The sequence below is a fragment of the Dermacentor albipictus genome, chromosome 1 (assembly GCF_038994185.2).
Source record: "Dermacentor albipictus isolate Rhodes 1998 colony chromosome 1, USDA_Dalb.pri_finalv2, whole genome shotgun sequence".
Lineage (NCBI taxonomy): Eukaryota > Metazoa > Arthropoda > Arachnida > Ixodida > Ixodidae > Dermacentor > Dermacentor albipictus.
This window is the reverse complement of record NC_091821.1, coordinates 20,995,500-21,067,588: the sequence shown is the minus strand read 5'-3', so window position 1 is coordinate 21,067,588 and position 72,089 is coordinate 20,995,500. Positions and strand designations below refer to the sequence as shown.

General features: G+C 44.9%; 1 protein-coding gene across 3 annotated transcripts; it reads right to left on the bottom strand.

Moving 5' to 3' along the window:
- Positions 1-32,376: 32,376 nt before the first annotated feature.
- Positions 32,377-59,366, bottom strand: LOC139054729 (uncharacterized). 3 transcript variants are annotated; one of them, XM_070532270.1, is made up of 5 exons: positions 59,220-59,366; positions 50,051-50,350; positions 45,344-45,500; positions 34,696-34,765; positions 32,377-33,137 (listed from the first exon to the last, which is right to left on the bottom strand). In XM_070532270.1, the coding sequence occupies exons 1-4, from the start codon at positions 59,331-59,333 to the stop codon at positions 34,737-34,739; spliced, it is 600 nt and encodes a 199-aa protein (XP_070388371.1). In that variant the 5' UTR covers positions 59,334-59,366; the 3' UTR covers positions 32,377-33,137; positions 34,696-34,736. The 3 variants fall into 3 exon arrangements, 1 of the variants encoding a protein (XP_070388371.1); XR_011511461.1 differs by lacking the exon at positions 50,051-50,350; XR_011511462.1 differs by lacking the exons at positions 50,051-50,350; positions 59,220-59,366 and adding an exon at positions 54,085-54,242.
- Positions 59,367-72,089: the final 12,723 nt, after the last annotated feature.

Genomic DNA, 72,089 nt, shown 5'->3' with positions numbered 1-72,089 from the left:
TCTTTCCAAGATGAAGGTTCTTTCCAAGACGAAGGTCTTATTGCAAAGGCCTTCATGGCTTTATGAGACCTTCAAAGGTCTCATAAGGCAGATTGTTGATTATTTCATAAGTTATTGCGTCAGAACCTGGAACCGAGCTACCACAAGAGCCTAGGGCAAGCTTGAGTTCATGAAATGTTAACGGTCTATTGTACCCTTCTGATGACTTTTTTGGACGCAGAGGAATATTTTCAGCTATTCTTTTATGCTTTGGGAAAGTTTCGGAATAGTTTTCCGAACTTGATACTCTCTCAAAGTGCTCGCCAAGAGTGTTTGCTTGGTCTTCTATTGACTCACCAGAGCCATTGACGAGAGGAAAAGGATTTGGACGTTGTCCTTTTAGTTTACGTACCCTGTTATATACTTTGCTAACATCCGTGTATGAGTTTATTGAGGATATGTAGTGTGTCCAGCTTTCTCTTTTGGATATTCGGAGGATACGGCGTCCATTTGCTTTGCACCGCTTAAATTCTATTAGGTTTTCTGTGGTTGGATAGCGTGAAAGTCTACTCCATGCTTTGTTCTGGCGTTTCTTTGCAGTTTCGCAGTCTTTGTTCCACCACGGCTTTGGATTGACTTTATCTGTGCAGGACTGAGGTATGCAGTTTTTAGCAGAACAGAGGATATGTTCAGTGATGTAGCTGGCCAGTTCCTCTACACCTAGGTGGTCCACATCATCCAGGCACAGTTTACATATGTTTCTGAACTTTGACCAGTCTGCACTATGAATTTTCCACTTTTTGGGGTAAGCTGGTCCATCGTGCCACTTTGTTGTTTCTAGGAGTGTAGGGAAATGACGCTCCCATATGGATTACTGATATATTAACTCTTCATTCCAGGTATGGAAGAAGTGACGCTGACCCTATTGCTAAATCTATACATGAATACGTGTTGTGTGTGGAACTGTAAAAGGTTGGCTCTGCCTTGTTAAAGAGGCAGGCTCCAAAAGAAAGAAGGAAGTTCTCTATTGCCCGTCCACTCGCATCACATCTTGAGTCACCCCAGAGTGTGCTGTGAGCATTGAAGTCTCCGATTATTATATAGGGTTCGGGAAGCTGGTCAATCAGCTTTTCAAATTCTGCAATGTCAAACCTTTCATCAGGCGGTAAATATATAGAGCAAACAGTTATAAGTTGGTTGAACAATATAGCCCGAACAGCCACTGCTTCAAATGAACTTTGGAGTGATACATGCTGGCATGCTACTGACTTTTGGGCTATGATTGCCACACCACCTGAAGAGGAATTGCCATTATTTCTATCTTTACGGAAAATTATGTACTGTTTTAAGAAGTTCTGGTGTGTAGACTTCAAATGTGTTTCTTGAACACAGAACAGTCGTGGCTGATATTCCTCTAGTAGATCTTTGACGTCGTCTAGATTACGAAATAGGCCCCTGGCATTCCACTGAATTATTTGTGTAGCCATATTGAGGAAGATTTTTGTTGTCTGTGTTCAAGAGCACGTGGCAAAGATAGATGGATATGTATACAGGGGCGGTAACCGTTTAGGTTACCGGTCCCTTTCTTTGAGCAGTAACAGGCATTTTATCTCTTCTAGCGCGCTCTTGAGAGCGCTGATCTTTCGGCGTCGATGACGCCGGGGATTTCTGATCGACCTCCATAACCCTCTCTGAAGCGCTGGAGGATCGTGAACTACGCGCTGAAACTCGCGTCCCAGGCCGTGGAGTTCGGATTAGCTTTGGGACCTGCGGGACCGGAGTCGGCAGGTCCACCTTCGATGTTGATGGAGCAGCACTTGCTGCAGTCACCAGGGGGGCAGGCGGAGTGATTACCGGGCCACTATCAGTGACCGCGGTAGACTCCCGAGGGATTTGTGACGCTGCCCCCCGTCGCGCCACATCAGGAAAGCTTGTGTGATCTAAATATGACAGATGTTTCCTTGCTTCGTGAAATGTTATATTTTCTTTTACCTTTAATGCAATGATTTCTTTTTCTTTCTACCATTTAGGGCATGTTTTAGAGTAGGCTGGATGGCTTCCATCACAGTTCACGCAATGTGGAGGTGAGTCGCAAGTGTCTGATGGATGATCGTTCGAGCTGCATTTTGGGCAAGTCTGCCTTCCTCGGCATGTCTGGGATCCATGCCCATACGTCTGGCACTTAAAGCACCATCGAGGATTTGGGATGTTCGGCCTAACACGTACTTTGATATAGTCTGCATCCAATGTACTAGACAGTAGACTGGTACCAAAGGTTAATACTATGTGCTTTGTTGGAAGTTGTTCATTGTTCCTGCGGATTAGGATTCTTTCTACTTTGATCACATTTTGGTCCTGGAAACCTTCAAGCAGCTCTTCGTTACTAATGTTTAAGAAGTTGTCTTCAGAGATTACTCCACGGCTCGTGTTCATGGTTCGATGTGCCGACACAGTGACTGCTACATCGCCAATGCATTTCAAGACATTAATTTTATCGTGTTGTGTTTTATCCTTCAATTCAAGGAGCAGGTCTCCATTCGACATCTTTGTAGCTTTGTAGCCAGATCCTATAGTGTTTGCGAGGCATTTCGCCACCAAGAAGGGGGAGAATTTACGCACGCTCTTGTTGCCTTCACTGTGGATTACTTGGTACTTAGAGAAGTGTTCTTGATTGTCCTTCAAAAAGAATTGAAACGTTGCATCGGTACGCCCTCTTTTTAGAGGGCGATCAAGGGAAAGTGGTTTGCTAGAAGCCATATAGAAGTCTTGAGTTCGGCAGCAGCGCCAACCGCCCACCACCAAGCCCAACATGGGGACGGAGTAAGTCTTACGAGTAAGACAAGCCCTCGCCAGTTGTACGGTGCTACTGTAACCCAATCTGGAGTACCCAAGGTTGGCCACCCACACAAGGTTAACCCTCGCTGCCACGAAAGTCGGAAGTAAATAGAAGAGAGGAGAACACAGGAAAGATTGAAAGGAAGAGAGAGAGACGCAGACTGGAGAGGGGGACAGGAAAAGGGCTCTACCGATTTCCCCCGGGTGGGTCAGTCCGGAGGTGCCGTCTATGTGAAGCAGAGGCCAAAGGGGTGTGTTGCCTCCGCCGGGGGGTCTTAAAGGTCCAAACACCCAGCATCAGCTCAACCCCCAGGATCCCCCTTTCCCCAGACACGGCTAAGCCGCGCACGGCTACACGCGGGAGGGTCCAACCCTCGTGTGCTCGGGTACGTGGTGTCGCAACACACCAAACGCCTGCTCACGCAGACGCCCCTGCGGGGGTAAGAGAGGAGGTAAATCTGCGGATAAATATTTATTTTTAGCTGCAGCTAAGGCAGAACAGTACGTTTTTAAGCAAAGCCTGTACCTTTCCCAAGAAGGAACATTATTGACGCGTTTAGCGGTATTGTACAGACGTTTCTTTTTATTCCTGAGCTTACGTAAGGCATTATTAAACCAAGGAATAGATTTGTCATTTGTTATTGCGATCATCGGGATATATTTGTTAATTAGAGCTGACATCTTATTCTTGAAACATACCCTGTTATCTTCCACCAAGCGATTATGAAAAGAAGGAAGTAGCGTGCGGTTGAAAAATACTTCAAGTTCATCGTTAATTTTAGAGTAGCTTTCTTTGTTATAATCACGTATTATTTTCTTTGAGATCCCTGAAGAGGGTAGTGGAACACCGATTGTAACCTGAAGTAGATCGTAATCGCTAAAGCCGTTTAGATGAAGTAGGGATTCAATCGTTTAGGGAGTGTTGATGAGTATAAGGTCTAGAATGTTAGTATACCACGGTTTGGGTTGTTAACGACTTGGAACAGGTTAAGATCTAAAGTTAAGTTAAGAAAATCCACTGATGTTCGACAAGATGATGATATATTACGCCAATGCATGAGCGGAAGGTTAAAATCACCGAATAAATCAATCGAATGCGCTGGACAGAGCTGAAGGGCCGTGATTATGATATTGCGTAGTTCTGTATACGAAAGAAGTGCTGTAGTCAGGCGAACGGTAACAGGCACCTACCAGTAGTTTGGTCATATTTATTATTACTTCAACCCACACAATTTCAAGAGATGAGTTAGAGTCGATAATAAGTGAAGGTAATGATTGTCTAACACCAAGAATAACGTAACCGCCTCTCTTGCTAGTTCGATCTTTGCGGTAAATATTATAGGAATGGTTATCAGGAAGAATTTCGTCGTCTGTAATGCCAGGATTAAGCCAAGTTTCAGTAAGAACAAGAATGTTAGATTCGTTATCGTCAAGCAGAGAGCAGGCTAATTCGCGCTTGGGCATGATGCTTCGTATGTTTGCGTAAGATGGTGTCAACAAAGACCCAGTGTAGGTAGCTTTGACTGTGGAAGAGCCCGTGGGCAAGTGCTTAATTATGTCTAGCTATCTTTGCGACATGACAACGGTATCAGTGATTTTATCGTATGTGTAAGTCTGGTTATTTATAAGCAGCCGATCTACTGACAGTTTAAACGGCACTTTTTGAGATTTCGCGAAGTCAAGCAGCTTCTTTCTAGCTTGTCGCGTCGCTGGCGAGAAATCTTCACCGATTGAACATTCTAAGCCTTTTAATTTGTATGCAGATAACAAGATGCGTTGCTTGTCTTTAAAAAAAAGTTGGTTTCGCTATTATACGTCTGTTTTTTTTTCTTCTTGGTATTTCTCAGGTCTATGTACGCGCTCAAATTGCGAACCGATTGTTGCAATTTGCAGTTTTTCAGAGCACAATGTTATTACTTTTTTTCAGGTAGCCCTGTCCTCTTTAGGGTCACCTTCTATCGCGAAAAACAGCAAATTACTTCGTCTGAGCCTATTTTCTGCGTCCTCACATCTTGAAGCTATTGTTTGCAGCTGATCTGAGACATAACGTAAAGTCTTACTTCCTGTTTCCTTCACGCTTGAGTCTGCAGCGCTTTCTGAGGAAGTGGCTAACTCAAGCGCTGTATTCCTGGTTGTTATAATGACGAGTTCATTATCGGTGGCAGCTTGTTTGTCCTTTGCGCTTTTTAATTCCGCAAGAGCGCCTCTTGTGCGGCCTCTAGTTTCTGTATCGCCTCAAGAGCCGAAGCAAAGGCATCTGCCTCAGCTTTTGACATGGAACCTGGGTTAGACTCAACGCCGCCAGAAAGCAAGAGGAGCAACTCAACATTGCAGTGTAGAGAGAACAGAGGAGTAAATTAGAGCGCCTTATCACATCAATCCACTCAACTGGGCACGACACCACGATCAAACAGCAGTTGTAACTCCTAATGCATGAAGCACACATTACGTAACTAACCTGCAATAGCAGTAGTTGAGTACGCTGCATACTCGATGCGGTGCCGTGCCCGCATCGAGCATGCGTGTAATATATGTAAATATATATATATATATATATATATATATATATATATATATATATATATATATATATATGTGTGTGTGTGTGTGTGTGTGTGTGTGTGTGTGTGTGTGTGTGTGTGTGTGTGTGTGTGTGTGTGTGTGTGTGTGTGTGTCTGTATATCGTCACGTGGCAATGACGGTAAGACCACAGTAGCAATACTGTAAACGACAAAACTAACTTTTATTGGGCCAACCTGCGCCCACAAAAACAGGCTACACTTAAAACACGATAGCGGCGAACACAGTCGGGATGGTCCAAATCTGATCAGCGGGTCAAGCGCGTTGTGTTTTTATACATCAGATCATCGAAGGTTCCAGAGTAATCGCTGGTGCCCGCTGTTAAAAATGGCGAGCTGCAATGCAAGATTGCCACCCAGTTACGGCTGGGGAAAGCAAGATACCGGGAGCTTCGCCGCCAACTTCTAGCCACAGCGTGAATAAATCGCCGTTGTGACGGAATGAGTTCGGCGGGCGAACTATTGTGCCCAAACTCCCCAGCGCGGACCTGATCTGCTACGCGTGCGCGAGCTGCCGCGGGAAAGCCGTTTTTTGTTGCTTCCCACGCGCCGACCGGGACGCAGGACAACGAGCTACTCAGAATGGCTCCGAGCTACCCGGAACGGCTCCCCTCTGACGTCGGTTCCGAACATTCGCCCGTGGGTGCCTTTGTGTGCGTAAACTGTCCTGCGGGGTGGCGGCGAGTTTACAATGAGTAAACGAACGTTCGCGTCACCTTGTATCGCGGGAGGACCGAGTGTTTAAAAAGTGCTGTGGTGCGAATGCTCGACACTCTTTTCTTAAGCAGTCACGTTGGACTGACACACTTCTCTTGAGCAGTCATGTTGGACTGACACACTTTCTCAAACAGTCATGTTAGACTGATATAAATATTGTAAATAAACCCATATTCCTCGTTCTCGATGAGAAGCAGTTCTTCCCTTCATCAACGTCCTCAGCGTGGATAAGTTGGACGACGGCGTGGGCCAGCTACCTTCGAATTCATGCCGGACTCCAATCTTGACAACGGATCACGAGCGATGGGATTGAACCCCCAATTCTGACACCGCGTGTCTTTCAAAAAGTTCTACGCCATTCGAGTCGTGCGATAAAATCAGATTACACAAGGTTCGGTAACAACAGACATCGGACAGAAAAATCGATAACTTTCGAGAAACTTCCGATACATACAGGCGCGTCCTGCGCTGTGCGATAACATCTATTAGGCGGTGAAATGTGTTCACCTGATAAACAAGCATAGGAATCAATGCCCCCCTCCCCCCACTCCCCTTTTAAAAGGCATCGTTCCGATGCTACAACGAGAGCGAAACACAAAAGGACACTTATTAAACAAAAGTCCATCCTGGCCATGCCCGTTTCCTTTTCTTTATTTCAACTATGATGTAATTAACTCGCGTTTGTTCCCTCACCCAATCTGCTCTTTTCTTATCCCCTAACGTTACGCCCATCATTCTTCTTTCCATAGCCCGTTGCGTCGTCATCAATTTAAGTAGAACCCTTTTCGTAAGCCTCTAGGTTTCCGCCCCGTACGTGAATACTGGTAAGACACAGCTGTTATACACTTTTCTCTTGAGGGATAATGACAATCTGCTGTTCATGATCTGAGAATGCCTGCCAAACGCACCCCAGCCCATTCTTATCCTTCTGATTATTTCAGTCTCATGATCCGGATCCGCGGTCACTACCTGCCCTAAGTAGATGTATTCCCTTACCACTTCCAGTGCCTCGCTACCTATCATAAACTGCTGTTCTCTCCCGAGACTGTTAAACATTACTTTAGTTTTCTGCAGATTAATTTTTAGACCCACTCTTCTGCTTTGCCTCTCCAGGTCAGTGAGCATGCATTACAATTGGTCCCCTGAGTTACTAAGCAAGGCAATACCATCAGCGAATCGCAAGTTACTAAGGTATTCTCCATTAACTCTTATCCCCAATTCTTCCCACTCGAGGTCTCTGAATACCTCTTGTAAGCATGCTGTGAATAGCATTGGAGAGATCGTATCTCCCTGCCTGACGCCTTTCTTTATTGGGATTTTGTTGCTTTCTTTATGGAGGACTACGGTGGCTGTGGAGCCGCTATACATATCTTTCAGTATTTTTACATAAGGCTCGTCTACACCCTGATTCCGTAATGTCTCCATGACTGCTGAGGTTTCGACTGAATCAAACGGTTTTCGTAATCAATGAAAGCTCTATATAAGGCTTGGTTATATTCCGCACATTTCTCTATCACCTGATGGATAGTGTGAATATGGTATATTGTTGAGTAGCCTTTACGGAATCCTGCCTGATCCTTTGGTTAACAGAAGTCTAAGGTGTTCCTGATTCTTCTTGCGATTACCTTAGTAAATACTTTGTAGGCAACGGACTGTAAGCTGATCGGTCTATAATTGTTCAGGTCTTTGGCGTCTCCTTTCTTATGGATTAGGATTATGCTAGCGTTCTTCCAAGATTCCGGTACGCTCGAGGTCATGAGGCATTGTGTATACAGGGTGGCCAGTTTTTCTAGAACAATGTGCCCACCATCCTTCAACAAATCTGCTGTTACCTGATCCTCTCCAGCTGCCTTCCCCCTTTGCATAGCTCCCAAGGCGTTCTTTACTTCTTCCGGCGTTACTTGTAGGATTTCCAATTCCTCTAGACTATTCTCTCTCACATTAACTTTGTGGGTGCCACTGGTACTGTATAAATCTTTATAGAACTCCTCAGCCACTTGGACAATCTCATCCATATTAGTAATGGTATTGCCGGCTTTGTCTCTTAACGCATACATCTGATTCTTGCCTATTCCTAGTTTCTTCTTCACTGCTTTTAGGCTTCCTCCGTTCCTAAGAGCATGTTCAATTCTATCCATATTGTAGTTCCTTATGTCAGCTGTCTTACGCTTGTTGATTAACTTAGAAAGTTCTGCCACTTCTATTCTAGCTGTAGGGTTAGAGGCTTTCACACATTGGCGTTTTTTGATCAGATCTTTCGTCTCCTGCGATAGCTTACTGGTATCCTGTCGAACGGAGTTACCGCCGACTTCTATTGCACACTCCTTAATGATGCCCATAAGATTGTCGTTCGTTGCTTGGCAGCGCTGGTAGAATGGCTTAAGTCGCACAATATGCACTATTTCAGGTCGTGAGCGGCGTCGCTGTGATAGCGAAATGCCGTCTGGTACGACCTCATAGTCCAGTGCGCCAATGCGTTGGATGATCTTGTAGGGTCCAAAATAGCGGCGTAAAAGCTTCTCGCTAAGTCCTCGTCGGCGTATGGGGGTCCAAACCCAAACACGGTCGCCGGGCTGGTACTCGACGTAGCGTCGTCGAAGGTTGTAGTGTCGGCTGTCAGTCCTCTGCTGGTTCTTGACCCGCAGGCGGGCGAGCTGTCGTGTTTCTTCGGCGCGCTGGAGATAGGTGGCGACGTCAAGATTCTCTTCGTCGGTGACGTGCGGCAGCATGGCGTCGAGAATCGTCGTCGGGTTCCTGCCGTAAAACAGCTTGAACGGCGTGATCTGTGTTGTTTCTTGCACCGCCGTGTTGTAAGCGAAGGTTGCGTACGGCACGACGGCATCCCAGGTGTTGTGCTCGACGTCGATGTAGTACATTGCTAGCATGTCGGCGAGGGTCTTATTCAGGCGCTCCGTAAGACCATTCGTCTGCGGAAGGGAGGCAGTTGTTCTCCTGTGGCTTGTCTGGCTGTATTGCAGAATGGCTTGGTTGAGCTCCGCTGTATAGCTGTTCCTCTATCGGTAATGAGGACTTCTGGGTCGCCATGTCGCAGCAGGATGTTTTCGACAAAGAATTTCGCCACTTCGGCTGCGTTACCTTTCGGTAGAGCTTTCGTTTCAGCGAAGCGGGTGAGGTAGTCCGTCGCCACAACGATCCACTTATTTCCGGTTGTTAAAGGGTCCCAACAAGTCCATTCCGATCTGCTGAAATGGTCAGCAAGGAGGCTCGATCGACTGTAGTAATCCCGCTGGCTTTGTCGCTGGCGTCTTGCGTCGCTGACAGTCTCGGCATGTCTCGACGTAACGGGCGACATCGGTAGTCAGGCGCGGCCAGTAATATTTTTCCTGTATCCTCGATAGCGTCCGGGAGAATCCGAGGTGCCCAGTGGTGGGATCGTCATGTAGGGCGTGTAGTACTTCTGGACGCAGCGCTGAGGTAACAAAAAGAAGGTAGTTGGCGCGGACTGCTGAGAAGTTCTTCTTCACGAGTAGGCTGTTTTGAAGCGAGAACGAAGACAACCCTCGCTTAAATGCCCTAGGGACAACATCGGTGTGCCCTTCCAAATACTCGACGAGACTTTTTAGCTCCGGGTCTGCTCGTTGCTGTTCAGCGAAGTCTTCCGCGCTTATTATTCAAGGAAGGCGTCGTCATCCTCGTCATCTTGCTGAGGCGGGCCAATAAGGGCACGTGATAGGCAATCAGCATCGGAGTGCTTTCATCCGGACTTGTAGGTTATAGTGATGTAATATTCTTGCAGTGTGAGGCTCCGCGCCCCCCAGCCATCCTGAAGGGTCCTTTAACTTCGCAAGCCAACACAACGCGTGATGGTCGCTGACTACTTTGAATGACCTGCCATATAGGTAAAGGCGAAATTTTGCTGTAGCTCAAACGATGGCGAGACATTCCTTTTCGGTCGTAGAATAATTGCCTTCCGCTTTTGCCAGCGACCGCCAAGCGTATAAGCTATCACCCATTCAAGTCCGTCTTTCCTCTGGACTAGGACGGCAGCGAGGGCTAAGCTACTGGCGTCAGTGTGGATTTCTGTATCGGGGTCCTCGTCGAAGTGCGCAAGTACCGGTGGCGATTGCATGCGTCGTTTAGGTTCTTGAAATGCGTCGGCCTGCGGCGTTTCCCGCTTGAACTCGACATCACATTTAATTAGATATCTCAGCGGCTCAGCAATGCGTGAAAAGTCCTTGACCAAGCGCCTATAGTAGGCACACATGCCAAGAAATCTATGCACTGCCCTCTTGTCGATGGGCTGCTGGAACATTGCGATGGCAGCTTTCTTCTGCGGGTCGGGGCGGACTCCAAATTTGTTGATGACGTGGCCTAGGAATAGAAGCTCATCGTAAGCGAAACGGCACTTTTCCGGCTTCAGAGTGAGCCCTGATGACTTGATGGCCTCTAGTACTGTCGCAAATTGCCCAAGGTGATCGTCGAAATTTCTAGCAAAGACGACGACGTCATCCAAGTAAGCAAGACAGTCTACTTCAATCCTGCTGACGCCGTTTCCATGACGCGCTGGAACGTTGCAGGCGCCAAGCACAGTCCGAATGGCATGACGTTGAACTCGTAGAGGCCGTCTGGCGTGATGAAGGCGGTCTTTTTCGCGGTCTCTCGCGTCGAGTTCTATTTGCCAGTAGCCGGACTTCAGCTCGATCGACGAGAAGTATTTAGCGTTCAGAGGCAATCCAAGGCGTGATCTATCCGTGGTAGGGGGTATACGTCCTTCTTAGTGATCTTGTTTAGACGACGAAAATCGACGCAGAATCGTAGGGTTCTGTCCTTTTTCTTAACCAAGACAACAGTGGACGCCCGCGGGCATTTCGACGGCTGGATGATGTCGTCGCGCAGCATTTCGTCGACTTGTCTTATAGCTACACGTTCTCGGGTCGCAACTCGGTAAGGGCTCTGGCGGAGTGGTCGAGCGCACTCTTCGGTTATTATGCGATGTTTAGCGACTGGCGTTTGTCGAATCCTAGATGACGTCGAAAAGCAGTCTTTGTATTGTCGGAGCAAACTTCTGAGCAGTTGCTGTTTACTCACGGGGAGACTTGGATTTATGTTGAAGTCTGGTTCGTGAACTATGGTCGTCGGGGTAGATGCGGCAGAATCCGAGAGAACAAACGCATTGCCGGTTTCCACAATTTCCTCGATGTATGCGATCGTTGTGCCCTTGTTGATATGATTGAACGCCTGACTGAAGTTTGCCCACATCACTTCCGCTTTCCCTCCGTGCAATTGAGCGACCCCTCTTGCGGCGCAAATTTCACGGTCGAGCAATAAACGTTGGTCGCCTTCTATGACGCCTACGTCTGCGAGTGTTTCGCTGCCGACGGAAATGACAATGCTGGAGCGAGGCGGGATGCTGACTTGGTCCTCAAGTATACTCAAAATACGCTGACTGGAAGGCCTCTCCGTCGGTATCGCTTGGTCTGTGGATAGCGTTATCGACTTCGACCACATATCGATGATGGCGCCGTGTTGGTTCAGTAAGTCCATGCCGAGAATAACGTGTCGCGAGCACTGTTGGAGGACAACGAGCGTTGCAGGGTAGGTCCGGTCATGAACTGTAATTCTTGCCGAGGAAATTCTCGTCGGCGTTATGAGGTGTCCTCCAGCTGTGCGAATTTGAGGGCCGTTCCTTGCAGTTTTTACTTTCTTCAGCTTGGCGGCGAACAATCCACTGATGAAGGAGGAGTCGGCTTCTGTGTCCACTATAAGGAGGCGACTGCGTGGCCGTCGAGAAGCACGTCGAGGTCGGTTGTTCTGTGTCTTGCGTTGCACTTAGGCCTTGGCGTCGGATCAAGGCTGCATCGTGGCTAGTACGTCGCGTCATCAGGCGTTTTTTTTTTTTTGTCGGCGTATTCCTCGCTTCTAGGTATCGTCGGGATGGCGCCGTCTCGTTGATATATCATAGAGATAGTCATTTCGGCGTCGTCGGCGGCGGAGGATCTTCGTCAGTTCGACGAACAGCAACCGCACTCCATCGGTTGCTGCTTTTAGTTTTCCGGATATGGGCTGACGGACCAGCCCGGGGCTGGGCCAGTGTATGGACGGCGCTGCGGCGACAGGTAGCGACATGGTGACGGCGAACGGGACGGTCATCGAGGGCTGCACTGAGTAGCGGCGAGGTAGTCGGCGATATCACGAGGGCGTTCACCTTGCTGCGGGCGCGGAGCGTTCACGGCGAAGCCTCGTAGTCCGATCTCGTGGTATGTGCATTGGCGGTAGACATGTCCGGTATGGTCCGGCTTCCCCGCACGGATGGCAGAGCGGGCGGTGTTAGGATTGGAGGCTTAATCCTATCGCTCGTAACCCGTTGTCAATATTGGAGTCCGTCATGAATTAGAAGGTAGCTGGCCCATGCCATCGTCCAACTTATCCACGCTGAGGACGTTGATGAAGGGAAGGACTGCTACTCATCGAGAACGAGGAATATGGGTTTATTTACAGTATCTACATGCAGTTCATCAGTCTAGCATGACTGCGAGATAAAAGTACATCAGTCTAACATGGCTGCTTGAGAAAGTGCGTCAGTCTAACAGGACTGCTTAAGAAAGTGCACTGAGCAGCCGCACAACAGCGGTTTATAAACACTCGGTACTCCCCCGATACCCAGGTGACGGAAACGACCGTCCAGTCATCGTAAACAAGTCGCCTCTCTGCGGAACGGTTTACACACACACACTCACACACACACACTTCCTTGCGCGAGTTTCACGGTCCGGAGTCGACGTCAGACGGACTTCGTAGAACTCGGGGCTTGTGTCAGGAAAGGTGCCTTTTATTCCCCACAGGGCGGCCGGGTGCCCATTGTCTTGCGTCTTGGACGGCGAGAGGGAAGGGGCCTTCGTAGACGTTCCCGCGGCAATTCCCCCGCTCATAGCAGAACAGGTCAGCGTTGGTGGGTTCGGTAACAATAGTTGGTCCGCCGGACGCATTCAGTCACAACGGCGACGAGGATAGAGCGTAACGGTGGCGTTCCAAGAAAGTTGACGCCCGCTGTCGCAACTAAATGGCAAAACATGCACGTCAGCTGGGCCGTTCTTAACAGTGCCTCCCCGTTCTTAACAGCGGTCGGGCAGTGGTCGGGGGCGCGCCAAATGTCCGTCTTCCTCGGGTGGCTGCGCTGGGCGACGGGCCATATGGACGGGCGGGCGAGCTGGCTGCGGCGGTCGACGGCGGAACTGCGTCGTGCGCAGGCGCGGAGGGGGAACGTGACGGCGGGATACGGCGGCGGCATACGTCATCGCTTCCGGCTGAGGCCTTTTATATAGGTGTTCTGTGCTGAGGCTGCGGCCATCTGCGGCGATTGAGGTACTCCGAGTGATGGTTGGAGCTCCTCGCGTACGATATCGGCAATCGAAGCCTCTTCTGGCTGTGATGAATGAAACAGCCTTCTGAAGCTCCTCCTGCACGACCGCTCTGATAGACTCGGGCAAGTCGTTGGTTGCAAGTGATTGAATTCCGGCGTAGTTGGTTGAGTTTGCGCGGCGGTTGCCGCATTTCGAGAGTTTTCTCGATGCTGGTGGCCTCGCGAAGAAACTCTTCGACGGTCTTCGGTGGATTTCGTATCATTGGATTTTGTAGCATTAGTAGGCGAAGTTTCTTCTCCTCGGACATTTCGGGGTCCGCGTGGCGGAACAGGCGCGTCATCTCCTCGGTGAAGACCGCACTGTTCTCGTTGGGTAGTTGTATTCGGGTTTCTAGTAAAGCTCGGGCTCGTTCTCGGCGTACTATGTTTGTGAATGTCCGCAGGAAGCAGCTTCGGAACAGGTCCCACGTCGTTAAGGTGTCTTCTCGGTTCTCGAACCACATCCTAGCGGCGTCTTCCGATGCGAAAAAGACATGTCGCAGTGTGTCGTCGCTGTTCCAGCTGTTAAATGTAGCGACCCTCTCATACGTCTCAAGCCAGCTTTCCGCGGGTCCTCGAATGTGGAACCGCGGAACATCGGAGGCTCTCTGGGCTGCTGCAGCACGATGGGGGACACTGGGACTGCCATTCGGATTGACTTGACGACGATCTTCCTGGTCGTCTCAGGCAAAGGTCCATGCTCCGTAAGCAATCCTTGCAGCCTGCGGCTGCCTCGCTGGTTCTTGGCGACGTTGGTGTTGTCTTCCGCGTTCGGGTCACGTCTTTGTGGGGGCGTCCGGAACATGAACGCAAAGCACCTCCACCAGATGTCACGTGGTAGTGACGGTAAAGAACACAGTAGCAATACTGTGAAAGACGAAACTAACTTTTATTGGGCGAACCTGTGCCCACAAAAACAGGCTATACTTCAAGCACGACGATAGCGGCGATCGCCGAAATCTGATCAGCGGGTCGGCTTTAATTTATGCATAGTCATCGAAGGTTCCACAGTAATCGTTGGTGCCCCCGCGCCTTCCAGAAAGTTCTACACCATTCGCGGCGTGCGATGAAATCAGATTACGCAAGGTTCGGTGACAAGAGACATGCAGCCGATATAATCATCGATGACATCGAACCCCCGTAGTCGACGCTTATGCACGCGAGTGCCCCCAAGAGGCCTCCCCGCACATAGAACCCTCAAATACAGAAACACCCACAAATGAGGAATAGGCAGTGGGAGGTATGGCTTGCGGAAGTCCAGCGAGCCGCTCGTGCCAGTGGGGCCCTGGAATAGGGGCTTCAACCATCGTGCCTTATTTTAACGCGATAGCGTTAAGGAGCTCGTGTCGCAGAAAAGTCGGTGTTGGCGGCGTTGGCCGTGAGCGAAAAATCCCGGAAGGCAATTTTTAATAAAAACAACTTACAAGATGGGCTGGTTGGGAATCGAACCAGGGTCGCCGGAGTGTGAAACGGAGACGCTACCACTCAGACATGAGTTCGATGGTTCCAAGCGGGACAAAAGCGCCTCTAGTGAATGCAGTGTCGCCTTCGAAACATGTCGTAGAAAGTTATACTGCGGTGTCTATCGGTAATTATGAGCATGCAAATTACAGAAGTCGCAGTTGAACGAGTAGCGAAGTACGTTTCCGCTACATTTCTTCTGCGCTTGGCGCACACGCAGGGCCATCCTGCGGCAAACACAGAAGACCCCCTCCTCGCAATGTACGGCGTTGCCCCGACAGGTGGCGCGCCACTCGCGCGCTTCTCCCCTTCGTCTCGTTGGAGCGCATTATGGCCGTGCGGGGACTGGTGCTAGGATGCCCCAATACCTTGCATTTAATAAGTTTTCTCGCTCTCTCCCCTTCCAACTTCCAGCGCGCGTCACTCGAACCCTCGTGTTCAGGCGATGCGGCTCCTCTTTCCGCTCAAAGCGCGATTCCTAGCTGCAGCGTCCGATGCGGGACGCCTCTGAACAATGCCTCCTTTACTAGATGCCTGCCGCGTTGCTCGCTCTCCCATTGTAGCGGCGGTTCCCTTAGTTGAAGTTAGTTCAGCATAAATTCCGTGAGGAGGCGCTCGTTGCCGTTTCAACTTCTGGCGGATGTGGCAGCGGCGGCTGGATGCAACCGCTGGCGCGTTATATGCGCGGGCGTCTGTTAGCGAGCGTTATCGCGCGCCTCCGAGACGGTGACAGATGCCATGTTAATCTCAGAATTTGCAAGTTGCAGGCGTTCGCCATGAGAGGCGCTCGTTGCCTATTCGCGGAGGAGAAAAAGGCAGAGGGCCCGGAACCGAGCTACCGGACAACGCGGCAGGCATCTAGTAAAGGAGGTATTGCTCTGACGTGATCGCTGCGCCGTAGCGCGTCTTGTGGGAAAGCGTCCCCTGCGATGTGTGCCGTGCTGCTGGCGAGAAGTCATGCGTCTGCGTGGTGCTCCCAAGCGAGATAGAGGACGATCCCATCGAGGCGTCAGCCCCATGATCGTGTCCGCCTTCATGGCGCGTCGCGGCCCGGCTGTCCGTGCAGATCACGACGTTTGGCTCGCGTAGATCGTTTCTCCCTCCGAGACACCGAGTTCTTTGGTTCGTTCCGCTTTCTCAGGCGCACGTTTCGTTGCCGGGCCAACGCTGCGTTGCTCGGCGCTCACCGCGTGATTGGTGGGTGCAAAGTCCGATGTGAGGCGCCTCAAGTGATCGCTGCGCCGTAGCGCATTGTCTTAGACCCCTTGGCGGGTCGACGGGAACGCAAGGCGAAGCTTAAGCGTCCTCCAATTTTTATTTATCTTTAATAAAATTTTGCTCCCTCACTCACTCACCCGGCATCATTTTTATGCGACTGATGCAGCAATGACTTATTGAGGTGTTGCACTGCTCTCGGAAAGCATGCCACAATTATTTAAACACTGTTTACCTGCGCTTATGGGGATGCGAGTTGCTACAGCGACGGCGCTAGCATAACCTTGTGTCGCCGCCTGTTGCCAGCTACAGAAAGCAGCATTTCAGGGAGGGAAGTCACCTGTTCCAAAAGCGGGCAATACGCGGCAGCCCGCTCTGAAACGCAGCTTTCTGCACCTGTCGGGAGGCGGCGAAACGAGTTGATTTTTGCGCCGTCACGGTAGCAACTTGCATCCCCATAAACGCAGGTAAATTTGCACCTTTTGTTTAAAAAAAACAGACAGTTGACCGTACTAAGTGTTATACTTAATAAAGTAGACGGCAAAATGCGATCGTTTTGCAAAATTTGAGCAATAACAGTGAAGCGGTGAGTGCAAAAGCTTTTTTTCGAACACGCGAAGCGAAATATTCAAGACCCTGTAGATAACGTCCTTGGTAGCACCACAGCCTCAAATAAAAAGTTAGTAAAATAACTGACTTTTTCGGGATTGAATAAGTTTTGTGAAGAAAATAATAATTTTACGGTTTACATTTGCATTAGCAGTTGGACGCCGGGTGGCGCACAATGTCTAGGCGTGTTCGTGTATTGGAAGAATGCGGCAAGTCTGACGCAAAGAACAACGAGAAGCTGCTGCATAAAGGAACGAAACAATTGAAGCTGCCAGGTTATATGGGAACGAAACGAACACACCTTTAATGGTTGCGGCAGTTTCAGGAGGCAAACGTCGTTCGCTGCATTTAAGTGTTCTGTGGCTGCACCTGAGTGACAAAAGCGGCGTACAACATGGCAGCGCCCAAAGGGGACTGTAGCGAGAGCAGTAGTGGAAACAGTGGTGTCGCAGCGACGGATTCATCGCCCAGCGAAAGTGAAACGCTGGAAGGTCGTGCTGCGGCCATCCAGGAAAAGCTGGACAACACTTACCGGCAGATTGTGTTCCTCGACCAGCAAATCCGCGACCTGAAGCGTCTTTACAAGCGTGCCGAGAAGAATAACAAGTACGCCTTTCGGTACAACATTCGCATGAAGATGTCCATTGCAAGTGGCATAAAGATGATGTACTACCACTATGCCAACACGAAAGTGGCTGAACTGGAACGCATCACAACGCAGATGGAGGAGGCGCGCTCAACGGCCAGTGACACCTCGGACGGCGATAGGGTGTAGTCCTTTAGTAGGTGGCATGGTTTAAACTTTTCATTGTGAATGTTCTGTGCAAGTGCTGCAGTGCTCGGTTGCCGGCTTCCCGAGCGGCATTTGTTCACGAGTGTTTTGTGCAGCGCCGACTCGTTTTTATTTTTTACGTCCCTGCGAGACAGTCATAGTTTACTTCTGCGGCACGAAACGCTACATGCTTGATGAACTCAGAGGTAACATTGTGATTTGGAAATCAATTGCGCATGTAGCGATTTAATAGGGGTTGAGGCTGCGTCCGTTCATGATTTCTTTTCTAAGCCCATGGCATGTTGCGCACAGACGAGTCAGACTTTCATGAACAGCGATGTTTGTGCTGCGCAACTTGCAAGAGAGAAACCTCTGAAGAGGACACGTCTTCAAAACAAAGTGGTAAAAGCAACCCGGACACCGCGCCATCTATCTGGGCATAGCGAATAAAGAAGTGAGATGTAAGAAGTGAAATAAAAGTGACAAGCCCATTTGACGATGTCACTCGGGCTAGGGCTTATGGTTTTATGATTGTATGGTTGTGTTCTTTGTTCTACCCCATTGTCTGTTCTACCCCAGCTTATTTGTTAGCATTAGCATTATTTGTTTCTTAGTTAAGCTCCGCCACCCCATTTTATTTTTCCATGCATTCCTCTGCGAAATGCACTGTTAGCTGGCCAACCTTTTCTTTACGATTTCAGTGTTCTTTTGGATCACACTTCTTTTTTTGTTGTTGCATGTTTTACCCCAGATTTTTTCAGCTTAATGCACCAGCATTATTTGCTCCTCAGTTCATCTACGCCACCATGGTTTTTTGCCGTGCATTCCTCTGCGAGTGTTTCCTCTGAGCGTTGGCTGGCCGACCTTTCTTTTGTTTCATCTTGGATATATTGAATGTCATTTTAGATCACAATCTTTTGTGTATCCTTGTAAAGTCATACGCCATTATAAAGAAGTGTGTGGGGCCTCCGAAATTATTCGTTATACAGGTCACTTTGTTGTAAAGGTCGCACACAACACAGCTCACAAGAGGACCAGGACAGAATCATACCTTCATTATAAAGGTAATTTCGTTGTAGCAGCGTTTGTTCTAGTGGTGCACGACTGTATATGCACTTCAGTATGAGCGTTATGCTAACACCTTTTAGAACTTTGAGTTATATTGTTGCAGGAACCATTAAGTTTAGTGACAAAAAGATGCGATGTTTGGTGTGTGTTGTGTGCCAGAAAACATGACTGCCTATCTTTAAGCCATGTATGTATGGCACTGTTCTTGTCTCATACAACTGCAGTATGATTGCAATGCATACCGTCTACGTATCTTTAGAAACTGTGATACATATTGTGGTCATTCTGGTCAGTCATTGTGCATGAAAATCTCAACTAGCCAGTCTCATTGCAGTGCTACTAACAAATTCAGGTGTATAAATGCTGCAAAGATGGTGGTGAATGAGGATGTGATGTGGCCCAACATTGTCGATGTTCCACCTCTCGAAGAGGAGGAGGAGGAGGAAAACCGTTTATTGAGCTCTAGAAAATTTTATGAATTTCGCCGAGTCAGATGGTGTCGTCCATCTTCTTGGCAATGGCCGTCTGCCCCTAGTCCAGGGCTCCGCTGAATGCCGCTGCCAGCTAGGCCCGTCGGATCAGCCCTAGTTCGACGTCCTGATGGTCGCTGGAGAGCATTCCTTCCCATTGCTCCGCGCTCGGGTTTCACAAGGCTTTCAAAGCACCCTGACAGTGCAGCATGGGCTTAAAACGAAATATTTATGGGCCCCATTCCCTCCAGACTTCTTCAAATGGACACTAAAGGCAAACATTAGGTCATACTGTGCTGGTAGATTACTCTTTTTGGATTCCATTGGGGACACATTCGCTTATTTGTAGGGAAAATGTTATTTAAGGCTGAATGTATCCATCGCTTTCAAGCACCCGCAAACCTAAAGCCATAATTCCTTTTTCATTTTTTTTTTTACTTTTTTGTCATTGGTTCACATGTTGCTGTTGTTGCCAGGTTCAGTTATGCATCACAGAGTATGACAAGAAAAGATTAGAGTTGAAAGAAGTGTTATGAAAGGCAACACCACCTGCCATGGTTGCTTAGTGGCTATGGTGTAGGGCTGCTAAGCACCAGGTCGCGGGATCAAATCCCGGCCATGGCGTCCGTATCTCAATGGGGCTGAATTGCAAAAACACCAGTGTACTTAGATTTAGGTGCATGTTGAAAAACCCCAGGTGGTCCAAATTATTCCGAGTCCCTCACTATGGCTTGCCTCATAATCAGATAGTAGTTTTGGCATGTAAAACCCCATAATTTAATTTATTTTTTTTTTAAGACAGCACTTGGTGTCAAGTCAACAGTAACACAATTTTGGAACACCCTAAAGGCCTAGGTATTGTACCAATATAAAGCCACCTATGTGCAAAATTTTGTTTTAAGTACGATTGAATGCATCTGGAAAAGCTCACAAAATTGCAGACTTGAGTGATCCATTAGGCACTGAAACTCGTTTATTGCAATGGCAGCAGGCTGTTACAGCTGACACAGCCATCTTTAGAAGAGCCTTTTTTTTTTGTGATGCATGCAACGTCGTACTCATCTACTACAGTATTGCATGTTGTGGCTGCCACAATACATGCACTGATGCCACTGCTGTTGAAGTCTATGAGGGGTGCAACACTTTGGCAGAAATTATCAAGTGCGAATGTTGTGCAGTGGTTGGCGTGTCCCGCTCTGAAGTGCACGTTTATGTGGAATCCCGAGTTTGCATTCTAGTGACGTATGTAGGCAGAAGAAATGCCTAATGTGTTGAAGTAGTGAAACCATTGACTATCATGTGCTGTATAATTAACAGGTCTGTGTGCTCAAGAGATACCCATGAGGTAATTATCTTCAGGTATATTGTGATGGTTTATTGTCTAATTACATAGATGTGATCGCTTGTCTTTGCGGATCATAATGCTGTGCCGTGATTTCTGCATCCCAATCAATACAGTGGCGGCGATGGGCAAAGTTTTCTTTTACTCCAGTAGCAGTGGACTTTTCCAGAAACATGCACTGCTGCGCATTCCCTTGCTGGTGTTTTGCGAGAAGATGCTGCCATCTATGTGACCGTAAAGTCTCCTGCAAACTTTTATATTTTCCCAAAGTTTTTGTTTTTATTGGTTGTCAGTTGCCGGCTCAAAGTGTGCATACTACTGAACCTTAAGCAAAGGCTTTTGCTGCCTTCAGCATGCCTTGGGAAAACGAAAGTTGGTGCTTGAACATGCTGCGCACCTGGCTATGACAATACTCTGAAAGACGGCAATGTTTCATTCACTACTGTGAACAGGTGTTCACTTGGTGAGTTGTCGTTTAGGTCTTATTGTTTGACACACGATCACTCAACCTTGTGTGCACATGTTATTGCATTCCTATGCTTTTGAAACATGAAAATCAGTAGATGGATTTTTTCACGAGCTTGTAGGTAAAAATGCATGAAGGAGGCCGTCTATGTAATAAACACTCTCCTTCCCTCAATGCTGCCTGTTTTAATAGTTTTCAGTTGCTATGATATATCTCAACTGCCTGCCACTATATTTCAGCAATGGCATATTACAGGCGGTTGTGATGCTAGTTTATAAGGTGAATGGGCTCAGTATAGAAGAAATGCTTTGTCACAACCAACAATCTACAGCAAAGCATCACGCATACGCTACACTAAAGCATTTTTGTGCTGCTGGATTGATAATACAACTTCTGCATTTGCCAGATTTAGTGATAAGCAAACTCGCATACTAAAAGCATTTAACTGACAAGTGTCATTGATGTTCCCTTTTGAGATGCAGAAACTATGCGAAGATGATTGTCAAAGTCAACGGATAGCTTATCAGTAGATTTGCTGCTGGGACATTTATTGGTTAGGTCTATTGGTTAATATGAGACACGCAGGTGTGTGACTATGGACATGTCGAAGCGCACCCAACAGGCAGTCTTCAGCCTTCCTATGCTACAAGATGAGAGATATGCTGATGTATTAATTTTTCCTGCACCTATGGTTCTACAAGTGGATATTCTGTGGCCAGTGTCTTGTGAAGCATTGCCCGTGCTTCCTTTGGATCCCACATTCATGTGCTAGTGCTGCAGCATATTGTGTTGTGTTCAACAGAGCAATGGTGTATGTGGAACAATAGTTCTGCATTCTCTTCCGGCACCTGGGACAGCACATTGTATACCCTATACATTTATGCAGGACATGACACTGTGTTGCAAGTGCACTTGGAATGGCCATATAACTGCTATCACAATAAAATTAGTTTTATGCATGACAAGGGATCAGTGCAGAGTATTGAACCTGTGTTCAGGGACTTTCTAAGTATCAGTGGAATGCATGGTGATCAGCATGAGCAAACACTCTGCCTATGTAGCACAGCCAGGCAGAGTGCCATCATATATATATATATATATATATATATATATATATATATATATATATATATATATATATATATATATATATATATATATATATGGGTCCTGCAATTTGAGAGCAACTCTGTACTGAGTGTGTGACCAAAGACTGCCACAATCTGGAAGATGGCACATTCATGTCGTGGAATGTGAATCGGCTGCGATTAACTGGCCTCTGGTCAGCTGAACATTCTGTATTACTGTGTGTTGTTGCCCTTGCAAAAGCAGTGCAAAAGGTGGGCATACAGTTGTCTTTTTCTAGTACATGTACTACAGTTTGTTTTATGGTTTGCATTTCATTGAGTAGCATGAGTAGACATACAGTATTTTTTTGTAAGCAGCACATTAACGTCTGTATTGTGGCCCAAAGCTGCCTTGAACTGGCATTAAGTCAGATGAAAACAGATCTGGCAATTTGGAATACTTTGCATTACAGCTGCCTTTGCCACAGCAATATGAAGAGGCAAAACATGTTTTTTCTGTGTGTGTGCGTGTGTGTGCATGCTGTATTTAGTTTCAATGCTGTCTGCATCCTTTTAAGTATCACTTGGGAACGTGTTGTAGGTTTTTTTTCTTTTTTTTTTTCGGAAGGGCATGATTTGCTCATTTATATATTTCTTGAGTAAAATAAAACAAATAAGGCTGTTCAGCAAATTCGTGTTGTGGTTCCTTGAATTCACTGCTTACAGGTGCCATTGTGTGGAGCGTTTCTTGATGGATTCGTCTTTCTTACTAGCTCAGCATTCAGTTTAAGGAAGAGGAGTAGATTTTAATGAAGAGAAAGGAGGAGAGGTCAGCCTGGAGATCGTGTCTATAGCCTGTTACTCGTCGCTGGAGTAAGGGAAAGTGACAAATACAGGGAAAGACAGGTGGAAGGCGATTGTTATGGTGCAATGAGCTACTATATACATTTTGCCCAATACACAGATTCAGTTTAATTTTATATGCGAGTGCCCCTGTGATCTTGCAGAGTGTTTGTCATCAGCTGTTCCTACAGCCACTTCTGATGGTGGAGTACCGGGCTTTATTTATTCATTATTAGTACAGACGGAGGTTTTGGAGTTGCAAAGCAGTTATGGGGACCTGCTATGAGTAATTACTGATCTAGTTATTAACACATTATTAGCAACATGGCTGTGACAACAAAATTAACACTGCTCTTTGTGATCTCCCCTCTTTCCTTCTATTTACCCCATTCCCTTGAACAGGCCTTTGAGCCAATCCTTTCTCTGTGAAGATTTATCACCCACCATGAAGGCACAGTGCTTTTGCTGTTACACTGCTAAGCCCGGGAATGAGAGATCAAATCCCGTCCACCACAGCTGCATTGAAAAAAAAAAAACGCAAAAAGCCCCATGTGTTATATATTGGGTGCACGATAAAGAACCCCAGATGGTCAAAATTAATTCGAAGTCCTCCACTACAGCATGCCTTGTAAATTATGTAGTGGTTTTGGCATGTAAAACCCCAGAACTTAACTTCTTTTTAAACATTCATCAACAAGGTTTATTAGGATTATAAAAAAGGTTTATCAAGTTATTAAACATAGCAAGTAATTACGATTATTAAATGTTTACGATATTATGGGGCAGGAGTAATACAAAGAAAGTATATAAAACACTAGCAAAATCTGTAGAGTTTGTGTTCACATTAAAGGGCCCCTCACCAGGCTCCGATACAAACTGGTTGTGAGCCAGGAGTTGTAAAGGTCAGTACAGAGGGTGTTCTACAGCAAGAATTACTACATAGAATTACTACATTACTACTACAGAAGTACTACATAAACTGCCATACAGGCAGATATATTTTCCTGAAATAGCTAAAGTTGCTCTTCGTCTTATATAATGGTCTTTAGCACATTGCAAGTCTGGTCAATTCAAAGTCATGGGCGGACCTATATTCCAGACCGACCTATTATCTGGTTTATACGGTAGCTGAGATAGAAGCGAAGAAATATAAAGCAGTGGTGCGAGGAAGTGACCTAGCTGCCTTACCACTTGCTGAGGCTCTCTCCATCTGCCTTGACCAATGCTTTTAGAGGGTGTACCACTACCATACCACCACCTTCCTTCCTATTTTCATCCTCTCTCTCTTATTCCCCGAACCCCTTCCCCAGCGTGGACTAGCAGGCTAGAGGCATTCCACTCAGGCCGGCCTCTCCACCTTTCTGCCATTAAATATTATCTCTCTCTCTCTCGTTAGAGGGTGTGCAAATAGTGATTTCCAAGACCGAATCTAATAATGCCAGAAGCAATTTGAACACAGAACACTTTTCGAATATATTTCGTATAATGAACACCCATTATCACAATATCAATTTATGTTCACATCCTAGTATTCTTAAAGTTAGCAAGTTTCTGTCATTACATAGTATGTTATGAAGCATTGTTTATTAAAAGCACAAATAGAGCATTAAGAGCAAACAAGTAGTTTTTTTGCACCGGGCGCTTCAGAGAGTGCGATTGATCGCTGCACAGCCTGTAAAGTAAGGCTACGTAAGTCTCCTCTACTACTCAAGTTTTCATGTTTTGTCTATACTATGCCTGCAGGGTCAAAAATTTACCATATGTTTGCTCCAATTTTATCCTTATTTGGATGTAGTTCACATTTAGAAGTATTAGAAAAATATTCACATTTACAAAGAGTGACTATTCGATTCGAAAACCGAGTTGAATAGGACACTATTTGATTTGTTATTCAAGAGTTTCAAATCCTCACACACCCTTACTGACAAGCGACTTTCCTCTCCTGCCTTCTCTCATAACATACAAAGGTCCCTTTTGTCACAACCCCCGCCTCAAACTTTTAATGTGAAGCATTTTTGGTGAGTTCAACTCAGTTTTCCGTAACGACTATCTGGCAACTTTGAAGCCATTTTCGTGGGCCAATCCTGACGACTGTGCAATAAAAAATGTGGGCCAACCCCAAAGATAGTGCAGTCTAAATATGTGGGCCAATCTCGAAGAGCACTGAATATGCGCCCTAAGGGCCATTGAGTATGTGCCGCTCTTAAATGCACCTCTTCGATGCCAACTTGGGCCAATGGATACAACAAACAAAACTTATGTACAGGGTGCGTCATAAATACTGTTGCAAAGTGTATGCGTAATATTTTGGTTGAGGACAGAAAACCTCATGAAATCTTTTGTGGGGCATTTACCTGATATATTAGTAATGCAACACAAAACATTTTATTGAATGCCTCTGCTATTGGCCTTGATCACAGCCTTTAAACATCCTGGGTACACTTCAATTGCAGCCTGCAAAGTATTTCCAGGAGAATTATTCTCCATGCTCACTCCAGTGATGCTTTGAGGGCCACCATGCTGGTGTGCTGACGGGCGCGGGCCTCCCTTTCAAGAATAACCCACACACACAAGACGTTGGGTTTAGTTTTGGGTAGTTTTGGGCCACTTTTCAGCTGGAATGAAGTCGGGCGTAAGAGTGCAACACAATTGCTGTGGCATTGATTTGCTCTTCGATTGTTGTGCTCGGGCGCTGTCCTGCTGCAAGTTGAAGACTACTCACCAAAGTGGAACAGGGATGAGGGCAGTGAATGAGGCTCTAGAATACCTTTAATATATGTGTGAATGTCGATCTTTGCACCTTTTGTCACAAAAACAAGGAATGCGGCCAGTAGCGGTTACCTCAGCTCAAACCATGGCAGGCACTGCATGAAAGTTTTGAAAAACTGTTCAAGTGGCTGCATCAGCAAGCTCTGACGTGAGCACACAACACAAGGTTCCGAGTGTTGTGACGGGCCTCTATAATAAAATTTTCTAATTTTGTGAAGACAGTCGCCAAGTGTTTCGAATTCACGACCAGTGCCATTAGCAGCCAGCATTTTTCCAATCTTCCCTTGCTCTGCAGTTCCATCAATCCATCTCTTCTTTAGAACTTTTAGGGAAAGACGGCTCTTCTAATTGTTGTTGCCAACACATTCAGCTCCAAGGCTAGCCTTCTGATGCTTCTCTGTGGCTTACATTGAATTCTCTTCCTCACAGTTTTATAAAGGTGAGAAGTGACCACTTAGCCAGGATGACCATTGCAGATTACATCCTTAAGAGTGCCATATTCAAGATCCCAATGGTCTATCTTGCAGAGAATGTTTAGAATTTTGACAACCTCGAAAGGGGAGTGTCTGGTCTCACTTAATGATAAGATTGCTCATGAACGTAATCCTGGACATCCCATTCTCCAAGAAATAAACAAACTGGCATGAAACACGGCTGAAATACAGAAGTCTGAAGAAATGACGTTGATAAATATTAAAAAATCATAGGCACACTTATGTATCAAAGTGTGTGACAGTAATTACAGAGCACCCAGTAGTGATGTCAACTGGAGTTGACTCTGCTGAAATTTTGTCTGTCTCCCTCCTTGCTGTGCAAGCACTTCCAAAAGTGGTTTCAGGTGAATCTCCGAGTTGTTCTTGCTGCTGCTGGCTATTTGTGTTGTGCAGGTTACATGCACGTAATGCAAAAGCACGACTGAGTGTAATGACGTCTTGCTTTGACACTCCAGTAGCTCCTTCAAGAAGAACTTGGGCTTTTAACTTTAAGCTATTTGCGGGATGTAAATCAATCTAATACACTTTGAAGATTCAATCATCTCCCTTTCTCATCAGCTAGTGCTATTCAGACACTGTGCAAAATTATAGTGCCTGCGGTATCAGCCCTGGTCATAATGGAACAGGTTGTAACATTTCGTTGTCAGAGTACAAAATGTCAGCTGTCATGTCGTCACCATCAATGTCTTGCTGCTTTGTCACAGACAACTGCTTGCATTACACAAACACATCAGTACATCTGGTATTGTTTTGCAGAATGACAAACAATGCTGGATAGCCAGCTGCCTGCAGAATGCTTCACATAACATCAATTCCAACAGTATGTGGGATGTGCATAACCTTTTTTTTCTAAGGTGTAGTGCTTACTGCTGCTTTGTTTCCTCTCAAAATTTTGCAACAAGATAGCATTTTGTGAGCTGCACCATTCAGTAGAATAATTGGTATCACCTTCTGCCTGGTTCACTGGTACTTTTAGTTACCAGCAGGTAGTGAAACCAGTCCGCGTCACTTCAGCAGCTTACTTCCCTGATGGCAAGGCACATACATAATGTTTTTTTTTTCTTAGACGAAGCAGGAAAGCCTATATAGAGTGCTGTATTGAACAATGCAGTTTTAAAAATTTAATCTTATTGTAAAGTGGGTAAAAACAAAGCAGCAGCAAGCACGAAATCTTTTTAAAATGTGCCAGAGCAAGGACAGATTATAGTACCTACATGTAATGTCCATTAAAAATTTAATTTCACATTTCTTGTATTTTCAGAATCACCAAAAGCTTACAACTGCAGAACAAATTAAGAAATTTTAACTCTTCAGTGAGTTTTGTGAAGCTTGCAGAATGAGAACTCCATGGGAGAACCATCTACAAAAATGTCAGATATGAGAACATCAACTATTTTACGACTATGATACTTGGAAAGCACTATCCAGTCATTTGAAGGATATGCCTGATGTAAAACAGGCATATCCCGCTGACATACTGCCACTGAGAGCAAACACCCAGCCAATTCGTTTTGTTAAAACATTTCCCACATATTATTAAAACTTGCAGCACAGGACCAGTCAGAAGCGTTTCAAGTATGTGACACATTTTACATATCATTATTTTCATCAGTGCTTTTGCTTTGACGCACTATACTGGCATGCACAATTGTGCACGCTACGCCTCAAGAGGACATATGTACTAAGTGGTGATTTTAACTTTCCGTTGATGGACTGGACTAACCCTGCAGCCACACTGTCAAGAAATAATGCCGAAAGCAAATTTCTGAATTTATGCCTTACATTTAGCCTATACCAACTTATCACGGAACCAACGTGCATCACAACTCATTCTTCCAAGATTCTTGACTTAATTTTAACAACACGCGCCAATATTTTCTCCACACTAACTCTTCTTCCTCCACTAAGCTATCACTCTGTGATTAACGGTACCGTGTCTAGTGACATATTTAAAAGCAAGAAAACCAGAAAAGCACACAAGGTGACTATGCTGCAATTACTGAAGAACTAGGAGATTTTCGCAAAGATCTCACTGTTCATCTTCACTAACACCTCACACTCCACTGAAACCAACTGAATCTTGTTTGAAAATGAAATGTTGCAACTCGCAGCAAAATATGTTCTATTACAGTTAATGAGCGAGCACAGTTCCCATGGTTTAATGCCAACATAAAATAGCTGAACAATAAGAAAAAGAATATTTAGATCTACGAAGCCTTCCAATTCTAACTCTGCATGGATACAATACTGTACAGCTGTAAGAGAGTACATGGTATCAATTGCACAAGCCACAAATAATTTTTACAATAACAGTTATTTATGCTATGCAACAATCCCAAATGATTTTGGAAAACGATTAAACCTGAGAAGTCAGACAGCATTTAATTATGCAATACTAATGGCTGCCCTATACCTAAAAACGAAATTGCTAATGTGCTAAATACCACATTTTGCTCTTTCTACACCTGCAAATACACTGAGAAGCTTCCTTCAATCTTATTGTCTGTGCATCCCCTGATGAGCTGTATCACCTTTTGCCAGAGTGGTATTGCTAACATCATTGATAACTTAATAAAATTTGTCATCAGCTGGAACAGATGATATAAACGCTAAAGTGTTCAAGAACACTAAACAAGTAACCAGTTTTATTTTATCACTTATATTTAAGCAATCACAGAATACAAGATCAGTTCCAGCAGACTGGCAGAAGGTCATTCCTGTATTCAAGAAACTTAACCGGTCATCTCCAAACAATTATCGTCCCATAACCATCACCAGTGTATGTTGCAAAATAATGGAGCATATCTTGTATTCAGAAGTAGCGTGTTTCCCGTCTTCTAACAAATTTTTCACTCCAATCAGAATGGATTTCACCCCACCCACTCTCATGAAACCCGACTCACTCTTTTCTTTCATTAAATTTACTCACACCTTGATCATAATATTCTCGTTGATGCTGTGTTTTCTTTTGAAAAGGCCTTTTGATAAGGTTGCTCACCGTCACTCAAGCTACCACGCCTAAGCTTTGGTCCATCTGTGTTCAGCTGGATTCGTGAGTTAACTCATGACCAGCAGTTTGTTGTTGTTGACTCTTGCAGGTCTCCCCTCTCTCATGTACACTCTGGCATTTCCCAAGGTACTGTACTAAGCCCCCTCCACTTTTCAATTTATATTAACGACTTTCCATTTAAGATTGATTCTAACGACAGACTTTTAGCAGACGATTGTGTTCTGTACCACCTGGCAGCTAACCTGTCTCACCTTTCCATTTTGCAGAGGTACCTTATCAAGATACAGGACTGGTGTGCCAATTGGCTAATGTCCATCAATACTCACAAAACCTTTGTAATGCCTTTTCACTGACATAATGGTTACATAGCCCCTATTTACACTCTATATTGATGTGAAAGCATAAAATGGCCCATTCAGCAAAAAAGCTGGTGTCTATAGCAGTGAAACGGCACCTAAATTCTTATTGGCTGCAACGCCATGTCTCGAGTGCGCCTCGACGAAGCAGAACTGGCGAAACGGTGTTGGTTGAGTGGAGAAGGCATTGCCATGATGCCACGTCAACAGCGCACCTTGATGGAGCAGATACGGTGATGCAACACTGCGGGGCTAGACAGGTGAGGCAGTCACATGACGCGTGCATGCGGGTGCCACTGTCTCGCTCTTGGAAACTGGTGTGCAGTCTGTATCTCTCTCTCACCCCCACTGGGCTTAACTGCTGTTCGCGCCTGCCGGCCTTGGTGGCCGCTGCTGCTTCCTCGGTCTCTCGTCACGCAGGGCGTGAGTGGCGTGCAATGTTGGCACTGCAGGCTGCTGCTGCTTGCTGGCTCGGGCAGCACGTACCGCTATGTTACATTACTCGCAGCAGAAAACTCGAAGCACCGCTCAGTGGCGTTCAATTGGAGATTAATGCTTTCACATTCGCAACTCATAAGAAGTGCTTAGGTGTCCTCAGATTTTAATTGTCCTATAGCCACTACTAACACCAGTACCTAGGTATTCAAAGTTCCTGTGATCTAACATGGCCATAACATGTTACCAACATTACTCATTCTGCTAGTCGAATCTTGAGTTATCTTTGTCGCAACGTCTCCTTAGCACCTGCCACCACAAGAATAGCAGCTTATAATATAGTTGTAAGACCTAAAGTTTAGTATGATAATACCATTTCTGACCCTCATCAAGCTAACCTTACAAACACACTTGAATTCATCCAGAACCATGCCTCCAGATTCATTACCTCTAATTACTCGAACAACATCAGTATAAGTTCTGTAAAATCTCAGCGTGGCCTTCCTCCTCTTGTCTCTAGTCGTAAAATTATGGGTTTGCGTATTTATCATAAGTTTTCCTATTCCTAGCCACCAAGCAATGCATTCATCAGACCAACCCATCAGACATCTTGCCACTGCCATCCCAAAACCGTATATCCTGAGCACACCCATACAAACACCTTCCAGAAGTATTTTTTTCTACATACAGCACAAAACTAGAACAACCTTCTCGCCCACGTCATTATGTTAAGGGATTGCACCCAGTTCACAACAGCCATAGAGAGTCATTACTTCGCATGTAAACTGCGAACCACTGCCTTTTTTGGCCCATCCCTCATGTAATATCCCTCTGGGACCTTTAAGGTATGAATAAATAAATAAAGAAAGCGTTGTGGGAGTTCTTCTGCTACAGACACCATGTTTTAATTTTCTCAAGGCGGACTTCTGAACTACTCGACAGCAGAAAGGATTTGTCTGCATTGGGCATTTTCATGGTTTCCCTCCCAAGTACACAATGCTATTTAGCATCCATGGTCTGATGAGAACCGGTATATTATGCATGGCATGGCCATTGGCCACAGATGAAAAGAAGATGCATTATTTGTGCAATCAGCCATCACAATGCTCATTGCACTGCTTGGTGTCTGTCCATTCGACTTCACATGCAGTTGTTTTGTGGTTTGACTTTAAAAAGTATCCCAGGAAGCATGAATCTAAACTAGTAGATGTCCACCTTCTGGCTTGATTCGGCGAAAGGCAGAGATAGTAGTCATCTTTTGCAAGCCATATTCTAGCCCTAGACCTCTGCAAGCCAGCTGGTAGATCAGCTAATGCTCCCTCCACTTATGGCTAGTAGCCACCTCGGGAAGCATTGGTGTAGCTGCAGTGTAGACATTGAATGTCCAGGCTTGTTTTGGCTTCGCAAGTGCTAGAAGCTCTACTTACTATGTTCACAATCCTGGAAAGCTGTATTCTTAGCTCACATGTTACCAGAATAGCACAAGAAAGGCACAGATTACTGTAAAATTTTCACTTTGACTATGTTCAGCATCTTTCTATGCCACGTTCATTCCCAATCAGATGAGCTGTTGTACGGCCTTTGATTTCGTGCCACTGTAGTATTACAAAATGCCAGATGCCCTTAATAATCAGTAGCCGTTGATAAGCACTAATAATTATAGTGCAACAAAATACTTATTCTGAACACACAGCACTAGTACCAAAATAATTATCTCAAGATTCACAAAAGAAATGTATTGCTTTACGTATTGCTGTCCTGTCCTTTCTTTTTAAACTGCAAGACAGCAGTTTGAGCAAAACGAGAAAAAGGTAAAAGTGGGAGCCAACGTTTCGACAAGTGGACTTGTCTTTCTCAAGGCAGCAGTTTGTGGCACAGCAACGTACCCCATGGCAGACTGCGCCAAGAAATTTGCCTAAGTTGTTGCTAGTATGAGGATTTTTAGTGATTACAGGGCATCAGCACTTACAAACATTGCACGCGGTACACTGCAGTCCACTCATTTTGTTTAGCCGTTCTGAATGTTTGAACACCATGCCTATAAATTGTTCTACTTTTACCAAGTCTGAAGGGCCATTGTTTTGCGACACTAGTGGATCACTGGTGTGACACTTTCTTGTGACACTAGGATCAGTATTATCATATTATACCATGCATACTGGCTGTAGCAGTGTGCTTAATAAGCATATCTATCTCAAATTCTGCAACAAATGTACAATTCAATTTTCCTTGTTCTACAGGCCATAAGTAGATAGCACTGCATATGCATCTTATGTGCCAGCAGACTTGTACTGGAACAAAAATGCATGGATTCATAGGCAAAATCCACACAACTTAATACAGCCAATCAATACCACTTTTCCTTAAGGTAAACTGCACTATAAAAGGTTGCATGAAGTACTAATGGCCACAGAACCGAGTGCAACAGTGTGAGGTGAGTGCATATTAAGCAAGGCAAAACAGCTTGCAGGAAGGATTTTCATGGGCTCTACACAGACACAAAACCTTCCATGTTGCCTCACAGATACCTAAGGGAGCAGTGAAAATGCAGTTTATTCAATAAATACAGATCTGATGAATATGTTTCCATGAATACGACTAATACAAAGGGTTCCTAGTAAATACAACATGTTTATGGAAAACTCACAGACATCTTAATTATCAATGCAACAAAAGTGAAATTGTTTCAGCTAAAATGGTAATTAAAATGTTCTTAAAAGGGTACAGGGACTGATTAGCTTTTCTTAAAGAGCATCATGTATGTAGCACACTTGATTTTCTGATAGAGCAAACATTGCAGATAAAGAACAGGCCATGTCCTGGACAGAATTGTAAGCTTAAAAGGCAGCAAAGGTGCATTCACAATGCTCTCTTATGAATAAACCTTTCCCATAACCGATGTTTTGGAAAACTTATCTTGCCTAAATAATGGCTGCCAAAACTATACCACTCTTCACATTAGCCTATAGAACAATTTCTCACAATACACACACACAACTGATTTGTGGTGCTTTCAAAAGTTACTGATTAAAATTACAACTGAACTGAGGCTGGCCTACTACAAAGGACTGTTGTAGGTCTTGGAGCTATGTTTGATCAGCAGGCCCACCATTTCAACTGGAAACACTTGATTTTCACCCTGGAGTACTTGGTTCCCGTTTCCTATTGACAACTGGGACTCCCATGCTGAAAGTTGGTCAATGTGATCATGGGAATGGAACTTCGTCCCACCTGAGGGAAAGATGCAGCTGCTTACGCAGGGATTGTTGGGACGAACGGTTTTGGGTATTCTGCACCAGTTAAAACAAAACATCAACAGTGTAAAACAAACTGCACATCAATATTATTACACTCTTAAAAGCAAGAAATGCAGTAAATGAGTACTGACACAAAAATATTGTCTCCCACTTTTTTGCTTCCTTAGGGAGCTGCCGGACTCATAATTATGACGTGGAGCCTCAATTCAATGATTGAGGCTCCAATTGCCTCAAACTGCTGCTTGAGTTGGCGCTCAAGCAGCAGTTTTGTCAGCCATGCTGCGGCTGCTTTGATAGTAGAGTGTGACAGCATACTGGCTCAAGTTGGCTTGTTCCTAGCAGCTTCTGGAATTCAGACAATGCTGATTATGTGATGCAGGCAGTACACATGACTGCTTAAGTTATAATGGCTTACTGTCAAGGAAACAGTGCAAATGTGACAGCTCACTATTCAACAAACAAAATGCACCTCGCATTATTCTTGTTCTTGTCACAAAAGAAGGCAGATTTATTGTCATTGTTTTCTCTGTACAGTAAAATTAATCCTCTTTGTAATCCGCTTCCTCTTCGTAGCACTGTCTTCAAGCTCACATTCAATGATTTGCATTCAATTCCTCTTGAAGTGAGGCAGAGCACCAGACTTATCCCTACCATTGGCACAAAATTGCGATAATGTGTCAATCCTTTTGCATATCTAGACAACAAAAGGCTTGTCTTGCAGCTTGAGAAAGTGTGGTGCCAGAGAACCCTAGCATTAATTTCCCTATTTCACCTTCATCGGTTGTCAAATGGTCCAGCAGGTTTCTTTTCCAACTTAAAAGATAAGCTTCAGCATGCGAAAACAAAGCTGTGTGAAGTTCTATACTACATGGTGCAAGCACGCTACTATAAGCATAAGCTGTTAGTCTTATTACTGAGCCTTCATGAAGAAATAACGTTGGGCAAGTAATATTTATTCCCGACATTAACACTCAGGATTCAGATAAGTAGTGGTGTACTTGCATATTTACCAGTTAGCTATGTACCATCCTTGTCAGTTATAGTTTTAAAATTGGGACTTAAGTGTCTTGCATGTGCATGGAAGCACCGTGAATGCACTACAAGGCCACCGATAGAGTCTCCAAAATTACGGTTTCCTATTTCTAGATCTTGTTTTCTTAAAAGAGGCCTGAAACACTTTTCTAACTAATCAGAGTATGACAATCCTCACTATTACATAGTGTTGCCTCACGAATCTTCTGCTGCAAAAAATTTTAAAATCCTGAATTCTTCAAGCACAAGATAATTTAGACTTTATCGGACCAGTGAGCGGCTTCCTTCCTCCTTTCATTTCCACTAGCATTCTGGAAGCTATGCAGGGGAGACAGCAAGGGGGCGTAAGGGGAGCTGGCCTCAACCAAAGGTTGAACACTTTGGCAGTGAGACGGCTCGTGGCAGTACCTCATGGTAGTTACGCGGAGCAACGCACAACCATTATGTGTAGACCAGCAGTGCAAAGGTGAAATGGTTTTTGTCGTTTTGAGATTGCAGGCATCTATATTTTTCATTCAACTTAAATGAGCAATAATTGTATTACTGAGAATGTGCTCACGATTTCAAAATCAGTCAATAGCTGTTGATGGGTTGGAGGGTTCAGCTGCTTGCGATGACACAGGAGGAGACTGTAAAGGAGAGAGCAAGTGATTTTTTCGTGCTTCTGACACGGGATTGTAAATTCTTTGCTGAATACAGTGCAATATTTCACTCACATGTTCGCAGGAGCCTTGTTAGCAGATCGACAACACTTTCTTACTACGTTCAAGAAGTGTTTCAGGGACCCTTAAGATAGAACTCGGCTCACAATTAAGGTATCCAGCTCTGAGCATGAAACTCTCCTCGTGCTCATTCTCAGTGGAATGATGCAGAGTGAGTCAACTTGTAAGGTGAAACTGCTAAAAAATTACCCTTCGCCACTTTATGGAACTATGTAAACTTTCACTGCTTCAGCAGTTGTAGAATATCAGTTTTAACATGTAATACCACAAGCAAAAGCCCAGGAAAGACTGATGGTGACTGAAGCATTCTGCTGCATTATGATGAATGGTCTCTTTTCAAGGCTATACACTTCCCTGGGGTCTTAAAACCACTATTAAGATGAACCACCAGTGGAAAGCAAGCTCATGGAATAAGAACACAAATTAAGGGTGGTGTAAATGTGCTAAAAAAACCATGACCTTAGGAAATGTAACAGCCCTTAAAAGGTTAAATAAAGAGAAGTCAATGTGGTGGGGTGATGGCATGTACTGCTATAAAAGTTATAATAAGCATGCTGAAATATGTGTAAAAGACACCAACACACAGGCAGTGCACGTACAAGGCTTGTGAAGGAAGTTGGCATGTTGAAAAAGAAAAACATAATTAAAATTGTTGCGCAAAGCGACGAAGGGACAGGACAGGAAGGAAGGCAAGAAAACAATACACGGCACCTGAGTGTGCTTGGGTGTTGCGTTATGTTTTCTCGCTTAAGTTCTGTCCCTTCGTCGCTTTGCACAACAGCTTGAATTATGCCTAACCAACTGGCCCACTCTGGCACTTTCCTTAATTACCTTTGAAAAAACAGTAAATGTTGTTTGACATGAGGAGATCGGAGTAAAGTAATTTTGACATTAAAAAGAAATTAAGAAATAATGGCACTGAAGTTCAATGTGGGAAGCTCAAAATACTAAATTGTCAGCATAATTGTTAAATACTGGACTTTTAGACTGAAGACAGCTAACATGTCGATTTCAAAGATGGAGTAAAGTTGCTGTTTTCTTGCTGTGACATTGACACATATAGCACTGCCGCAGCATTGCCTTTCGTGGCCAAATACTTGCAGATGGCACCGATCTCAAAGCCTGCGTGGGGGCATAAAACAAGCTTGCACAAATAACCAAGTTCAAATGTTGTATCATGGCGCAGTCACCATCCTGCGCTGAAGTGCACACTACCACAGGAACATGAGTGGCGGCACAAACAAATTGCTGCCTTAAGATGCTCAAGCACTTATTTGGCTACGCTCCAATCATTCTGCCGAAATTTTTATGCAAGGTTTCATGTGTTGATATAATGAAACCATTGAACCTTCTATTAGCAGGTCTGTGTGCATCGGATACCTAGGTCCTGACTATTACTACAGCCTTTTGTCAAAAATGTTCCAGGACAGTGCTTACAAAAAGTCATTTGCTCAAGTTACAAACTAACGACCCAAAGTCTTGGCAAAGTAGTCCAGTTGGCTATGGATGCACAGGTGGCACTGCTTCTGGAAGTCATGGAAGTAAACAACTAGAGACAGCTTCATCCAGCGTGTTCTTCAGCACACCAGCCACAGTAATTTGAAATGCTGCCGTACGTCTTCATGATGCTTATTCACTTTCAGTGACAATTCCACGAAGAGAAACAAAAGAAATCAGATGGTGACAGGGCAAGTGAATATGGGAGATGTCATATGGGAGGAATGTGGTGTTTGTATAGGCACTGCTCTTGGACTGAGACATCGGTGTGACTCGTCACATTGTCGTGCAACAAGCACTGTCCAGATGACAAATCAGGATGGCACTGCCGAATAGCTTGGCATAAACATTTGAAAAGCACATCAATGTAGAAGTTTTGCTTTATCGTTTGCAGCAAGCCTCATGACGCAGCAAGCCTCTAGCAACAAAAAATGTGATCAACCCTGTCTTTGTTTTCAGTGGTCGTTGCTTAATTCACATTTTTAGAGGAAGGTGAACCGTGACCTTGCCATTCAACACATTGTCACTTCATCTGACGATCGTATATTGGTAGCACCAACTTTTATCTCTGGCAGTAATGCTTAAAGGGGCCCTAAACCACTTTTTATTGAAATCAAGAAATGCATTTGAAGTTAAAATAGGCTGCTTCAGGAATATTTTGCCGCAGAAAGTACTTCAATGCGTTCAGCAGAAGCACAGTAATTGGCAATAAAACATGCCTGTTGTGGCGCCTCCACTCATTTTTTGATGACCTGCACTGCAAAGGCTACGGCAGAGCGGGGCATGCCCACTACACTTCTCCTACTGAATGTCACCATGGCGTGCAGTTTAAATGTGATTTTGGGTGTTCATGTAGACGCCAATACTTCCAATTTTGGCACCTACAACGTGCCAAACATGGTTCTCAGCGGGCCACAGTGCACTCAGCCAGCAGATTAGTCATGGCACCGTGCAGTATCCATGCTATGTAGCAGACCAGACCTACATGCAACTATAGTGCATGTGTGCAGCGTTTGCTTTGTGCACAACAGGGCTTGAGTGCATGCGCACGCTCATGTGCTCCAGTCTGGCTATGCTACATGTAGTGTGGACTGGTTTTGTCCTGCACCAGCTCGACTGATGGATACTAGTCACATCCAACTTGTGCACTTACGCATGTTGAAGTGCTGTCAACAGCTCAATACGAAGTGAAGTCTGCCTAGGCATCTAAACAAAAGTGGCCAGGAGTCAGCGCATGATGGCAAGCGTGCGTATGATCTGACGTCAAGTTTCATGTGGTTCTAGGCTAGTTGAGCGTTCAAAACTAGTCAAAATTAGCGAAACCCAATGGATACAACACCAATAAGCAGGGTGGCCAAAGCTTAGGTCCCATGTGGGTGGCCGTGGCTGAGCATAAGCAGACGACAGTCGGCGTCTCCGAGAAGTACATAATTGGTAGTATCGAGATTAAAAAGCAGATTTTCGCTTACTTCAGCCTGTTTATTAAACTGCATCAATAAGTATATACAGTAACAGTATGAAGAAGTGCACTGATCCAAACACCCTTCTTGATTGATGTCCGCTATTAGCCAATAGCAGCTATGTGTGCGAATCGGCTAAATTACGAAATAATGTGTCCAGACAAGAGTGAGGAGCAGGCTTATGCTGAAAAGAGAGCATTTGAGAAAACAGTGACTTTGTGCTCCACTTTGCAAGCTTAATGTACCGCACACGACTGCAAAATTTGGCTGAGATGTTCACAGCAGCATATGCTATCCGCGAATTGTTAGTAAGTTCATTCGGGTTTAAAGGCACAAGATCAACTAAGGTTGTGCTACACCAGCCACAAGATATTAAGAAATCAAATGTTAAGGCAGCGAAAGCTGCATTACCTTATAGTGTGTGTAAAACACTGGTTTCATCTAAAAAGTTTAACAAGTCGCTGAAAGGCACTAGCGAATCATCTCCCAATATTGAGGAGGGGTGTAAAGGTATATGCAAGCTATACAGCTTAGGACGACAGAAAGCTGAGCTAGTTGGTAAGGATTCATAATGCAAAAGAGGGGTAAGGCGTGCAGACATGGACACAAGAGAAGTGGACAACACGGAGTTCGTCTTGTCCAATTCTCTACTCTTGAGTCTGTGTCTGCACGCCTTACCCCTTTTTTGAATTATGAAGTTATACAGATTCTGCAAAAGTTTATGTCTCTGTGTTTCAATGAGTGGATATGTCATAACAATGTGCATTACTGTAAGCAGTTCATGGCATTTTTCGCAAGTTGGTGGGTTTTATTTTTGGTGCGCATCTATTTGCTGCTTCATTCTCTGGTATCCCACCGTGGCTTGGAATTCAACACAATCATATGGTTCTACCATATTTTTTATCAACCACCACGTTTAAGCTATAAACCGAGGAGGAGTTCACACGCAGAATTTAAATTCAAAGCTCTGAGTGCACTCATTGAATCGGTATAAATGACAGCATTCTTCTGCTTGTCGGTGACAATTTTTTTAACTGCCGTCCATACTGCATAAATTTTAGCGGTAAAGACTGATGAAAAATGGTGTATCCGAATACTGTTTTCCCAATTTTTCATTATGGTTCTCACACCCACATATTCTTGTGTTTTAGAACAATCTGTGTAAAATGCTGCGTGATTTTCATATTTGTCTTGGATAGCACGAAACTCTTACACTATGTGTTCTTGTGGAGTGCCTTTTTTCAGTGGCCGTTTGCGTTCCGTCCGTTGATTTGCCGCTTCCCGAGTTGTGCTGCCTGACACGCATCTTTTTAGCAGCCCTTCTACGACCAAAACCTGCACTGACTCCGGAAACCCTGCTGCTGACAACCTTCCTGACTAATCCATAAAACTCGTATGGATTTTATGGTGGCAAGATTTCCAACTTGTGCTTTGCAAATGCATTAAAAAAATCTTGCCACCATAAGATCTTATGGATCAGTCGGCAAGGTTGTCAGCAGCAGGGTTTCCGGAGTCAGTGCAGGTTTTGGTCGCAAAAGGGCTGCTAAAAAGATGCGTGTCAGGCAGCACAACTCGGGAAGTGGCAAATCAATGGACGGAACGCAGAGGAAAAGTAGGGGTAGTGCCCTATCTGCATACAACGGCACATACACTTTAAAGTCAAGTCAAGACAGTTTTATTTACATCATTATGATGTGGGTAGGCTCAGGCAAAAAGCGAACGATGTTCGCTTGAGGGAGCCCAAGCCCCCCTACATGGCATACAGCAAGGTCAGAAGTTTAAAAAAAAAAAGTACAAAATCCACACACACTACATAACAGAATATAATACAAGAAATTCAGAAAAGTAGGTATAAACTCTTGGTACATGCTCATTAATACAAAATGCATAGGTGTTAACAGAGATGAACATGTCATTCCTATCACACTTTAACGCAAAAGGAATACAGCGGAACAATTCAGAAAAATCGTTATAAGTGAAATTCAGAACAATCAATATAAACTATTCGTACATGCTCATTAATACACAATGCATAGGTGTTTAACAGAGATGCAAATGCCATTCGTGTCAGACTTTAACGCAAAGGGAATACAGCGGCTTACAAAAAATGATGTGTTAGAGTTTGTGTACTAGATGTTTCAAGAGAAAAACGTTCAAATATGAATTTATTTAGTAACCTTGGAACTGCATAACGCATCATCTGTCGACCATGTTCTGTACAGCGAAACGGAATGGTCCAACGATCGTGTTTTCGAAACGAGTATGGCATTGGGTTTGCTTCGAGGGATGACAATACTATCAAGAAGTTGTCATTGTGAAAAATGGATTTTTTATATCTTACGGCTAAGAAAAATTCGTATAGCTTATGAACGGGTATGATTTTGAATCGCTTAAACAATTCTTCGGTGTGTGCGAGGTAGTCAGCATTTGCAATGTAACATACTGCTTTCCTTTGCAGCATGTGTATTTTGTATTTGTATTTGTATTTTGTATTTTGAGTAGTAGTGCCCCAAACAAGGAAACAGTAGTTAACATATGACATGAATAATGTGTTGTATATTATTAATTTAATCGATACAGGTAGATAGGAGCGAAATTTCGCGAGCATTCCGACGCACTTTGATAAATTGGTTAAAGTGGAGCTAATGTGAGGGTCCCAGCTCATGTTCTTGTTAAAGAAAATTCCTAGTGTTTTTACTGTGTCTACCACCCCTATAATAGAATTGTCTATTTTTAGCCTAATGTTTGATGTAACGATGCTCTGACGGTAATGAAAAAGTACCGCTTTTGTTTTCTTACTATTTATTATCAAGGAATTTGCTGCGCTCTATGATTTCAACTTTTCTGGTACACTGTTTATGTTTGAAATGAGCAATGGAATGTTATTGCCCCTAAACAAGAGACTCGTATCGTCTGCATACAGAAGATATTTTGGAAGGTTGCTGATATCTGTTATGTTGTTTATGTATATAATAAACAGTAGCGGTCCTAAAATACTTCCTTGTGGAACTCCAGTGGTTATAGGTTGAAAGGTTGAAACATGCTGGTCTATTGTTACACATTGATATCGATGCTGTAGGTAGGACTTTAGTAGACAAGCTGCAGTGCCACGGATTCCATATCTTTCTAGCTTAGTGAGTAGTGTTTGATGGTTTAGGCGATCGAAAGCCTTCGAGAATCCACAAAAACACCTATGCATATCTCCCTGTTTTCAAGTGCCTCGAGGATTATCTCTTTTTGCATTAGTAAGGCTGTTTCAGTGGACCTGTTTGGGCAGAAACCATTTTGTGACGGATTAATGAGGTTAAGCTTATTGCAAAAGTTCACGAGTCTTTTATTAATTACTCTTTCTATGCCCTTAGAAAAAATCGGCAGAATAGAATAGAAAAAAATGGCTAGCCATGTGGACACAAAAGTGGTCCTTTCAGCGCTAGAACAACTTGCGAAAATATGTCAGTTAACGGACCCGTACCGTAAGCCAGCTGTCAGATTCTCTACGAATCATCCTAAAGCACCAGTGGGTTGCATATAAGCTGTTGTTTACGAGCTTCCGCTGTCCTGTGGGGAAAAATACATTGGACAGACAGGAAGGTGCTATAATGACCGGTTACGAGAACAGTCTAAACGTGAGAAATAAGCAATATGGTCATCTGTCAACTCACTGTTAGGAATGCGGCTGTGCGCCAGTGTATGGGTCCTGCCGTGTTCATGCGAAGCACAAAGATAAAGATGTGCGAGAGATTATTGAGGCTCAGGCTATCTGTCGGAATAGTGATATGTGTGTTAGTGCCCCTTAGGTCAACATGTTAGATAAGGAGATGGCTTTTTTGAATGGTTAAAAATTTGGATGATGTGGCGCCACTGTGCATGGGTTAAATAGGTGGTTGTTTCTTTAAAATTGAAGTTAGCGCATTGTGGTGCCGTCTCCCTTCTGTCCTTGTTCGCTGGCGCTAAATATGCTTTCAACATATAAACTTTGGACAGGCGATATTCTGCAGGCACCGCTTGCCAGTTGTAGGCTGAGATTATGAATTGGATCAAGTCATTTAATGTAGGATTGCCTAGCTGCACTAAAGCTACACTATCGTAGTCAAGAATGCGACATACAAGGGACAGGTATACAGGGTGTTCTTTCTTTTAGCTGCACCAAATTTTTTTTTAAAGATTGCCTATGGCAGATAGCACAATTCTAACCCTTTATCTAAATTACTTGATGAGGCAGCCATTACATTATGAGAAATTATGCAGGAAAGTACACTGAACAAATGGTGACGGTCTTGTAAGACAGAACGGTTATTGCTACAGCCTTGAAAGATGTATTTAACTGGAGATTTCTTGTAGGAGTGCCGCCCTGTATGACTATGGCGGCTCCTCCCAACAAACAGCTAGAGCAGTCACGGTCCGTTTGGACAACAGTAAGACCCTCAAGAATTTGACTGCTCTTGGGCCCTAGGTTTGTTTCTTGAAGACAGAAGGCCACTGGTGAGAATTTATTTATGATGTCTTTAATGCAACCTAGATTATAGATCAGGCCTCTGCAATTCCAATGGATGAAGAAAGCCACTGTAAAGCAATTAAAACTTAACTTATGTGCATGTGAACTATAAAGTGATGGGTGACATGCAATGAAAGGATCACTACTCTAATCGAGGGCGGTAACCGTTCAGGTTACCTGTCCCTTTTTCGGCACAGTTACTTTCTCCTTCTTGGTGCGCTCCAGATAGCGCAGATCTTATGGTGTTGATGACGTCGGTGATTTCAGATCGGTCTCCAACGCCTTCTCCAAGGTGCTGGATGATCGAGAGTCAGGGGCCAAGACCCATGTCTCGAGCCTTGGCATTCAGTTTAGCCTTGGGACCTGTGGAACAACCATCTGCAGGGCCTTCTTGGATGACGGTGGAGCAGAACTGGCTGCTGGACCCAAGGGGATGGATGGAACTGCTGTGGGACTACTGACTGTGACCCCTGTGGACTCCTGAGACCGATGTGGTGCTGCCCCCTGCCGTACCGCATTGGCATAGCGTTTTTGAGGTAAGAGTGAAAGCCTCTTCCTCGCTTCGAAAAATGAAATCCTCTCTTTTACTCTCATATGGCAATCACCTCTTCCTCCTTCTTCCAACTGCAATATGGTGGTGCATACGCTGATGATCCCCTTTGCAGTTTACACAGCGTTGGGGTGCGTTACAGACGGATGGTTGCTGGCACTGCACTTCGCGCATGTTTCTTAGCCTCTATGTGATTGATGCATGGCCGAACAATGGGCATTTGAAGCGCTGCCTTAGGTTTGGTATGTACGGTCCGACATTAATCTTTAGATAGGCTGCGTCGAGAGAGGTCGGGGAGAATGCTAGTTCCAAAAGTAAGAATCACGTGTTTGGTAGGGAGTTCATTGTTTCTTCAGATTGTTATCCTTTGAACTTTGATCATATCTTATTCTTGGAACCCTTCGAGGAGTTCCTCGTCACTCAAGTCGAGATCTTACTCTGAGATAACGCCCCTGCAGGTGTTTAGAGAGTGATGGGAAGGAATCGCAACTTTGACGTCACCGGGGAAGATTGGACAGATCTTGTACTTGTTCTTTGTTTCTCAATTCGCTTAGGAGGCCTCCGTTGGTCATTTTCGGGCTTTGTATTCTTTACCATTTCTTTTTATGAGGCATTTCACCACCAAGAAAGGGGATAGTTTACGCATACTTGCTGCTCCTTCACTATGTCAGATGTGGTATCGTGTTAAGGTGTCTAGGTTGGCTCGGAGGGTAAATTGAAAAGCTGAATTGGTGCGACCTCTTTTCAGAAGTCAATCTGGAAGTTGAAAGAACGCTTCTGCCACAAAATGGTTTCAAAATTCGCCGGCAGTGGTAGCCACCCCCCACCGAGCCCAATAAAGTGAACTACAAGTTCTGAGAAACCTGCAGACGCCAGCTATGCACCGGCACTATAACATAATTACAGTGAAACCTCGTTATAACGAACAGTTAAAAAGTCGGAAATTAGTTCGCTATATCCATAATTCGTAATATAAAATTTCGTAAAAAATACATGCAAGGGGAGCAAAATTAAATCAGAGAAGGCACAGCAACTCGAACGACGCTTACTTGGGTCACGTTAATTTATTTACGCACAAAGAACTGCGTTATCGTGGCCTGCTTCTTGGTGTTCATCGCATTCCGTATCACGCCCTGTTCCACAGTTTGCAAACACTCAACAAGGGCAAACCCACTGCCCTCAATAGCATTGCAGTGGCGGCGCAGTAAATCCAACGCAGCAAGTGCTTCTTGTGAAGTCGGAATGTTCTTATCGTCTACAGGGTCAGCCTGAGCTTCGCATGCGGGATGTTCAGAGACTTCCGCAGCGATTTCGGCGTCCGTCAGTACAGCCGTGGTCGCTGAGATGTCGTCGCCACCTACGAAGTCTTCTACAGTCATTGTTGCAGGCATGTCACCAACACCAACATGGCCGTTGGTGGGCATGTCACCAACGGCCACGCCACTGCTAACACTAAAACGCAAAAGCAACATTCGATCACGCCGCTGCCACCACTGCTGAAGCGGTGGTGTTAGCGGTTGTGAGATGCGGACGATTTCTTTGGCTGTCAACTCTCGATGACGACGTGGCATCTGCGGCGCTGTCAGTGCCTGCGAGGTTGTCCTGAACGTTTGCTGCGCCGCACACCACACTTGTAGTGCAACGAAGCCTGCCGCCTGCTATTAAAGTGAGGTAGGGCTTGGCGTCGCGAAGTTCGTTATATCCGTTTTATGCCAAACCGCGTTCGCTATAGGAAGTTAAAAATACATGTGTTTGACAAAACTATTTCGGAAGAGTTCGATATATTCAATAATTCGTTATATGCGTGTTCGTTATATCGAGGTTTGACTGTATAATATATATAGCCAAGACTGGATTTAGTATTACACACGGTTAAGAGGAAGCATTAGCTTGGGGCTCCTGTCTTAATACATGAAAAAGGAGAAATAGAAACCACTGCAGTGAGTTTGATGCACTTTGTTGCATCTAAAAGAAAAATTCAAAATCTAGTGACTGTAGGAAGCAGAATTCTGAAGCAATATTATCCTCGCTATAAGTTTTGCAGACTACACAAAACTTGGACCAGTGTGATACTCTACTAAAAAGATGGGACTAAACACCAGTACTAAACTCTGTATAGTGTGAACAATAGGTGTATACTCATAGGCTGTTATTTCCTGTCTCATATATATTTTGCCATAGACAATCCATTTAGCTAGTCATTAGAGGGTCCAGCTGCCAAAGCAGCCTAGGTACAGTGAGTATATCACTGAAATTAACTCTTTTAACATTATATTTAAAAAGAACTAAGTGATATTAAGCTTGCTACTCCTAGAACATCTTGAAGGGATAGTGCAAAAAGACGATGACAAAAGGCAGGAACACACAGGACAGCGCTCCTATGTGTTCCTGCCTTTTGTCATCGTCTTTTTGCGCTGTCCCTTCAAGATGTTCAACCAGTACCACCTCGCCCAAATGTCAAACCTTGCTACTCCTAGACTCACCATACATTAGTTTGCACAGATGCAGCTTGGCAAATTTCTTTCCCTTTGCACCAAACCAGCTGAAGTTCCCTGCAGCATTCCAGCTCAGGAGGGACTGTAGTATGCATGTTGTTCTTTGTTTATCTGAGTGATCTCCTTGGACAACCATGTGCTTCTTCTGTTAAAAAGAAACAAGAAAAAATATAGCTACAAGGATAAATTAGGATTCAGTTAACATTCTTAGTTTCACGACCCGAATGAATTCTTGGAAATAGAGAAGTGCTAACTGATTTCTAGATTTAGTCATAGTCTAAAATTTTCATAAATGGTTGAATATGTAAAATTCTACAGTATGTCATCAATCAGACTTAGTGCCATAAAAAGAATCATAACATTATGAAAAGGTGACGTTGGTACCAATTTCACAACACTGTTACACAAGACAGGCAACTTTACATTAAGACTAGGGAGTAGAGCCCTAATTAAAACATATTTACAACCATAAAATTGGCAGAGTTATAAAAATAGATGAAGGAAAGCAATTTCCATCTGATGTCGAGCTTCTCTGTTCGTCTAAAGTTTTTTCTTATAATCCAGCACGTCTGTCACATTAAAGAAAAAAGGCAAATCTGGGAGGTCATGAAAGAGCACAGGAGCACTGTCTGAATCACTGAGCAGCTGATTAAAATACTGTGAATAGGTCTGCTCAGTACCATTCAGTATGTGCAAGACCTTTTCCATGAAGCCTGTAAGGAAACCAACAGCCTTAGGAACATGTGAATGTTTACTTTAGCACTATTTGCAAGGTGAAAAACTACTTTTTTTAATTTTATTTATTTATAAATACTGCGATCTTAAACAAGATCTTAGCAGCGTGGTACACGAATAAGTTCACGAAACAATATAAATACAACAATGGGGAATAGCACTCAAAAATTCCTCAAACCAGCGCTTCACACAAGCGTTTCACACAAGCACAGAAAACAGGCGCAGAAAACACAGGCGCAAAAAAAAAAAAACGCAGGCGCAAAAAACAAGCGCTTCAAGGTTACATCGGTGATCTTTCCCAATCATACAGTAAAACAGTGCTATCACTGACAATCTCTGCAAGTGCACAAAAAAAAGTTAAAGATATGTTTCAAAAAGTGATAGTGAGTCCTGTGTTACAGTTTTATCGGCCAGCTTATTCCAATCTACTATAGTTCTTGGAAAAAAGGAATACTTGAAGCAGTTGACACGTGTTGTAAATGGTGTTACAGCTAGTGAGTGTCGCTGTCTGGTAGCGTAGCCTGTTGCATAGGTGATAATGCGAGACGTGTCGATGTTGTAGTGACCATTTATTATTTGGAAAAAGAACTTTAAACGACATGCACGATTTCTGTCACTTATAGAAGGCAAGCCGCTCCGAGATAAAAGGTTAGTAATAGAACTACGCCCATATGTATTGTAAATGAATCGAACTGCTTTTTTCTGTAAGCTTTCTAGCTTTCCAATATCGCTTTTAGTGAACGGGTCCCATATAACTATAGCATATTCTAAAACGGGGCGGACTAGTGTTTTGTATGCCAATAGACGTACTGTTGGTGTGGAAGATTTTAATACGCGTCTTAGAAAAAACAACTTGCGGCCACAATTTGCTATTACTGTGTCAAGGTGCTTTGACCAGGAAAGATCCTTTGTTATGTACAAGCCAAGGTACTTATATTGTGTTACCTCTGCCAAAAAAGCGTTTTCTGTGCCATAGCGATATACCAGTGGCTTCTTTTTTAATGTTATCCGCATATATACTGTCTTTTCGAAATTAATGCTCATTTGCCATTGTCTACACCACTCAACTACCTTATTAAAGTCCCTGTTTAACCTAAGTTGGTCTTCTTCCGTTGTTATTTCATCGTACAGAACGCAGTCGTCAGCGTAAAGCCTGATTTTAACAGAGAGGTTAGTGACAATATCGTTTATATATAACAAAAAGAAAAGGGGGCCAAGAACAGATCCCTGTGGGACACCAGAATTTACAGCAGCTATATCAGAGGTTGTTTTATTTACAGTAGCAAACTGATGGCGGTTTGTAAGGTAGGCTTTAATCCATGCTAGTATTTTATCATTTTTAAGCACAGCTCTTAGCTTATGAAGCAATTTAACATGAGACACCCTATCAAATGCCTTGCTGAAATCCATGAATATCGCGCCTGTTTGTTTCCCTTTGTTTACAGTGTTAGCAAAGTCATGTATGATTTCAACTAGTTGAGTAGTCGTCGATAGGCCACTTCTAAAACCATGCTGCATGTTTGTGAAAACGTTATGTTCGTCTAGAAATCCAGTTATATGTTTATGAATTATATGTTCTAAGAGCTTACAAGATGTTGATGTCAATGAAATCGGTCTGTAATTATTGATGCGTGATTTATCCCCCGATTTATGTAAAGGTTTTATTCTAGCAATTTTCCAGTCTTCCGGTAGTGATCCTTCGTTAATTGACTTCGCAAATAGAATGTACAGATATTCTGCACACCATTCAGCATAACGCTTTAGAAAACAGTTCGGAATATCATCTGGTCCTGGAGACTTCTTAATGTCAAGCTTTAACAATAAATTTAGAATACCCTGTTCCGAAATAACAATGTCGGGAAGGGAAGGCAGTTCAGCAGAAAAGCATGGCAAACAGCCATCATCACTTGTGAATGCACTTTTAAAATGGTTATTAAAAGCAGAACACACAATTTTCTCATCCCGCACACTTTCACCGTTAATAAAAAAGGTGTCGGAAGACGAAGAGGCGGGCGTCACAACCCTCCAGAATTTCTCGGGAGATGATCTGATAAAGTCTGGTAGTAATGTGCTGTGATAATACTCTTTATCTTTGACAATCTTTTCGTGAAGTTTTTCGGACAAGTTATCAATATCGGCTTTAAGTTCTTCGCCGTCCTTCATTAGGGCGCGTTTCTTTTTTAATCGCTTAAGTTTCCGCCTCATCTGTAACGTCTCCCGCGTAATCCATGGATTGCGGCGCTCCGACTTCTTCACTATTTTAGGAACGAAGCGTTCCACGCAATCAAAAATGAGGTCTTTAAAGAAAAGCCAGAGGTCGTTTACACTACAATCAAGGCCTTGAAAGTGATCGTAGTTAAAAGCTAGCGCATCTATTATAGAGTCATCCTGTGCTCTTGAAAAATTTGGAAAACATTGAACGTTATTGGTTCGATTTATTAAAGCACTTTTCAACGTCAGGACAACTGCTTTATGATCAGAAATACCAGATGTTACTGTATGTGAGATGCAGTCTTTAATGGTGCCACTTACAAAAAACAAATCAAGAATGGACCTTGAATCATTTCGAATTCTTGTGAAATCCTGCACAATTTGCAGTAGATCAAAAGTAAAAGCTATATTAGTCATAACACTTTCCGCACTTTGAATTGGATACGAAGAAAAAGTTTCCCAATTGATATTTGGCAGGTTGAAATCACCGGTTAATATTAATTTATCTTCTTGCGTTACATATGAATGCATATAAGTTGACAAGCGCTCCAAGTAATCAACAGTGGAGTTAGGAGGTCTGTACAAACCTGCAAGGATATATGTAAAATTATTGACATATAATTTACAAAATATGCTTTCTACATCCGGAACATCAGGCATTGTCTGCAGCATAATGGAAGATTTATACAGTATAGCAATACCTCCCCCTCTTCTATCCCGGTCCCTACGTAACACTTTATAATTCTTTGGTACGAATTCACTGTCAAATATATCATCGATTAACCAAGTTTCAGTTAGTACGGCCACGTCGGGTTCTAGTGAAAAAAGCATGCTCTCAAGCTGGACAGTCTTATTCACGACACTGCGGCAATTCATGTTAAGAATTGTGAAAGGCCTGCTGTTTATCTTCTCAATTCATTTCTTTTTAGTAATTTTAAAGCGCTTATCTTTAGCTTCGTCCCAGCCAAACATTACGCCGTCCACGCTTAACTTATCAAAGAACAACTTCACCTTAGCATTATTTTCTTTTTCCTGTTTCGCACTTAGCCACAATTTTTTTCGTATTTGACGCACTCTGAATGAAAAGTCTTCTGTTACGGAAAGGTTTGTTCCTTTTAACTTTGAACAAGACCTGAGAATTGTTAGTTTCTCATGATAATCCAAGAATTTAATTATCACTGGGCGGCGTTTTCTGCTCTTTTTGCCTAGTCTGTGACATCTCTCCATGCCACTAACACTGAGTCCCAGCTTATCCTTGAAAAGATCGTCTTGTAGTATTTTTGTTAGGCTATCCGTTGTTTCATTGTCATGTTCCTGTATCCCGTAAATGATCAGGTTGTTCCGTCTACCTCTATTTTCTTGGTCATCTAACTTATTCTGTAAATATGACACCTGTGTTTGCAAAGTAGCGACAGATGACTTCACGTTTTTAAATTCTTGTTCTAAAGATTGCAGAACAGACGAGTTACCCTCTAAACAGCTTAGTCTTTCCTTCATATCTGTTATATCTAATTCCATTCTATTTTGATTCGATAATAGGCTATTCATGGTGGTCATCATGTTATTCTGGCCATCAAGTAGCTTCATCAAGAGTTCCTTCTCAGTCGGACCTGGGTTCGCCTCAATATCGCCACATGATAAAAGATTCAACACAAACGGAAACATATCAGACAACAGCAGTGGGCATGGCAGCAGCATCAGGAAACGGTTGTCACTACGATAGCACTTCGTAGGTAAGTAAGAACTAACCTGCACCGAGAAGCAGAGCGGATTTTGAAGCAACATTCCCGAAGCACTGCTGCCGGGACCACAGGAGGCAACTTGCAGTGCGACCCGTTTTAAAGGCGCTGGAAGTCCCACGTGACGTGACGTCACAGATGAAGGTGCAAGCGCAGATGTCAGGAGGAAAGGCGGGATGTTCTCGCTGATCTCGTACATGTCACCATCCACTGATACCTCGATGACGCTGTCACCAAGATTGTGGCAATGAAGTCCGTCCGATGCACAAGCCTGGTTCGGTGACCATACTGTGATTAGGGTAGCGAGAACCTGCACCGAGAAGCAGAGCGGATTTTGAAGCAACATTCCCGAAGCGCTGCTGCCGAGCCCACAGGAGGCAACTTGCAGTGCGACCCGTTTTAAAGGCGCTGGAAGTCCCACGTGATGTGACGTCACAGATGAAGGCGCAAGCGCAGATGTCAGGAGGAAAGGCGGGATGTTCTCGCTGATCTCGCACATGTCAATGAAGTCCGTCCGATGCACAAGCCTGGTTCGGTGACCATACTGTGATTAGGGTAGCGAGAACCTGCACCGAGAAGCAGAGCGGATTTTGAAGCAACATTACCGAAGCGCTGCTGCCGAGCCCACCTTGACGTAGCACGCTTGGGAAAAAAAGTGATGAGCATAATTAAACATACTATTAGCCTTAATTTAAACTCGAACAGCGAAGCAAGTGGCTTCTTTACAGTTTTTATCACCTAGCACTGGCCTTGTGAAACAGTGTGATTGAGGATTCACGATTCGTCCAATGCTGCAGTCGCGTTGCTCGAACGATAGGGTTGTACTCTTATATAAAGAAGGAAGAAGCAATAACCTGTGCCACGGACTAATCCTCCATAGTTTCCCATATACCTATTCACAAATTTTGTTTACATTATTTTATAATTCTTTTTTCTTGTTATATTGAACTACTCGATTCTTGGCCCATCCCCCAGAGTGGGTATGTTGTTGTTGCCATAAAACATGGCTTGTATCCACATATTGGTCACACTGGGCTGATTGAAAAATGCATCTAACAGAATACCAAAAGGGGCCAAAGGCATACATTCAAAACGAAGAATGAGGCCCCAAAACGCTAATAGCAATTTCTAGAGGGCCTATACACAAATTTAAGATAAAATGAAAATAAAGTAAAGCATCCCACAATGAGTACCCTAGCAGCGAAACCTTCCTGACGCTTCAATGAACTTGTGTATAGAAGTAATCATTGACCCATGGCTTGTGCCTAATTGACAGGCACCAAAGGACACTGTGTTTGGTATAGTAAGCACTAACCCTAGCTACTAGTTGGAAATAAAGGTAACATTCTGTGGAGGAAGGAGAAGTGGCAGCAAGAAAGAAATGGTCAATAGTTTCTGGTTCATTGCAAAAAGAGCAGAGGTTAGTTATGGATAAACCAGATCTATGAAGGTAAAAACTTAGGCGGGGAACTCTACAACAGAAACTTGTTAAGGCCACCTCGCATTGTCGCGAAAGGCATTTGCGCATGTTCCACCAGAAATTTAGATGTCGAAAACAATCTGCGGAAAGTAGGGATGAATCATTACAATTTAGAAATAAAAGTTGTTTTAATCTAACTCCTGTTATAAAAGCGAAATCAGTAAGAAAATTTAAGACTGGGCCATTTAGCGATGACGATGCAAGCAAACCAGCTGATTCATTTGTAAAGATTCCACTATGACCGGCAATCCACACAAAGAGGACTTCAGACAAATTGTCTGGAGTAAGCATCAAAAATATACTCAGAAGGTGTGGCGGATTATTAGAAGTTAAATGTTTATAAACTGAAAATGCATAGGTAACAACTATTACTTTAGAATCCTGTGGACCCAATATTTTCGTGGCTAGAATAATGGCAGAAATTCTGCAAGAAATATTGGGGTATAATCAGCGAGACGAAGAGCAAATGACCAGTTAAGCTGATTTGAAAAGATGCCAATGCCGGCCTTCTCTAAATGTTGTGTTGCATCCATAGAAATAACCAGGTGAGACGGAAATCAACTAAGATGATCTTGAAGGAGGTGCATACTTGAAGGAGACCTTCAAGTATGCATGCTGGAAGAAGTTTCGTGTGTTTTGGAAAAATGTCATCAAAAATCAGTTTCACTTTTAGCACATTAGTTTTGGAGAAATCAGGCACGGTAGCCAAACATGAAGCTCTGATCACAGTCTCTGAACAAAAACAACTTGTGGTTGTCGATAACGCTACCCATATGTTCTGAAAAATGAATAAGGAGAATTGATAAAAATGGGTTGGGAACAGGAGAGGGGTGCATCGTATAGCTTCAGAAAAGTCAGGACAGTAAGTTGCTTAAATCTGGACTCAAGCAGAATTCCAACCTCCAGATGAAGCACGAGATTAACCACAAAATGTGACAGCCTAAGACAAAGACGCAGCACTTGCCTTTCTATTAGTATTAAAGGTCTTAGCTTGTATGTTGCACATCCTGAAGAAAGAACACAGCCGAAATCGAAAATGGGGTGGACATAAAGCTTATAAATAATCAGCAACGTAGACCTATGCATACCCATCTTTTTATTACTGAAACGGGGCAATAATCCCACTGTACATCATACTTTACTAGCATTTGTTTCAATTTTCTGCTGCCAAGTTAGCATACCATCATATGTTATCCCTAAGTACTTCAGAGCCGTGACTTGTGGTATCGTCTCATTTCGATAATGAAGAGAAATGAAAACGGGATTTGACAATGGAAACACAAGGAATGAGCATTTCTTGACGTTAAGGGGAAAAAAAGAGTCCATCCAGCCAGGACTCAAGCACCGACAAATGAGATTGCAAAGTTTGGTGCAATGCATTGATATCCCGTGATGCGAAGAAAAATTGCAATAGCATCAGCATAGAGATAAAGTTACACATCCTGATAAACTCGGACAGACTATATAACAAAATATTACGCAGAAACGGAAAAAGAACTGATCCCTGTGGTGCGCCTTTTGTCTGTTTATATGTACCCGATGTAACCCCATCCTTGAAACAAAAGAATTGTCTATTGGAAAGGAACTCTTCTATCCAGGCCACTATATAGTTATATAGCTATTGCCACAGTTCTTTTAAACAAAGATACTATGTGTCACTAAGAGGCTCTACATCTACATCTACATCCCCTATAGTGGGTAGGAGCCACATGCTTGACAGGAAACGACGACGACTCAGGGCTGCCAGTGTCACTCCATCGTGGTGATGTGGAGAAAATACAGCGCACCGGCAGCAACTTAGGAAAGCTTTTCTTACGTGCTGCTTGGCTCTGGCATAGGGGCATAGTGCAAGCCAGAGCTGGCTGAAGCAGTTGTGCAGATACAATGTGCTTGGCTGCTTGTGTTTCAATTCGTACTGATACAGAGCACAAGTGAAAGGAAGGTGTTGTGTTGTGCTGTCCTCTGGTGTCATACGTAGCCCTCGCTAGCATTGTTATCTGCAATGTCCGCTTGATAGAGCTGTGACCTCCATGTCTGTACATTTGTATGAATTCATTAGGCCAATCAGGTGCAATCATGCAATCTGTGTACTGCCAATCAAGTGTGATAACACCACTTGTGTAACAGCCAATGGCATGGTGCAACCTGTCCTTGAAATGCTATATAAGTTGAATAAACGCCACGTTGGCTAGACCGTATCACCCGTAAGAAGTGTCTCCGCCAACCTCACCGCATCAACCTTCCAGACGCTAGGCCCTTTTGTCGGCCAGCTTCGGGTGCAATGCTACAGAATGGCGACAAGGATTTAGAAGAACCTGCCGTGCCTCAAATGTTGTAAGTGACAACGTTAGTTAGTTACGTCACTTCACTAGTACTTCTGCGCATGACTTCGTAGTCTCTCCGAGTGCTTCAGCTGGTGTCGGACTAGGCATTCTTTCTTCGTCTACGCCGTCTTTGGTGACGTCATATTGCCTTCTTCCTTCGGCTTCCCTAGCCCCACTTCTGTTTACAACGCTCAAGCATGACGTCCCTCTTCACAAACCTTCCTCAATTTCTCGACTTACCTGGTACACCTCCTATTCCGTAGTACTGATGGAAAAAGGATTTCCAGGTACACCTGAAGGCGGCCAGTGGGAGCGGATGAGAGGACGAGTGTCGACAATTTAGCGCTCATCAGCGTTTGGGGCTGGGAAGGCCAGCAGAAATACTTCACAGCAGAAGAGCAGGCTGAAGCACAAGCAGCAAATACAAGTGCAACATTGGGACGAAATGCAGCTCAGGCACCCAGTACGTTGACTACAGAGACAACAGCTACGACAAGTGAGTACGAGGAGCTATTGAAACTCTTGGATCGGTTTTTCTCAGAAACTACAAGTGTTTGGTCGGAGAGACATCTGTTCACAAGCCGAAAGGAGCTGCCAGACAAGTTTCATGGAATACGTCACAGCCCTCAAGGAGAAATCAGTCGCTTGCAAATTCAGTGTTATGTAAGAGGACCGAATCCAGGATTAAATAATTCATATGGTCGCCAACCCATATGTCCGTAGCAACCTACTGTCTTAAGGCGAACATCTGACCTTGGATAAAGTCAAAGAAATCGGTTGAGATTCAGAAGCGATGCAGAAAGCTAACCAAGTGTTTGGCGACACTGAGAGCGTTTAGCACCAAGCATGCGACGACACTGAGAACGTCCAGCACGTCGGGGTAGCGCCAGATGGCGGTTCAGCGGAGCAGCGTTCAGGTCAAGATGGCCATGGTCTCCCACCTGGCACGATGGGATGGCATTCCCAAGATGGCCGTGCATGCTCACGCACCTGCCCTATGCATCAGCAGGATGGCATTCGAACCAGGGATTTAAGTTCTATGGATCAAATAGGTCCATGTTACCAGTGTGGCAGCTCTGGACACTTAGCATCTTCAAGAAATTGTCTGGCCAGCAACAAAACTTGCAACTTCTGCAGCATCAAGGAACACCTGGCTACCGTTTGTCGGAAGAACAAGGCACATTGCCAGTTCAGAATGTTACTCCAGTGTAAACAGAAACTGTCTCAATGACATCGATTCTCTCTGTGAATACTTCACTTCCAAGCACAAAGGACTTAAGTGTTTCAGTGGCCACTGGTCCCAACATACATATGCAGCTTCTATTGGATACTCGAGCTACCGTGCCTTTCATGACAAAAGAGGGCTTCAAGAAATCCTTCGACCAGAAGTATCAACTTGTGAAAACTTTGGTGCAACTTCAGAGCTTCTCCAAAGGGCGCATCAAGATATTTGGCTGTTTTCAAACGGATTTTCGACGCCAAGGAAAACAAAGCAACGTCACATTGTATGTGACCCCACATGGGACTTCACTTGTGGGTCTCAAAAATATCCAGCAACTTCGGCTTCAGATAGGTGGAACCAATTTAATGTGTCGATGAGCGACACATTTATCCTCACAACTTCCTGCAGGCGTACTTTTGGTGTATGAACATCTCTTTGATGGTGAGTTGGGGCTCATTAAGGGCTATGTCCACCGGATCAAGCGGCGGCAGGGTATCGTGCCGGTGCCCGCCAAGGTGCAGCAGCTACCCCTGGCTCTTCTGCAGCAGGTCGCCAACGTGCCACATGGACTAGAGAATGATGTCATCAAGCCACTCATGGTGGTCTGCAAGAAGGTTCCTAGAAAGTCAGACAAAAGATGAACCAAAAGCAGGAACAAGGTAAGCTGTATGGGGATCAGCGTAGAAGGGCCAAATCAACTCTGATGAAAGTAGGCGATACAGTGAATGTAGAACTTCCTAAGAGATGGTTGTTCAAATACAGTAAGCCACTTACAGTTAAGGAAAAGGTTAGTCCTCCTACAGTTATGCTAAGCGATGGAAGTAAAGGGAACACACCAAAGCTGACATGCATTCCCAATTCGAGATCTCATCCTGCAACAGACAGCTATGAGCTGGTATGAGACAGAGATTACTTAAACTCTTACTCAGACTTAATCATTTCATTACTTCAGCTATAGGTCAGCTGTTGGTTAAGCATTCTGTTCAGACAGATTCCACACAGGCAAAAGCATTCCACAATCCAGAGGGAGAGTTTGATGTTACCCAGGATCAACCCTCCTCAGCACAGGGCAACGTAGAGTGTTTTCAGCACAAGAGAGGGAAATGGTGGGACGGAACTTCAAAGTCGGCTACTTATAGTCACAACTCTCCAAGTTCTACTGTTGATCCGGAAGCAATTTGGCCACAAGGAATGCGAAAACTTCCGGCCTGGCTTCGGGACTGTGACATAGACTCATACGGCCTTTGTCATCTCCTGGGGCTCTACTGCTTTTAGGCCTATTACTTAGTGTAGCCGCAGTGGACATGTGTGATGTATGCAGTGTGAATTTTGCTGCGAGTTACAGTTTATTCATTACATTTTCTTCTTTACCTATTGTATTCTTAACATGTTGACGAGGGTGCAGAACATTTTCTTACATTTACAGTTTTGTATCATTAAATATTTATTGTGTTCCATTTTTTGTATCATTCGATCTTCTATGTACATGGGTCTTTCATTCTGCGTAATGTGAAGTTCTGGGTGAAAGACACAAGCTCCGCACTGTCTGACGCTGTGCCTCACTGGTGAAAACTGAATAGTTACACAAACATTAAGTAAACGAATTTTTCAGCTCACCTGCAGCATTAGTAATATCATATGCTGAAGAGCCGCTTACAAAGTGCAGCTCTGAGCATTGAACTGATGATGACTGTACGCACATAAGCGCAGCTTTAGTACATGCATAATCAATGGTAATCTTCATGCATAAGTCTAAAAGAAAAAAAATTATGGGGTTTTACGTGCCAAAACCACTTTCTGATTATGAGGCACGCCGTAGTGGGGGACTCCGGAAATTTCGACCACCTGGGGTTCTTTAACGTGCACGTAAATCTAAGTACACGGGCGTTTTCGCATTTCGCCCCCATCAAAATGCGGCCGCCGTGGCCGGGATTCGATCCCGCGACCTCGTGCTCAGCAGCCTAACACCATAGCCACTGAGCAACCACGGCGGGTATGCATAAGTCTCTACAGCACATAATTGTGTTAGTACGTGTTGACAAGTCTTGAGAATTGTCACTTAATAATGGGAAGTATACTGTGTATACCTAATGCATACATCTGAACCGCATAATCCTCTTTTTTATTCCTACAGAAGTAACTCATTCTTACACGCTGTAGATCATATAAGGAAAGTGTACATCTTCCAGTGTATAGTTATTTGGGTCTATTGATATCTGAACTACGTACATCCAAGTTTGTGTAAAGAAGTCATAATTCTCCCTGAGGGAGACGATGTGTTGTGCTGTCCTCTTGTGTCATAAGTAGTACTTGCTACCATTGTTATTTGCAATGTCCACATGATGGGGCCGCGACTTCCAGGTCTGTGCGTTTGTATGAAATCACTAGGTCAATCAGGTGTGATCACGCCACCTGTGTACCGCTCATCAAGTGTGATAAAGCCACATGTGTAACAGCCAATGGGATGATGCAATTTGTCCTTGAAATGCTATATATAAATCGTATAAATGCCACGTTAGACCTCCCACCTGGAAGAAGCATTTCTGCCAACCTCACTGCATCGTTCTTCCAGACGCTAGGCCCCTATGTTGGCCGGCTGCGGGTGCGACGCTACAGAACGTATTGTTAACTTACGCAAGCTTAAGTGATGGAGCTCACCCAAAACTTGCTGCTTATTATTTACACTAGTGCATTCAACAGAAAACATCTGAGTGCTTCTCCCATACTTCTTGCCTGTGTACTCATTGTTCAGATTCTCAACAGCCACTAAATTGACTTGTGCTATGTACTGACGTTGAGAGTGTACCACTGGAATGACACCACGAACGTGGAGGAATTAAAAATGCAAGGATAACTTATTTTCACATTCGTTTTCCATGTTGCGCACTTCCCGCCAAGCGTAAGCCCTAAAGAGTACTTAAAAAAATATGCTGATCCCACGCACTGTGGGAATCGATGTAAGCGAAGCTTTCCGTGCTGGATGCTTTGATTGACGATAACTAGCGGTGATGTTTACAGTTCAGCTTAATTTCTTCAACGTTTCGTCTAACACAAGAGTGGTCAGTTGATGTTAAATGTTACCCTGCAGGCACCAGTGCTGTTTGTCTGTCTAGTACACAGAACACGCAGGGAGAGGTGTTTGCTTGAGGCGTTGTTGTGTGCCATATTTCATAACCTCTGAGAGGATTGAACATAGTCGTTGCCTCACATGCCACATCACATTGTGGCAGCAGTATTAAACTTGAATTAGATTATGGGGCTGTATATACGTGCCAAAACCACAATCGGATTATAAGGCACGCCGTAATGGCGGAATCCGGATTAATTTTAACACCGTGATGCTCTTTAACGTGTCCCAAAATCTAAGTGCACGCGCGTTTTCTGTTTCGCTCCCGTCGAAAGGCGGCCGCCGTGGTCGGGATCAAATCCCGCGGCTTGCACGGATGTGTGTTTTGATTTGACGGTCGACCGGTTCCGTAGTGTCGCCTGGACCCTGCGGTGCGCTTTAATTAATGCGGCTCTGCTTCTCCACGCCCTGCGTAGTTTGTCCACTTGACATATTTGCACTGTGTTTATTTTGCAGAAATAGCAGCAACGTACTGTTCCGTACCTTGAACTGAAGCTTCTAGTTTTCCCGCAACCGCCGTCGCATAGTAGTAGAGTTTGTTTGCCTTCTAACGTCATACCCCCCCCCCCTCCCCCCCGCCCCTTGTATGGGAATTGCCCCTTCGCCCCCCTTCTCCCTATCCACGTCCCCTCTGGACTCCCACGTTAGTAGAACGGGAAGCACTGCAGTTTCTGCAATGCTTCTGAGCTAGGGGAGTCACGGATAATTACAGCTTTCAAGAGGCTAATGTGGCGACGGCCAGGGAGCTCCAGAGGGCACTGTGCACATTCGACGCGGTGGGGTGAAAATGAGTTTCTAGCGTCGCCTTTCCCTCTCTAACTCGCCCCTGCCACGTATAAATACGCTCTGAACCACCCCTCCCCCCACCGACGCGGTGTGCTTGACAGCAGTAGCCACAGCAGCAGCAGCAGCAGCAGTGGGAAAGTCGAAGGAAGAGGCAAATAAAGGCTCGCTTTAAAAAAGGGTCATCACATGTATGCCAGCAGGCCAGATTGATAAAAAATAGTTGACAAACGAAACAATTACCTTCGATTGAAACGCAGACCGGCTACGCTCGCCCAACTCTGAAAACACTCCATTGAACACTTTGAGAGAGCGCGCGAAACCAAGCGACCACGGCGGAAGATGATGCGGAACCATGGAATCGTAACAGACTCGTTGGAAACAGACATATGCGGTAGGAATCATGACCGCATTGCAATACACGTTGAAAATATAATAAAAAAACATAAAAACATGCAATTAGATGTTGCAAATGCTATTAATAAAGCTTTTGTTTTTTATTGTGCTATCTGTTTATTTAGAATTTGCTGTGTAGTGAAAGATATAAGAACTGAAACCGAAACTGTTCGTCGCTTCTCGGAGAATTTAGCAATGGGGAAGCATGCATGCAGGGCCTGACAAGCGGACAGTTTCAATCTCGATTAATATTTATTTACATTTAATTCACCTTCTCGTGCGCGATCGAAGCGCTAAGTACGTTGAACCAGTGCAGTGTGCAAGATTGAGAAACGACCAACGTAGCATACCTCGCGATTTTGTTATCCCGCACGGCAGGATAATTCATACGCGAAATTATAGAATAATTGACATTTTTCGTTCTCTCTTCCGTAAGGCCTGTATGTTTTGCAGTGTTACAGAAGTTTAACTTTAGCGTGAATGAGGAAGGCGTGTATACCGGGATATGGCTAATAAAATATTCGTTTTAAACAGTAAAGATCAGCGCTACGGTACATCACACAAGGTGTGCGAGAACATTGTGCGCGCTCCCGATTAGATTTCTGAGCGTTGGTGGTATCAAGCTCGGTTTCCTGGCATCATAATGAATAAAAACAGCTGCCTGGGGGAAAACATTGGGTACATTTTCAGTACTTTAATTTGTAACATATGGATCAGCGCGTACATGCACGTTAGAATGAAAAGTACTGGAGGACAGGGCCGGATTAAGAAAAATGGGGGCCCTGGGCTGGAGGCGAGGAGTTACGGAGTCGCCATCTGTCGGAAGCGCCTCCCTTGCGTAGTATGAGGGATCACGCAGCGCGCTCCTCATAGGTTTCGCTTACGGCGTTCAATAAGAACACCACGCGGCAGCCCTCCTGGATATTTATGTACGTACTCTCAAAACGAGGGAAGTTTTTGACTGTCGATATAATAATCTTGGGCAAACTGAAAGCACAGAATCGTTTACAGACGCTATCTCTTTACCGAATACGTACAGCGAACGCCATTACGCGCGGTCACCGCGGTGGAGTCTCCCGAATCGGTTTCTTGTGTGAAAGGTAGGCAAACGCTGAAAGTAAACTATGTGAAATATGTTTTTATAGTAGGCTGTCTGTAAAACCAAATGGGGCATAACAGACTGAAGCCTCAATGCAGCGATCGCACGGGTTCGCAGCGGCCGACTGCGCGTCTGCATGCGTGTCCGCGCACAATGTTTTGCTTTCGCTGTGCGCGCGTTTTCGCACCGTGCTGTGAGCTTAGGCCGCAGCATATGATCATTTGACAGTACATTTGCAACCATTGTTGCGTGGACGCTATCAGAACTGTTCAAAAATAATTTCATTATAGAGACTTCGACGCCTACGGCGACTGTGATGTGCCATCGCGACGATTAAATCTTTTTTTGTCTTCTAAATTCTTGGACATTTCAATATTATTTCTCAAGTAGCGTCGTACTGTATGTATATCAGTCTTCTCACCATGCGATTTCCCTCTGCTTATTTTTTGTAATCCAGGGCATTAATTCTTAACACAAACATGACCATATGCGATGCCTTTCTTTAATGTGCGCCTTACCAACGTTACTAGACTAGCTTCAGTTTTAAAACTCGGCGCCGTTGCGCGGAACCGCCACCCGCCCGCGCCTTCGTGGCGCTGCAGTCGCGCCCGGCTTCACTTCCTCACTAGCCGGCTACGCGGGCGGGCCGGACTAAGCATGTAATCCGCGAGACTGTAGCTTTCGCCGAGTTTGTTGAGAATATAAGCAGACGATGCCGACGTGCTGCGCACCTGGCTGCATAGGCGGCTATCGGAACGATGTCGACAGTTCGGCGCGCTGCTTTTTCTGTGCCGCCAGCAATGCGACGCTTCGCTCGGCGTGGAACAGAGCGATTCTGTTGTTGTTGTTGTTGTTATCCTGAGTGGCCATGGCACATACCCACAGTGGGGGATTGGCCAAGAATCGGGCGGTTTAATTAGGTGCCTAAAATAATAATGATAACAAGGGAGTTAACAATTTGGGCGTGTGAGTTTAAAAGTAAACGTTTTGTGTTTGGAGAAAAAAAGAAATAATCAGATGAAAACCGGGTATAAGATAACAATAAAAATAATAATAATAATAATTAATAAAAGATAAGAAATAAAAGAAAGCTATGGTTGGGAGGGAGAACGATCAATCTAACATGGAAATCGATTAATTTCAATGAAGTAATTTTGGATCGCCAAGCAAACATTTCTGTTGCTGAACCCAACAATGGAGGCTCCAAAAGATAGGATCACAGGCACTGATAAAGTCGGACCAATAGAGCGAAGCGGGATTTCGAGTAGTCGTTTTCTTATAATAGAAAAACGTCTGCAAGACAACAAGAAATGGTCGATTGTCTCCGCTTCGCCACAGAATGAGCATAGTGGTGAGGGGACCAGACCAGACCTGTGGAGGTAGAAGTTCAATGCAGGTATACGGCAGCGCAGCTTCGTGATGGACACTTCAATTTTCCGTGTTCGGCAAAAATCTCTGTTCCAAGGGTGCAGGAGATGTCCGTACTCCACAGAGTTAGTAATTTCGGAGCCTGATACTGACTGTATAATGATACTCCTGCGAAATCTAGCTGCAGTTACATAAGCAGTCAAAGGGCAGCAAGGAAGAATCGGGCCACTTATCGATGCCTTGGCTAGAGAGTCTGCAATTTCATTAATGATTAGTCCTTTATGGCCGGGCACCCAAATCAAACGCCCGCTTCTCAAGTAACCAGGTACCAATGATTGAAATGTCCTCATCACGCGAGAATCACTAGAAGCGGTAAGGGATGAGCACAATGATAAAGAATCAGTAACTATCACGGCTGACGTAATTGATAGTCCTAATTTGCGTAATGCTAGCACCACGGCCATGAATTCGGCTATTCCTTGTGCTGACCGGCACACGCGCTCGTGCCACTGCTCCTACGTTCATCGTCGTCTTCCACAGCTGGCTGCGTTGCCGTTCATCATTCCAGCGTAGAATTTCACTTCTGTCATCGTAATGGGGAGGCCGCGTTTACGGTGGGAGGGGCCATTGCTTAAGGCAGTATGAGCCACTCATTGTCTTACGTAACGGATAGATTTAATTTCTGAAGAAACTTAATTTTGAATAATCGCAAATCGGGCGAAAGCAGCTAATCACGCCTCCGAGCAAACTCGAGACATCGAACGCAAGCGACAACGGCGGACTACGGGCATATCGTCAGTGACGTCGTTCTCTCCGTCGCAGCCGATTGTGTGTGTTACCGCATAATTCAGAAATACTTTAATGAATCCTCTAGATTAACCCAGTGATAAACACGGGCCGCACGTTTCAGCTTCGCTGGTTAACCATCTTCACGGAGTGGAAGAGCAGATGATATTTTTGTGTGTGTGTGTGTGTGGCTTGTGTGTTCAAAGACTGACCTCATCTTTCTTTTTGTTGCGCTTCTTTGGCGTGGCGAGAAGCCTCGGTGGGGATGAAGATCATCCTAATCACACACTTTGGCCAAATGTTCAGGCTTCTGAGCCTAAACTGCGCGAAACGTTAAGACGGCAGGAAAAAACACAGCTTCCGCGCTTCGCTCTATGCGTTTCTTTCTTTCGTGCAGTTTACCCTTATTACAGTATGAACCAACTGGCCCGATAAATCTTATTGCTGTAGGTGGATACCGCTTTCTCATGGCATCACTAATTCGGACAAGGGAGAACGCCAGCGAGCGTGAAACACGCGCAAACTGCCCGTCCGCACGGGCTGAAGGCTGCGGCGAGGCGTCTGCAGTGGAGCCCGATGGAACGGCGCTGCCATCTGGCGGCTGTCACAGAAGTGGGGACACCGGCTGTAAGCGCGCGGGCGGAGAGTTTTACAACTGAAGCTAGTCTAGTAACGTTGCGCCTTACCGCTCCCTTTCCGTTCCAGTGAATTTGCCAGTATCTAGCATCAACAAGTTCATAGACCAAACAGTCCTGACATTAGCCGCGCAGCGGGCGAGCGTCTCAGTGCGCGTTTTCTGCTACTCACCGAACATCGCGCAGTTCCGGGGCCGTAGCAGAAATCTTCCTTGTGTCTGTGCTTGCTGCATACCCGAGTGGTTGGCGATGGCTGTCTGTCGGTTCTAAGTTTCGCCAGCCAAGCTTCACGCAGCTCCTTGCCCTGCGGCTACGTGTGAATAAGGCTGACACCGCGCTCCGTTGCGTACGTCCAGCACTGCGGCACCGAGCAGTAGCCTACCATGCTGCACGCCTCCAAAGGCAGCCACTACCTACTATAGTAGTTTCAGATGTTGTCAAGTTGAAACCCAAGGCGGTGAAGCTTCACCCCTTAATCAGAGCTACGGCGCAGGTGAGACTTCAAACTTTCGTTATCAGCTCGCTTCGGTGCTTCCGAAGCAGCCGACGCGACCGCTGTGTCCTCGTGATCCCTCATGCCACGTCACACCGACGGTGGCGTCAGCTTTTCCAGTGGTGGAGCTCGCCGCCAATACTGCACCCCCCACCCCCCTTCTGTCGCCTGCTACGCTACTGGAAATATGCTATGTTTTATTTTAATTCCACCAAATTAGAAAGAACGAAGTGCGATTAACGGGATTATTATTATTGTTATTATTATAAGGAAAACAACAAAACTTGCTTGAAACGCGTACTGTTGTAAACACCAACACATATGTTCACTTTGTCGTTAATCTGCATTCTGTTTTAAGCAAAAGCTGGGCTTTAAGGAAAAGTTGAGTGCACTCAAGACGAACAAGAACGTAGAAAAGACAACACAGCTCAGATGTCGATCCTTCTGAAGCTATAGCTTTGTTTGTATCACTAAGTTTAATCCCGTGAGGAGACGCATGGTTGTATCCAAAACATTCTTTATTAAAATCCAAGCATCAGACTGCAGTAATCGTTATACACGTTACTCTATAAATATGCAATAGATATATACAATACTTAAGGCCATACAAACACCATAAAAATGCACTAGAATACAGATGAAAATCACCAACTGTAATTACAAAACATTATCTGAAAATATTTTCGTTAAAGGTAAGACAAGCAAGGACGACACCAAATAAACGTGGCACTATCAAAAACAACAAAAATACAATTCTTTATAAGCACGCTAAATATCCCAAGAAGAACAAACAAGAGATGAACAACGAAGAATTGCATATCTTGAATTACACTGCTCAGCGTTTCATTGGCAACGTGGAGGCTGGGAGGCGACACAACGAACTTATTGGAACTATTCATGTATAGCGCAAACAGTCCTCTTTTAAAATGGCATTTTTCGCGCCTTCGCTTTGGCGAAATCAGATATAGTCTGTTCGAAGGATAGTAACTTTCAACGGACATGATAGCAAGCGAGTTCACCTTGTCGTCAAGGAGGCTCGAACGAAGACAATTTTTTATCAGCGGCAACTTGGAAAACGATCGTTCGGTCTCACAGTTTGCCACGGGTATGCTTAAGTACATTCGCAAAGCAATAGAAAGGTTCGGAAACACATCAATAAGCTTTCTTTAGTGCAGCAACTTCATTATTCCCAGGGGACTTGTGTCCTGGCACACATAGTTGTGCAGAAAGTTCGCAAACTGAACGATTTCAGCGGAAAATGCTGGCTCCAAATCATTTTTGTAGGTTTTCACGAACTTATCAGCCTGCGGTGCCAGAGAGGCCTCGCTACCAACTTCTGTCAGCAATTTTAAGAATCCGAACCTTTCGCAGAGTTTAGTGTAGGCAGCCTTTTGCATTCGCAAAGCAGAGCATAGACTGCCAAGTAAAACATTGTAGGTCTCTACGATAAACATTTTTCTACCTTGTAGCGCACTACCGCTATTTCCGCGCGGGTGCTTACTCAAAACGATGCGTTTGCCCTCATCCTGATAATATTGATTGGTACTTAGCGTGCATGCTGTCTCTTCGAAGGTATCGAAGAGAGGGCGCAAAGAATTAACAAAGCCTTCTAGAGAGCTCAGCAGGTCTACAGCAGTTGAAATTTCTAGGCCTGGTTTCTGAAGTGCTATACGCTCGTTTTGTCAAAGCGCCCCAAGATTTCGCTCCAGAATACCGCCATGAATGCAGCCTCTTGTTTTGTCATTTTCTTGAAGTGAGAGTGCGCTTCGTTCATTGTGTCACCGTTTTCTTCCTCGTTCTTTGATATAACTTCAAGGTAACGCAAGACTGCATTGAAAATTTTCAGAATGGCCTTATGTGATTCAGCGTGTCTTGACCCCCTGGTCTCAGAGAGACTTTTCAAAACAAGCTGCTGGCCAGTTCCGTTCATGCTGTCCAAAAGATACCTCAATCGCTTAGGTGAGGCAGCAAAAGAATAACACCTACAGTCTCTGAATTACAGTGAAAAATTTGACTGCCTCAAGGCAACTGTCAACGCTACACGCGCCAACTAAGTTCAGTGAATGACCAGCCCACGGGACGTAGACTGCCAATTCGTTCAGGTGTTTGATTTGAGCTTGCAGTCCTTTGTATTTTCCTGACATATTACTCGCATTATCATAAGCTTGGCCCCTACAATCATCAATTGAGATGTCATTGGTCGTCAAGAGGGACATCACGGTACCGAAAATATACAAGCCGGTATGCGGTTCAATTGGAACAAATCCAAGAAAGCATTCGTACCCGCCGTGGTTGCTCAGTGGCTATGGTGTTGGGCTGCTGAGCACGAGGTCGCGGGATCGAATCCCGGCCACGGCGGCCGCATTTCGATGGGGGCGAAATGCGAAAACACCCGTGTACTTAGATTTAGGTGCACGTTAAAGAACCCCAGGTGGTCGAAATTTCCGGAGTCCACCACTACGGCGTGCCTCATAATCAGAAAGTGGTTTTGGCACGTAAAACCCCATAATTTAAAAAAGCATTCGTACACTTTTCCATTTAAATAGTATCGTAAAACAACTGACAGCTGATCAACGTGAGTAAGGCCTGGAGTGAAATCAACAATTAAAGAGAAGTATTTTGCGCCTTTCACTTCGTCAACGAGACGTTCCTTGAAAGCCTTTGCCATATGCTCGATAAATTCATCACAAATGGCTTTTGACAGATACGATGGGTGACCTTTTCCTTTGTTCCCGTAGCGTTTGATTTGCTCATCTATAAAGGGATCAAACTTGGCAATGGCCTCAAGCACTCCCATATAATTGCCATTTCTCGGTGAACCAAAAATCTCCTCACTGCCCCTGAACGCTAGGTTGCGCTCAGCTAGAAGCTTAACTACAAAGACTACGCGCTTCAACACCTCTGTCCAGTAACGGTCTCAGTGACAAGATGCTTAACCATGCAGCGAGTTAGAGCGGGTGAGCCATGCTGTCACGTAGTTCCGGTGCTCGACGCTATTTTCGTGTGCGCAAACCTTTTCTTCTGCTCTTTTCCAATCATAAAAGCCGTGCGTGGTGAAAGCTCTGGGGTTGCTTGAAATTGAAAATTGTTTGCACATGAAACAGTAAACGGAACCTTTGGAGTCTGAGTACATTAACCAGTGTCGCTGGTACGCCTCCCGATTTACAGCCTTTCGCACGAAAAGATGAGGTGACATATAGCGTTTCTGAGTTTTGTATTGCCTTTCGGAAGACGGAAAACTTTCTGCCCAAAATACAATGGCCCTTTTTCAAGGCATATACTCCGAAAGCTGTCAGTAATAACGTCCGGCCACTTAGCACGGTCACTTCGGAGAATCTCGAAATGTACCTCTTGCGGCGGGGGTGTCTGTACTTCTCTGTTGCCGCAACGAGAAGCCGCCTCATTCGTCTTCTCGAGGCACACTTTGTGGGTGGGAACACGATTATTTGAAGCCAAACTAACAGGAAACAAGTGAGTCGCTTCTTGGAGTGTTGTTTCCTGCACTCGTCAGCAGAAGGAGGCTCGTCGGGGAGGTTTGGCACCTGTTGATATGCAGTAGTAGAAATCGGGCGTGGCGGACCGGAAACCTGGAGCGCTGTGGCAGGGGCCCGGCCGAGTAGCATAGACATTGCTGACTCAGGAACAGGACAGGGCTCGGTTAGCGTCGGTTGCTCAGAAATATGGACGACCGAGGTTGGCACCGTTTTCACGGGATCCAGACAACCAAGATGAGTCAAACTTGCTTCTTGCCAGGAAACCGTGGTGAGGGAGTTGACAAGCCCTCCGCAAAAGCACAGTCGGTACTATTGGGAGTTCGACACGGACCCTGGGTAGAGCGATCATACTGCTCCGCGGACGCTGCATTCAGTAGGTACTTTGTCATTTTTGGTAGCTTCTTTTCCCGCTATTCTCTTTCTAACTTCGCCTTTCGTTTAGACGCATCATTTTGATGCTTCTGACCGAGCATTTTCGCATGAATGGATGCTAATTGTTCACCGGGCACTTCGTCAGTCCGACGCGACCGCAGGTGTCCAACGGTGGCCGTCCCAATGACTGGCGCACGCTGCCTGGATGGTCCGTGGCTGGCCAAGAGTGGTGCGTCCCCCGGGAGCTCCTCAGCGGGCGGGCTTATGCAAGCTTAACCGACGGCTCGGTGCTGAATGCAGCCCGCGATCAACTTCCTTTTTATAGACGCGCGCCGCGTCTGTCTGTTACTAGCGCCAAAGCAGGCGTTCACGTACGCATAGAGTTCCCCCTTCTCTGTACAACCTCACTCCTTCTCCCGTTCCGGTCTCGTCTTCCTATTGGCTAGGAGCAATCATCTGTTCTGGGAGGTTCTCGATTTTTCTTTCGCCCCGTCGACGCCGAGGGCGAGAACGAAGGGGAGAGGGCGACTCCTAGCGCGGGGGAAGTTATGTGCCCACCGTCGCCTCTGAGTCATCTTTTTCTACTTCTTTCTGGAAAGTTCGGCACGCAGTCGGACCTACTTTTTCCGTCGAGCGCGCGCGAGGGTGCGCAGCCACTAGGCAGGAATGGGCCCTGGAGACAGGCCTTTGTGTCCAGCCCTCCAACTTCCCCCTTCACTCTTCCACAACCCTAGCCCGAACAGTGAACATTCCATGCCCCACTGCACGCGGACAAAAGTACGTGTGACGTCTTCTTTGCTTTCTTGCCTAGACTCTGTCATCAGACTCATCATCATCTGCTATGGGACTCATCCTCCCCCGCCCAAATTATCATCACGGTAAAGAAAAGTCGAATGGGAGGCACTGTTGGGTACTGCAGCACATCCTTTCTATGAGAAGGACAGCGGCGGAACTATTTGAGAGGTGGAGGGTGGCATGGTGGTGACGAGGTGAAAGGGAGATTTAGGTCTTCATCCCACATTACATGTTTTAGGTGTTTCCCCCTTGCCCCTCCTCTCCAGAAAGCACTGGACAGACGGACTGAGAGGAAACCACGAAAACTCTTCGAAGCAAACGCACCTCGCTTCGTAAGAAAGAGGGCCCCAGTGGGGTGGCGGGGGATTCCTGTTTTTGCAGTTCGACAAGCTCCCCCCAAATGATCAGGCTAAACGCATGCTGTTACATTAGGCGGAGGGCCCCGTCTGCTCGTTCTGGTTTTCTCGCTTCATACATGTCGGTCGAAGTTCCGTTGCCCATGGTCCCATATACTAAACAGGTTAGAATAAATGGGCCCCCTTCTCCTACTGTCCGAGGTGAGGCCCTGGGCTGCAGCCCCCTTAGCCCCCCCCCCCGTTATTCCAGCGCTGCGCCCAAGACCAGGAAGCTGTCCTCGACGACGGCCTGAAAGAGCTATTCTGCAGCGTGTGCACACTTCGTCATGCCAACCTCATCGCCACAACCTCGTTTACAAGGCGTCGTCGCTTCGCACGTGGACCAGCTGCTGCAAGCCACCCTCTGCTCAAATACGCCAACCTGATGCTTGCTCAGTGGCGCTCCATAAGCGAGCTCGTGGACGACCAGGGCCGGCGTCGGCGCTGCGAGCGCTTCGCGACGCCACTAGAAATGCACACCAGAGCTTCATACGAGTTGACCTTCCACTACTCCGAGGTTCGGCATGGATCCGTGGCTGGACACCAAGTGCTTCAGAAGCCAGCCTTGTGATTTGCTGAGCAAGTTGTTGATGATGGCTTGCTCATGCAGAGCTCACCCGGCAATATGCGCTGCTTGCTACTTTCCAGCGACTTGAGCACATCTGCTTGCTCCTTGAAGTGATCTGCAGAGCCTCGGAAGGCCTTTTGTGAAAAGGCACGGGCTTCCAGGTCTCCCTTGCCGATTCGCTTCTTGATGGCCTCCTGTAGGATAGCAATTTGCCTTTCCAGGGTGCATGTAGGTCATGTGTGCAACAGCTTGTTAAGGAGCTTGGAGCTCACGAATGTCTGGCTTAAGTTCGCAACAACTGTCAGCCGACTCACATGAGTGAGCTCTATAATGAACCGTACTGTGACAATGGCGGATATACTGCTTCTGAGAAGTGGCCGAGTTTTTGATTCAACTATTTTGATAAATAAACAATAGTAATGCATACTTCCCTGACCACTTGTGACCTTAAGTATCTAACCAAATCCTGGAATGAAGGCTCCAGGAGCCACAAGGTGGCGAAAAAAGCTCCTCGTCAGCAGCACCTATCGCTAGGCTGCGCATGTGCTACAGCATGTCACCCCTCCCCTCTCATGCAGCCAACATTTGTGTCATACAAAATATGTTTGTTTTAGCACACAGCAATGTGTGTGCCCTTCTGTCCATCCATTGTATTCCTGGGCTGTACATGTAATTTCAGCATTAGTACATCGAACTTCCTTGAATAATCCTGCCACGGCAGTACAGTTATATGCCTTAACGAAATGTTTGGGACCTCTAAAATTTTTCGTTATACAGGTCACTTCATTGTAGAGCGACACGATGGATAGGTGGGCTAGTTGGTATATTACAGTAACGAAACTTAGAGCGGTCGTTACTTTGTCTGTCGTCTTTTGCTGCACTCTTAAGTTTTGTTACTCGTTGTAAAGATTGCGCACCGTTCTGTTCACAGTGCAGCAGGCCAAGCACGTTCAACAAAACTTTCGTTCTGTGTAGGGTGCTCATTCACTCAATTATCATTCACTGTTTATGCCTCATGTGTTGTCCCTTCTTTCCTGTCTGGGCTCATATGCTTACTCTTTTCGCCTGACGTGTTACCTAGCATTCCTCCTTTGTTCAGTGACGGGTGTGGCCACGGTCCGAGTATCTTTGACTCGGTGAATGCTCTCGAGTCCAGTCTGCGTAAAGTTGCCCGCAGAGAGAGGCGTTGGACATTGTAGCGAGGGCAGGTACACAATAGGTGCTCGATGGTCTCCTCGCACCCACAGGAGTCGCACATCGGGCTCTCGGCGATTCCCATACGGTAGGAATATGCGTTCGTAAGCGCCACTCCCAGGCTCGAAAAGCGATTCGTGCACTAGTGCAGTACTTGAAGTGCACGGGCCTAACAGACCGTTTATAGTGTCCTTGTGTATGGTGTCCCTCCCACACGTACTAAGTGTTTACTCTCTCCCTTTCTTCCGCTTTCTATTCCCCTTTCCCCCACCCCCAGTGTAGGGTAGCAAACCGGATGCTGTTCTGGTTGACCTCCTTGCCTTTCCTACCCTTGTTTTTCTCTCTCTCTCTCCTTTGTTCACAAACATTCAGCTCGTCTATACACTGTACATTTCCTGTGCGGACGACCTTGCAGACTGGAGCGAAATGTGAACACATTTTGTAATAAACTTTTGTTTAACTGACAAGTTAAACCATTTTGTTGCACCCAATGCCATGAAATAGACCTTCATTCTTATAGTTTCTTTGCTATAGGTCTTATGCCGTTGAATTTTCGGCTGAACAAGTAGCGGCACCTGTTGCCAGCAGTGGCCGAATTTGGATGTTCCCAGCATGCTGTCACACACTAGTTTGCCTGACACATAGCACTATGAAAATGTGGAATGTATGGCAAAAAAATGGAACATTTTACTGTTTCATAAAGAATAAAATTTTTTGGGCTGCTATACATTTACACAGGTAACTGTTGTTATTCACAAATCGCCAACGCACACCTATGTAAGGATGTGCATCATCTAATCTTAGCACAAGAATACACAAAACATGTGCAGTGTACAAAGGAATAAAGGCGCTGTAATCATGTGTATTTGCCATGTTTACTAAAGCAACTTCTACTGTACTGGCAAGGTTATTCTAGGCAAACTTTCGAAATTTATTTTCCTTCAGCAAAAAGTTTAGCCAGCATGTCACACCTCTCGTTTTTAAGAGGTAAAATGTTTCAGTTTGAGTGTTTTATGACAATCTGCCCTTGATATCATTTTTATTCTGGCCACATCCAGAGCCTTGAGTGCTTTGCTATTCCTTCAAATGCATCAGAGCTTGTATATGTCACTACACAGTAGCTTTTGAATGGTGCTACTGTGTTTACGACCTTCAATGTTGAGTCAGAATAGACTTGGTGCACACTGGGAAGTGGCTGCAAACAGCACACAGTCTCAGGTCTTGCACAAGTGGCAACAATACATGTGAAATAACCAGGGGTGTGTACATAGTTTTTGAGACCCAGTGGAATACGAATCGAACATAGAAATATTGAATAGCTTTGAATAATGTACAGTGTTCTCTTCATTAATGTGATCCAATTTTCAGAACCTAGTATTCAGAACAGTGGAATGTTTATTACGATACTGCACATTACAAAGCATGCTTGATTAAAATCACAAAAGGGGGATTCGGAACAACTAATCAGATTGCTTGTAAATGAGCTTTTTGGGGCATAAGTGATCATGTATTATTATA

Excerpts from the sequence above, each read along its gene's own strand:
- LOC139054729 (XM_070532270.1), bottom strand. The coding sequence starts at position 59,333 with ATGGTTCCGCATCATCTTCCGCCGTGGTCGCTTGGTTTCGCGCGCTCT. Across the intron at positions 50,351-59,219 it reads GGTCTGCGTTTCAATCGAAG|GTTCTCGCTACCCTAATCAC; the intron begins GTAATTGTTTCG and ends TTCTCGGTGCAG. Across the intron at positions 45,501-50,050 it reads CGCTCTGCTTCTCGGTGCAG|AAGAAGCACATGGTTGTCCA; the intron begins GTTAGTTCTTAC and ends TCTTTTTAACAG.